Consider the following 70,613-nt stretch of genomic DNA (forward strand, 5'->3'; position numbering starts at 1 on the left):
CCCCTACCAGGTGTCCTTCCCCCCACCCCTCACCCCGACCCCTAGCCCCAGCCCCAACCCCAGCCCGGACAGTACCTGCAGCCCCGGCCCCTCCGGGCTGGCCGGCCCCCGGAGCAGGGCGGCGGCCGGGGCTGCCCCCGGGGCCACGGGAGCCCCGCGCCGGGAAGCCCGGGCGGGCCGGGGCGGCGGGGACGGCGGGCGCCGCGGGGCCCGGCAGCAGCAGCAGCGGCGGCAGCAGCAGGAGCAGGGCCGAGGGGAGGCGCCGCATGGTGTCCGCGGTGATGGCTGAGGTCTGGCAGGCGGGGTTCTCAGCAGCCTGGACCAGGAGCGCGGGTGGATTTAAGTGAATGGCCCGCGCCCGGACCAGCCGCCACGAGCGTGGAACCCCCGGCGGAGCCAATGGCTGGGCGGCTGGGCCAGGGAGGCGGGGCCAGGTTTAAGCCAATGGCCCGCCCCCGCCCAGCGGAGCGAATCACTGGGCGGCTGGGCCAGGGGGCGGTACCAGGATCCTCCCCCGCCCCGCCCCCTCCCTCCCCACACACCTGGTGGCTGGGCCTCCGCTGGGTGGGCTCAGCCCTGGCCGTCCTCTCGAAACCCTGGAGGGGCCAGTCCAGGGCCTCCGCCCGCTGGACCCTCCACTCCCGCTAGAAGCCACCTGGCCTAACCCCGGGCTCCGCCCTCCCTCCCGCAGCCCTGTCCCAATTCTCCATCCTGCTCCCCACACCACATTCCTTTCCCTGGCCAAGGGACCCACCTTTTGCTGTGGGTTCTCGGTTTAAAAAAAAAAAAAAGCCTCAGATTCTAGCAGCATGAATAGCAACGCTTTCATCCTCCTTCAAACATCTGCGGACACTATTGACCTTCCAGGGGTGGGCCAATGCTCCCCAGAATAGAATGGCAAACACACATTCCCCAGAGAGGCCCTGCTAGCCGGAGAAGCGGAGACCAGGCAGCCTGCGAGGCGCCCTCCCGCCCACACCCTAGCTCTGCTCCGGCTGATGGCCGCCAGGTCTGGAACGTGTGGGTTCCTGACTTCAGGCAGGAGAGCTTTTAGGGCAGCGGGTATTGTGAGAGTAGGTTTATTGAAGCTGGAGACGGTGAGACAAAGGAAGGATTTAGGAATGAAGAGGCCACATTCCAGCAGCAGGACTGAGCCTGGATGGGGCTACCTAGATTGGGGGCCTGGGGGAGGTGGTCACATTACTTAAAAAGGCATTATCCATGACAGCACAGAGCTGAAGGCTGGCCAAGGGAGTCCTCCAGGAACTCAGCCTCCGGGAGAGAAGTGATAAAAACAGGTGACTTTTGAGTGAGTCAGAAAACATGGCAAAGAACATGAATTCCAATGGAGCCTTTCAGATCTTCCTGCTTCCAGACTTTGGCCCTTGAAAACCCACGCTCCACACAGTACCTTAAAGTCACTTCTCTTCTTATACCCCAACCTTCACTTCCAGGACAAACTATCCCACCCACTTGACTGCAGGCTCCAGGAGGGAAGGGCCGATGCCCGCACTGTTCGCTGCTGAATTCCCCTAAGCTCTACCCCACAGGCAGGTTCAGTCTCTGGTGGGCTGAGACCTCAGGGAATGGAAGATGACACCAGAGAGCTGATAACAAGCTCTTCCTGGGCAGGCCCATGAGCAGGAATGGGTTTGTGGAAGAAAACACCTGGCACTGCTTTTTCCAAGGCTAAGGACGCCGAGGAGTTGGCGTTGCTGTTTCACTCCCCTGCCTGGCAAGACAGCTCTGTGCTGGGCGGTGCCCCTTCCTCTGGCCGCCTCCGCCACCGGGCTCCTTCTCTGAAGTCCAGAGGGAGAAGCAACATAAAGTACGATGGTCTGTTTCAGCACATCTGCATGTAGGCATATGGAAAATGTAAAACTATTCGGTTAGACTAGGGCATAAATTATGGTTAGCTTTCTTTAGAAAGTCATGTTAATACTGCTATGTTGTTTTTACAGTTCTAAAAAGACTATTTATAGTCAGCTCTGGCAAGGTTATACTGTGATAACTAATGTCCCCCAAATCTCTCAGGTTCTTATCACAATCAAGATATATTTCTTATCCTATTACATGTCCTTTGTAGGTTGGCTGCAACTTTACATTTTCATTCTGGCACCCAGGCTTGAGGGGTGCTGGTCCCAATCTGGGGTACAATGAGCATGTGACAAAGGAAAGACAGGAAAGATGGCGGAACCAGGGGAAGGAACTTAATGCTTTTGCAAGGAAGTGGCTTCCATCAATTCCACACAAGTCACACAGCCAAGCCATGAACTCAAAATGGATAAAAGATTTAAATGTACCGTAAGGCACAAAACCATGAAAACCCTACAAGACATAGGCAGTAAAATCTCAGACATCTCTCATAGTAATATTTTTGCCAAATACATCTCCTAGGGTAAGGGAAACAAAGGAAACAATAAACAAATGGGACTACATCAAACTAAAAAGCTTTTGTACAGCAAAGAAACCATCAACAAAATGAAAAGGGAACCCACTGTATGGGAGAACATATTTGCCAGTGATACATCTGATGAGGGGTTAATTCCCAATATATAAAGAACTTACATGACTCAACACCAGGAAAACAGACAATCCACTTTTAAAAATGGGCCAAGGGCCTCAATGGACTTCTCATAAAAGGACAATGGTCAATAGACACGTGACACAATGCTCAACATCACTAATCATCAGAGATGCAAATTAAAACTACAATGAGATATCACCTCACCAGTCAGAATGGTTATCATCAATAAACCAGCAAACAAGTACTGGTTTGGTGATAGCCGGAGGGAAAAGGGAATGGGGGAGAGGGGTGTAGGTGAGAGTGGGGGCGGGATGGAGAGAGTTTGCTTGGGATGTTGGGCCCTCATATGTTGGAGTGCAGATGGTGTTAGTGAGTTGTATACTTGCAACCTGTGTGGTTTTGCAAACCAATGTCATTCCAACAAATTCAATTTAAAAAGATGTAAAATATATCTGTCTATAAGCTAGATGAGCACGTCACCACAGCTCTTAGCCAGATGCAAAGTGGAACATTTTCAGGAGAGAACTTCAGCTGTGGCGCCCGTAAGCTACAGTTTGCTTCTGCCTTGTGTTTGGCTCCCCTCTGGAGGTCCAATGCTGCATTTCAACATGAACTGCTCTTGACGAATTCATTACCCAACTAAATGATCTCAACATAAAAGCAGAGCTTGCCACACTACCCGCATAATTTTTCTATCAAACCATTTGTTAATTTATGATCTAAGTTAACATGATATATAGTCTCTATAATGTTAAATAATACTTCAGAGTCACTGGATTAAAGAAATGCTTTATAATAAAAAAATCTAGCATTATAGTCTCAAAAGTATCAAAATCCACGGATGTCTGAGCTTATTATAATGAAAAATATTAGGCTTTATCAAAAAAAGGGTAATAGACTTCTTAAAAATGACAACAGTACATTTTAAGAAATTTATTAAAGCATCTTATCACAAAATGGAAACATACAAATTAGAAACATGCAACCGTCATTTCCACAGTCAACTTAAAACGTCATACATTTTGTCCTGTTTTCACAGCTGACAACTTCAGATCTTACACCTAACTCACTCACCATGAATGTCTTATTCATTCCTCCTGAACGTGTCCAGGGCAGCAAATAACCAAAATGCAAATGATTATATAAAGGAAGTGCAAAGTTAAAAAGAAAGTGTGTAGAGAGCACCCCTCCCCACCCCCCAATTAAAGGCAAACAATGGCACTTTGCTCTTGCTTCACTAGATTGTCTCCAAAAACTACTAAAATGTAATAGACTTAACAAAACAAGAAGCAACTGACTTCTAATAGATGTCCCAAAAGCTGGTTAGTGTTTGAAAATAAATGCTTACACAAGGAAAATGTAGTTTATATCAAACAAGTTGAAGAGCCCTGTATTGCAGCATTCTGTAAAATAAACACGCCAAGAAGCTGGTATAGGATTTATTGACAAAGGCAGAACGTCTTCAGGCGGGTATGTAAGGAGGCGGTGGCTCTTTTTCAGGCATCTTCACTGCCATTTCATAGGTTGGCAAAACGTACTAGAGAGAGAGAAAAGTTGTATCAGACTCAATTCTCCTTTAAAATCCTACTTGGAATAATTCAGCTTTCAGATTTTATGTCCTAAAAGGGACACACAATCCCACAGAGAAGAGCTGAAGAAACTGTTAGCTAAGCAGGTCCTGAGAGCAGAGATGACTAGTAACCTGGACCTTTACATGCAGATGAGACCTCTGATCCCGAATGCTGGAGAGGGGATGGAGGGAGGAGGGATGGAGGGAAGAGGGAGGAGGGAGGGGGGGGGGAGGGATGGAAGGAATGGCAGACTAACCCTGGGGGGCTACCAAACACCTGGACAGGAAGCACGTGCCCCTGCTCTTCCCACCCTTCCCATGTGCCTGATCAAGTACCAACTACACCTCCGGTAGCTGCGGGTCTAGATTAAGGGCCCCCGTGAAGGAAGACTCCAATAAAATGCTGCATCCTGGAATTTCATCATCATCTACAGTCAAAGGATCGGGTGCTTATTTCTTCCGGGGTGAAGGGCACATCTATTCATGCCCTAAACCACAGTCATGGCATTGAAGAGAAAGTCAAGACCCAGGTTCTTGGGAATAATCAATAATGGCGAGTGAAGTTTCAATGTATTAGAAGGTCATTCACCTGTGGAGGCGCTTCAAAGGCAGGGTACACAGCAATCTCCGGTGTGTTTCTGTTGTTGATGTATTTATAGCAGTTCCAAACACAGTTGATTAGATAAGCCTAAACGAATAAAAATAAAATTTACATATGCTAGAACTCAGCAGACTACCTGTTCTAAAACGAAGGGGACTTCTAGTGCTTTCCCCCACTGTTCTCCATGGAGAAGGAAACACACCCACAGGCCAGGCCCTGCATCCACTTGCTCTCACTTAATGCCACAAGTTTTATTATCACCATTTCACAGAAAAACCAGATTTGGGGTTTCAGGTCTGATAACCATTGTTCTGCAGAAGAAATTCTGTTTCTGAACCTTGGGAATTTGAACAATTTTCAATCAAAACCATAAATCACTTCTAAAAACATGACAATCCTTAAATTTCCAACCATTATCGGGAAACAAGAGGGAGGAACATTCCCTGAAAGCTCTCTCTACCGCCGTCTCAAGATGAACAGTCACTTACTGGGAACTGTAGGGAGGTAAGCAACAGGAGGTTTAGATGGACAGTGTCACAGTCTAACTGACCCCCAAATATTTAGTCAGCAACTCACCTTAAAGATGATGAATAAGACAAAGAACGCAAGAACAATGAACAGGAGGCAGCTGGAGTCCAATGCCAGGAGGTCATCTTTATAGGGAAAATCAGGCTATAAAATAAATAAATAAATAAATAAATAAATAAATAAATAAATAGGAGGGATGAAGAGCAGAGCAGAGGATTTCTAGGCAGTGAAGCTATTCTGAACAATCTGTGATGAATACATGTCATTATACATGTGCCCAAACCTGTGTGGAACGTACACCAAAAATGCACCCTAATGAAAACCATGGATTTTAGGTGATAATGATTTGAGGTGTCAATGCAGGTTCACAACCGTAACAAATGACTCACTGTGGTTTGGGATGTGGGTAGTACGAGGTTATGGGCGTGGAAGTAGGAGCTATGTGGGAAACTCTCTGTACTTTCTGTTCAGTTTTGCGGTGAACCTAAAACTGCTCTAAGAAATAAAGTCTATTAAACATACACACACTTATAATTCAGCCACAGCACCTGCACTCTGTGACAAACTAAAGAGCATGGCACAAATACAAACAGAAGGCACCCAAGTCAGAACTGATATTCTAATAAAAACTTACAAACAGAATTTAACTCAAAGTACTTTAAAACCTCATCATTAATGCATGTGATTGATCACTTAAAATACATTTATTTGATATTCAGAAGAGTCCCAAGAGTCTAAATTGAGCTCACTTTCTTTTCAAAATCACTAAATCAAGAAGCGCTGCTATTTATCTAAAGTCCATGGGCCATTTGGTTCTACCTGGGGAACTAACTCATCTAAAAGCCAGTCGTCAGTCTCCCTGCTCATTAGGAGGGGCATGCCCTGGTTATCAGCCAGGCGGATTACATGATTTGCTGCAGGCATAAGATGTTCTACTGAGAAGGACAACAGTTAGCATTTACTGTGAGCGAGGAGGTGCGCTAGGTTCAAGGAGAGGGGCATTACAAAAGCATTGTTTAGGAGGTACAAGGTGGCCAACAGACCAAGTCCCTTCCAGGCCGAGAGACCAAGTGAACACAGCAGGAGGAACCAGAGAGGTCTGTAAAAGGAGCGGTAAACATTTCATTTTCATGGATTTCCATATAGCTCATTTAATCGTTTTAAAGCAAGTTTTTCCATGGAAATGTCAACATATATAATCTCCCATTTTCATAAAAAGTAGCACAAAGAAATCCCAAAGGACCCAAGAGAAAGAAAAAGCCACACAAGAACCCCAAACTAAGTGTGCCTTGGGACAAAACAATTCTTTAAGCTTTCTTCACCTGCAAATAAAAGGACAAACACATCATGGAGCCAGCTCATGGCAGAAATGCTGTGACTTTATGCAGAAGGCTTGCCATTTTCAGCCAGCGATGACATAAGCAGAGAGAACTGTGTTTAGACAGCTGCTGACCGGGCCAACAGGCCTTGTGCCTGGCCACCTCTCTCCAGCCACCACATTCCTCCCTCCATTCCTCTGGTGGCCAGCCCCGTCCTCTTTCCGTCCGCGGCCATCGCCATGCTCCTTCCTGCTTCACGGTGTCAGTTTTACCCGGAACGTTTCATTTTGCACTTGCCCTATCTTAATTCCTGCTTAGAACTAAGTCTCGCTCCCCAGCTCAGGTCTGATACCTGTGTGACATCCACAACACAGCAGTTCCACTCTCCCTTCACCGCTTTTACCACAATTTTAATCCAGTAACTGTCAACTTTCCAATTCCTTCTCTAGAAAGTTCTACTGATATATCCCTAAGATCCAGCAGTGCCTTGCACATAAGAAGCAACCAACAAATGTTTTTTTTAGAATGAATGATAAATTTGGTGGTACACAAAATGGATTAGGCAGAAAGTCTGAAAGTGGGGTGAAAATTCTTGAAAGGCAGAATTTTTTAAGTGAACTTTCATCTATCAGGGCCCCACTCCTCCTCCAGACCTTACTTTGGTCCAGAGTGGTCCCTGCCCCTCTATCATACAGCACTTAAGCTCTGCATTTACCACAGTCCCATGACAGCTCTAGTTCATTATCACAGATAACATCTTCATGTCCTGACTCCTCAATGATTTGCTCCTTGAAGGGGAGTTATCTTTGTTATGTGTTTTTTTGTTTGTTTGTTTGTTTGTTTTGGAGGGAGGGGTGGTTCTTTATATCTACATCATTTACCAACAGTTCGCATAGAAGAGAATAAGCAAATAGCAGGCACTCAAATATTTGCTATAAAGGCCTGCAAAAATAAAAAGCTAATACTTTAATGAGTGCCAAGTACAGTCAAATTATTATACTTTTAGTTTATTCAAAACAAAAGTTGAACTACTCCCTCAAATTCCATGATAACCATTTTTAGGGACTTCTAATACTGACTATCCAAATGGTATAAGAAGATAATTCTACTTTCATCTTACTGGTTTTCAACATGGTAGTTAAGAGTAGTGATATTATTTTAGGACACCTTAAAAAAAATAGTGTCAGTTAAAATAAAAATAGTGCCTAAGAAACTAAGAATTTAAATTTAAATATTTTAGTTAAAAGGGAAAAAATAAATTTAATTAGCATACACACTTACTAATTGATCCAGATATTCTTTGATTCTTGGCAAGTAAGTGAGAGAACTGATAGCAACCAAGCAACTGAGGACGAAGTCAAAAAGCCGGTAACAGAAGAATGGAATAAGCCAACCCACTTGATACTGAAGAAAAAAAAAATAACATCCACAACATCACATACATGGAAGTACCAAGTACAGCTCAGTAAAAAGCAAAGTCCAAAAGTTGAAAACATAGGATACTTACAGAAATTGCTCCATATACCAGCATTGAACTGATTATAAACATAAGAACAGAGACGGCAAAAAGAACACAGGCATTATCTAAGAAAACAAAAACCAAAGTCTAATTAAGCGACTTACACAAAAAGAACAAAACTCTTCATAACAAAATAACCCTTCAAAGTTAGCTTACAAACATCAAAGTATTTTCAAGATTGGCTATGAAAAAAATCTAGGAGAGTAAAAAAATTCAAGAAGGTTAAAAAAAAAAAAAAATCTGCCTCAGCTTTAAGTAATAAAGCTTAAGCAATTAGTCCCTTTGTTTTCTTGTTTGTTAAACTGCTACAAATCACTGATACTTATTAAGGACTGGAGATGCGGTGCACAAATTCATGCACTAGTGGGGTCCTCTGGGCTGGCCTGTGCCAAAACCGGCTCTCCGACATCTCCTGAGGGGTCCCAGATTGTGAGAGGGCCCAGGCCAGGTCCAGGGATCCCACCAGTGCACGATTGGGACCAGGGAGGGACACAAGAGATTGGCCAGTCAGGGAGGAACCATGGGAGAGCTCCAGAGCATGTCCAGCCCTTCTCGCTCAGTCCCAATTGGCCAAACCCCAGCAGCAAGCTAACATACCGGTTGGAGCATCTGCCCTCTGGTAGTCAGTGCACATCATAGTGACTGGTCGACCAGTTGATGTCTGCCCCCAGTGCATGCCATAGAGAGCGGTTAAGCGGCCTTGGCATATCATTATCATATTATGCTTTGTTTGGTTGAACGGGTGACCACTTAGCATATTAGGCTTTTATTATATAGGATGGTACCCTGCTAGGGAGACAGATCTCTGGTCAGAGTCTAAAAGCTAAGATGTGCAAGCAGAGAATTATAATCCAAAGTGGCAAGTGCTACAATAAGAAACAGAAACAGTCAGCTTTGGCTGGGGAATCAGGAAAAAAAATATAAAACAAATAACGTAAGTTGGGTTTTGTGATCTGAGCAGGGTTTAACTGAAGGGAAAGGCTGGTATTTCCTTAAAACACGTGTGTATTACACACAGAATGCTACAGATGCCTTCTTGTGCCTTCGATAAAATACATGATCTGAAATGAAAGGTCATCCTTAACTACTGTCCTCTTCCCCACCCCAACACCAAGCTCACTGCTCCCCATCCTTCAGCTGGGCATCTCTGCTATAGTCAGGTCTGTTTTCTGTGTTTCTCAACTTCTTCATATTGTTCCAAAGAAACACAGATACCACATGACCAAGAACTACGTATTTTTCTATTCTCTCAACAGCAAGGGCTTTTGTAGAATTATAACTAACAAAAACTGATAATGAATACATCTGATTCTCTGGAGAGTTACAAAACTCATGCAACATACAATAAACTTGTGACTTCACACCTGGAGCTCTGGCCAAGGCTGGGAGCTGTTTGTACAGACATACAAGAATCTCAGTAACCCTAAATCTTTTTCTACACCTCAATTTTAAGAGAAACACACATGATCAGGGAAGAGGCTGACGTGAGGAGGTTCAGTAACAATTTATAACCTAAAGTAAAATTTCATAAATACCATAAATGGTCATTAGGACCTAGTTTATTTAGCGTTGTATCTTGGTTTTTAAATAAAAACAGACAACTAAAAAACAAAACAAAACAAAAAAACAAATGCCAGAAGGAATGTTTCTAGTATGTTCTGGGTATTTTTTCCTATAACATTTGACAAAAAAATTAAAGAATTATACTATACTTTGAAAAGACAATCAGGAGACCCCCCTGCCTTTAAAAAAAAAAAAAAAAAAAAAAAAGCACCTTAGATACAAAGTGTGAAAAGTTGTTAGAGCTTTCATAAACGTATGATGGATGCCCACTACCTGGCTCCTGGAAACAGAGGTTAGCCCTGAGGACAATTAATCATTTAACAACCAAATTTTTTTTAAAAAAACAACTTCATAAATGGATTAGAGCCGGTCATAAAGGTAACGAAGCACACAACTTTATAATAAAAGCTAATAATTTTAAAAATGATCATTCAGATCCTGTAATATAACATATAACATATACAGTGAACTGGGAACATTCTTCTTAAGTGAAATTTTTTTAAAATCAACATAAATTATTTGCACTGAGAAGTCTGAGGCATAGTTTCCTGCTCAAATACTAAATTTCTAACATAATTTATAATAATGTAAAAACTACAACTTTTCTGCACCTGAACTGTAGAGCAGATAAATGAAAACACTGCTATCAGGAAATATATAGTTTTAAAAAGGTAATCTATGAATGTCCTAAGGTTCCTCTATTTTTAACTCTAATGGCAGGTCTTTTTCATTCAAACAGAAATATATTTAGAATAGTGACTCTAAGCAAAAGACATCACCAAATATTCAAATAACTTGTATTTCATATTTACTGTAAGTCTTTTTGTTCCATAAGCAAATCTCCCATCCTCTGCTGCACTTGTCAGCTGACCCTCAAAGGTTCACAGTTTTTTAGTAATTCCTTCTTTCCCTCTGATTTCCACAACACCAAAACAGGAGTCAAAGTATGAAATACCATTTCTAGCCATTACATTATCTGGCTAGAAATGCTCAATTATACCAGTAATCCTCACTGAGTATCTTTGAAAAACCCAGAAAACACTTTTCTGCCTCAGCAAGTTTAATAACTTAAACAGAATTTAATTCATTCTCTTTGAAATAACATGCGTGTGTGTGTGTATGTGTGTGTGTGTAATTAGCAAGAGATATTTTCACCTAAAAACATACCTGTCATTCTCTCAGATGAGTAGTAGTTGCCAATGACTTCATACTGAATGTTGACAGATGGCATTGAATTTGGATGAGTTACCTCCACAGTCAGCAAAATTGCCATCAACAGGTTAACCACCTATGGAAGATAATTTTATCAATTATATTAGAGGCCTGGAGCATGAAATTCTGGCACTGGGGGGAGGGGGGGTATCCCTCAGCCCTGCCTGCGCTCTCTTGCAATCTGGGACCCTCAAGGGATGTAACAGTGCAGCAGGCAGCCAGGGAGGAGCCAGAACCGGGGCCGCTTAAGCTTATCCCAGCCCAAGGCACCTGCTGCCCCAGCTCAGTAGTGCTGCCTAGGAGTTGAGAGAGGCTCCCGCTGTCCCCAGTCGTGAACCCGGCTTCTGGCTGAGCGGCACTCCCCTGTGGGAGTACACTGACCACCAGAGGGCAGCTCCTGCATTGAGTGTCTGCCCCCTAGTGGTCAGTATGCATCATAGCAACTGGTCAATGGTTGTTCTATCATAACGGTCGCTTAGGCTTTTATATACGTAGATTATTAATCAGGCAGCAGTTTGCAGCACAATCTTTAAATGTCTTCCCATATTTAAAATTGTTTTATTTGAAGTAGGAAAGACATGTACTTGGAGACTACCTGTGAGATAAAATATGCAATACCACTCTAAGAATATTTTTAAATAAACATATGATAAAGTTAAAGTATAAACTTATCTGTTTCCAAGAAAAGATGACTGATTTGATTCAATACAACAGACTAAAACAAGGCAACAATTAAACATAAGGGACCATTACAAATCGTTCGGGTCGTATCTTCAGAGGTCTGGTATCGAAGAAGCTAGCTCATCCAATATACTTATCCATCAGACAATGTAACAGCCACCAGAAAAGCTTAAAACCCTTCCACAATATATCCTCTCCATTGATATAGAACTATTTCCTCGGACTAAATGCTTTAAAGATTTTGACTGTCACTTCACATACTAGTCTTAATTCTACCCTCCGAGATAATCTGCCCCCCCTCCTGAGTAAGTGCTCCTCTAACATCTACGGATGGCTGACATGTGCCTCCAAGCAAGTCTTTTCCAGAGCTAACCCTCAGGTTCTTAAACTGCTTCTCTCACGAGCATCCTGCCAACTACGTCAGAACTCCCCTTTGCTCTCCTCTACACACATGCCCGTTTGCTGCACACCCTTAAGTGAGCTGAGATGGGCCTGGAGCGAACTCAGGGGTCCCAGCTAACAAATTGCAGTTAAGGCGGCCTGAAATCACACTGGCCTCTAAATGTTTTGAATGGCCAAAACCGGTTTGGCTCAGTGGATAGAGCATCCGCCTGAGGACTGAAGGGTCCCGGGTTTGATTCCGGTCAAGGGCATGTACCTTGGTTGCGGCCACATCCCCATTAGGGGGTGTGCAAGAGGCAGCTGATCGATGTTTCTCTCTCATTGATGTTACTAGCTTTCTATCCCTCTCTCTTCCTCTCTGTAAAAACTCAATAAAATATATATTTAAATGTTTTGAATGTTATATGAGATTAACTCCCTAAAAACCCTAATTCTTTCCCACACTTGACCCCACTGGGCTGCCATCTGAACCTGTACAATTGGTTCAGAGGCTCAAGCGTAAGCCCTCACACATTTCCAATTGAATTTTATCTTATCACGCTCTTGCCTGGTAAGCCGTTTCTCAATTTAGATTCTGATACCATACAGATTTCCTCTCTTTGCTTCCTGCTTTGAAAATATAATCAGCATGTAATCAGTATTTCCATTGGTGAAGCCAGCTGCCAGAGGCTGTCCTCTTCCCATTAATAATGTTTCAGTGAAATTCTTTATCTGATCCAGAGAAACATCTTGAGACCTTGTCAAACATCTTGCTGAAATCCCTTTGTAAATATCCAGTAAATTTTCCAGTGACATGGGAGGGTTGTAACTCCATTTAAAAAGGAAATATTCATGCCTCTAGTTCTGAGTCCCTGCAGTATCCCAGGAGGCACCACGCCGTTTAATGCTCAAACTGGTACCAATGATTTCATAGGAAAAATCGCACCTACAATTGGAGTCAGGCTTTCCCATCTGAGTTCACAGAATCCGTCCTCTCCCCTTGTGAAATGGGATACTTTCAAGGAGTGTTTATTTTTGCTGTTGATAATTCCCTCCGAGGCCTGTTGATTTGTGGACATAGTGGAAGGGAGGGTGAGGGACAGGCAGATAGATGTTGGGGAGCACACAGACTGGGCTGGAAAGTGTGTAGGGAGGACATCTGAGAAAAGGAAGTGTGCGGAAGGCCCCTGCCCTGTTTATGGGAATCCCAACTGAGGGGAGTGTGGAGGGCTGCGCTCTGGTCATCCCAGACCTTTCCAAACTGTGCGAGAACAGACCACCGGGTGTTTACTGGAATCCTTAATCTTTCTTTTACATAGTCCAAAGTTTTACATAAGTCTCCTCTTTCCCCAACTGACGCCCAGCCCCCAGCCATTCCCACCCTGGGCAAGCCCCCACCACTCTAGTGTCTGTGTCACCCTGGATGATAAGTAAGTTTTATCAGCACTTAAATTTTCTTAGAGGTGTTTATCACTCAGTACACACTCTCTAAGACCAAGTCTTTATCTTTAAGATAAGGCTAGGAGATATAAACAGTGTCACAATATCAAATACACAATCCACTAGTATTTCTTAAGATATACACTATACCAAGTATTGTGATGTATATCACTTCACTTTACTTAAGTGAAGTAAATACTACTAAAGCCCACTTGCAAATGAGGAAACAGGTTCAAAAAAGCAAAATAATTTGTGTAAGGTCACTGAGCTGACAAGAGGATGGAGCTAGAACACAAATCTGCTCTTTCTAAGCCAGCCTGCTTCTTCGCACTACAGGTCTTTCCAAAACAAATGATTACCTAAGGCTGTAAAACATTTATACCCTACTCTCTAAATAAATGTTCAGTGACATGCCTTTTTCCTTGCACTGGTCAAAGGCAAGGTGCTTTATCCTTCAACTCCGGAGAGGCCTTACAAGGGAAAATCCCATTTGCAAGATGGCTCCGAGCTGAAGGCTGACTTTTCCATAGTGCATTCTCATTGCAATGGGTGTTCCCAGTGCATATGGTATAAACATAGGAGTTAATGATTAGATGCATTAACTGTGCTATAATCAGATACATCTACCAACGTTATATATTCTGTTTAAAAAAGCTTAGAATCGATTCAGCCAACTCTTTGCTAAACACAACATACTCACAGCTAAAAAGCTCTGCACAGAAAATGTAAAGAAAAATATGCAAACTCAATTATTAATGAAGGACATGGCACATCCAAAATATTTAGAAGTTTAATTTTTTTCCTTTTTAAATTTTTTTTTTTAATCCCAAAGAATTAAGATGTCTTTTCTTACCCTGGCTGGCATGGCTCTCACACAAAAGGAGATTTCGTTTTGGTTCGATTTCCACTCAAGGGCATGTACCTGAATTACAGGCTCCATTCCCCATCCTGGTTTAAGTGAGTTCAGGAGGCAACCAATGGATGAGTCTCTCGCACATCAATGTCTGTCTGTCTGTCTGTCTGTCTCTCTCTCTCTCTCTCTCTCTCTCTCTCTCTCTCTCTCCCCCAACACCCCCCCCCCTTCTATCCCTCGTTTCTCCTCCCTTCCACTTTCTCTGAAAATCAATGGAAAAAATATGCTCAGGTGAGGATTAACAAGAAAAAAAGTATTTTCTTCTCTTCCATGGATAAGTCACAATCATCCACTATTATCTTCTTCTAGTACTAACACCTCACATTTCATTTCAGTGAGTCATACCCCTGAGTAATAAAACAAAACATGAGTCTAATCAAAAGAACCAAGAAATGGTAAAATAAATTTCAGTGCTACTTCATTAAAAACACACATTACATCACCATATTTCAGTAGAACCCTAAGTCACATTTTAAACTACCAGCCTGGAAACCCATCCTTGTGGCCTTAAAAGATTCACCAATCAACACCCAGCCTGTGCTTAAATACAGGCAATTCACTTGATTTCAGTTGATTATTTCTAAGTTTCATGTAGCCTTTTTCAAAAAATACATAAAACTAATTTTATAGTCTTGTGATAGAAAATTTCTCTGAAAACTGCAAATATGTACAATTCCAGAATATTTATTCCCAATTCATTTTCCCTTTATTATGCTTAACAAAGAAAATTAACAAAAATGTAATTAAAGTAATTCCTTTCTAAATCTAGTGTTATGGAGAAGTATAGAATGCAGCAGCTAACCACATACGTTAACACCATGGGCAACGGACAAACCACTCAATGTGGAAATGGTACTAAAAACTTAGTGGGTCAAAAAATATTACCTTATTTTCAGAGAGAAAGAGAAAAAAATAGAGAGAGAGAAATGCCCCCCAATGGGGACTGGGCCCAAAACCTAGGCATGCGCCCTGACCTGGAATCAAAATCAAGACACAGGATGATGCTCAACCAACCGAGCCACGCTGGCCCACGCAGTTTGCATTATATTTGAAAGCCTTTTTCACACCTTGTATAAATAAACAAGAACAACAAAAACCAGAAATACTAGATTTCTCTTGTTACAAAGAAACAGGACCAGGCCATGGAAACAGCCCTTTGCTTTCTCAGTTCATTGCCTCGCTCAGCCCAGAAGATTCTTTTGTGGCCTGGTTTTTGCTTTTTAATTATTATTCTTGACTTTTCCCACAGCATATTTTCCACAACCCAATATCTGTGGAGACTATAATTAAAACAATGTGTTTGCTTCAAGGCTTCCCAACAGGGTCTCCTAGGCCAAGGAGGGGGGAATCCACAGGGAGCTAAGTCAGCAAGAGCTGTCATCAGATAAAGATAAAAATTAACTATCTCTAACATTTAATTCAAGGAGGGATTAAGCAAAATCCAACTAACCAACCAACAAAGCTCACAGAGAACAGCACGGTGATTACTGGAGGGAAAGGGGGTGGAGGAAAGTAGGAAAGGGCAAAAGGGGGTAAGTAGTAACAGAAGGAAACTTGGGGTGGTGAACACACAATACAAGTACAGATGATGCGTTCCAGAACTGTACACCTAAAATCTTTATAATTGTACTAATCAATGTCATCTCAATAAATTCAATGAAAATAAAATCGAAAATTTAAAAAAACATAGAGAATTTAAATTATAATAAATGTATGTTATATGTTTTTTTGTTGTCTTTTACCCTTATGTGCAGTTACTAATGAGTTATTCCTCCTGTTTTTTATAGGAGACAATTCATTTAAAAAATCTCTAGCCCTGGCTGGCATGGCTCAGTGGTTAGAGTGCACCAAAGGGTCTCGGGTTCGATTCCTGGTCAAGGGCACCTACCTTGGTGCAGGTTTGAACCCCAGTACAATCAGGGTCCATGCAGGAGGCAAACCAATCGATGTGTCTCTCTCACATTGATGTTTCTGTTTCTCTCTCTTCTCTCCCCTTCAAACCCCCTCCCCCCTCTATAATAAAAAAGGAAAAAATATCTTTGGATGAGGATTAACAAAAAAGTAAATTTAAGAGATGTACAAACTTTTCCAGGTGCACAATGAGAAAACCAGATCCCTCTGGCTGGGAAGCAAGGAAAGTTTCCACCAAGAAACATTTGAGCTAACCCTTAAAAAATTAACCAAACTGGCAAAATGTTAATGGTTGAAGCTGGGTGATTTTTATACTACTTCACTATTTTTGTACATTTGAAATTTTCCTTCATAAAGTTTTTTTTAAGAGTTGGGAGAAGATTTCAGGGAAAATAAATAGCACAGGACAATGTGTTTGAGGAAAGATAGTAACTTTGAAATGAAAACAAGCTATTCTTATGTAAAGGAATCCAGCTGGGGTGAGAAAGGAATCTGCTTGAGGAAACCTGCCTTTACCTCTCCCCCAGCTACCGAACTTTAGACTGCTTATGTGTGAGGCACTCATGAAGAATTAGCCACACTTAAACAGACAATAGGGTTCACCCGAGAAAGATGAATCATTTCAAAATAAATTCTGTTGTCAAATGGAAAACAAATAGGTCACCAGATCTAAAATTATTCCCAATGGTCAAAATGCATTCTTGGCCCTAGCTGGTTTGGTTCAGTGGATAGAGCGTCCGGTTGCGGACTGAAGGGTCCCAGGTTCAATTCCGGCCAAGGGCACATGCCTGGGTTGTGGGCTTGATCCCCAGTAGGGGGCGTGCAGGAGGCAGCCAATCAATGATTCTCATCGTTGATGTTCCTATCTCTCCCTCCCTCTCCCTTCCACTCTGAAATCAATAAAAATATTTTTTAAAACAAACAAAAAAATGCATTCTTTTAGTATACCATTAATTCCTGCAGCAGAAATTAATGCCCATTTTTAATCATTCAGTAAATATTAACTAGAAAATATACCACATGAGAAACTATTGTTTAAAATAATGTCTTCAAATTCTTTTATACATGATAGAGAAAACAATTTCAGAAATGCCAGAATTTTAGCTGGAGCTCATTCTGAAACTTCATATATTACTAAACCCAGCTTTAAGTCAGGCATGCTTCCTTCAAATCTAAATGCCGAAAACTAACACGTCAAGCCTGGTGCATGTAAGTGGCTCTGGCTCCCCAATACCCTACTGCCCTCTTTAGTGGCACACCATTAATACTTCAGTATATAGCATTACCGTCTCTTTACTAGCCCAGTAGAAACAGTTGCTAGAAAGCAATGACACAGTATCAGATACAGTCACTGATACGGTGCCTGGGCCCAGGAGGCGGGGAGGGCTGCATCTCTGGGTTCCAGCCAGCAGAGGCCATCCATCTAAAGAATCATAAATATTCTCCCCCCCCCTCCCCCCCCCCCCCAACAGAGGCGAATGTCACAGCAGGGTAGCTGGAGAGGGGTGTGACATCCCGCCTCATCCATTTCCCTGATTTTTCTCCTTTTTTAGCAAAGGCGCTTCTGGCAACAAAATGCACTGTTAGGACAAACCCTTTGTTTAGATATTTTATTATGCTTTTCTCTAACTGGTCGTGTTTTCTAAATGCTCTATGCTTCCCCAACTAAAAGCCACACTTTTAAAAGTCACCAGCAAAACTGTAACGAAAACCAACAGCCTTTTCCAATCTCGAATCTGCTAACTTTTTCATCCTGCCACCTTATTAATGTACCCTGAGCTTCATTTCTGTGTATGTGCTCCAAAGTCCTTTGTAATGCCAGACAGTCCTTTGTATTGGTGTGGAGGAAATACCAATAGAAAAGATCGATGACTTACGGTCCCAGTGGCTTACTCTTTTTGCATATCCACCAGGCTTTTCCACTCTAGGTGGTCAATAAATCCCTTAATTTAAGATTGATTTAACCAATTATTTTGAATTTAATTAAAAAAGGTCTGCCACTTACGTCTACAGACACTTACGGCGTGCAAATGGTTAAGCAGCTTATAATAATCTATTAACCAGAAAAGTCCACGCAGAGTAAAGACAGCTCTGGCTAAAACAGGGACAAGGGAGACGTGTGAAATGTTCACACACCAAGTGCTTCAGAGAAAAAGGCGGTTAAACTCCTCATTCTGTTTTGGGAGAATAAATGCATTTTGAGTTTTGTTGTTTTAGCTCCCACTTTTCCCTGCTATTCCTTTCATTTTTATGAACTGAGCCCATAGCACTTAAAAAAAAAGAAAGAAAATCTGCCTTGAGCCCTGGCCAGGGAGCTCAGTAGGATAGAGCAATCGTCTGCATACACCAAGGTTGTGGGTTTGATCCTAGGTCAGAACACATACAAGAATCAACCAATGAATGCATAAATAAGTGGGACAACAAATCGATGTTCCTCCCTCTCTCCCTCTCTCTACCACCCCCTCTCCCTCTCTCCCCCCCCCTTCCTCCCTTCAATCCTCCCACCCACCCTCCCTCTGTTCTTCCCTCCCTCTCTCCACCCTCTACCCCTTCCTCTTTCTCTAAAAAATAAATAACATTTTAATATGCCTTGGAAAGAAAAAAGGCCAATTACTTTCAGATGGTTGAAATTGGGATGGTGGTTATTTCTTCTAGAGAAGTTGGAAATCCTTTGTTCCGTGAAAAGAACGTCATTGAGAAGAAAAGGAAGACTGGGTTTGCAGGCAGGGCCCTCATTCTCAGTTACAGTAGGAGGGAAAGGTCATCCTCTAGGGAGGAGGGAGGCGGGTGAGGAAGAGGTTTGAAGGCTTTTAAGATTTCAGTGATCCTTTCAGGCGAGCCAAGGCAGAGTCCAAGGCAAACAAAAGAAAGTAAAGACCCATCCCCTTAGCAAATGGATTAGAAAGAAAAAAGAAAGTTAGAATGCAACGGCTCCTATTGCCATTAACTGATCGGTGTCCCGTATGACCAGTCCGTTAAAACACAGAACTAGAAAGGAGCCTTTTCAGGGGACTTTGTTAGAACTACACCAGTGAAACGTCTCTACTATAAAAGCCCAGGAAGCATTTCTTAGAAACAAGCAAAGGAGCCTGCGCATTCCCGCCTTGCTGTTGTTTCTAGTGTTCCTAACGAAGCCGGGCTGTGAAAAACAAAAACCCGAACAGGGCTGCCGGGAACGATGTGTAGATCAGAGGCGGGGGAGGAGGGGAGGCCATGAAACACGATCTGCCTCAGACTGAGGCCCCAAGTGAAGACGATGCGCATCTGGTGTTTGTCCAACAGTAATGACTTCAAGGCGCTGCGCAGGGGGAGGCGAAAGGAATGGCTGTGGTGAAGCTCTCCCCTTAAACTCCTCAGAAACAATGCCACCACCACCCCCCCCCACACACACACACACAGTCCCAGCCATGAGGGGAAGTGGCCAAGGCGCCGACAGAAGTGTGCCAAAGCCTCTGCAAAGGCGGCACACCCCAAACCACCTCCAGAGACCCACATGGAGAAGCCCCGGGCACATCAGCTTCCGGACGCAGGTGTCCCGGCGATGATGTCCGAGTGCACGCAGGTGCTTAGGAGTGAACCGTCCATCAACCTGGCCACGGCAGGTGATCGCACAGGTCTCCATCCGGGGGTCCCACCCGCGGCCAGGACCGGACAGGCCCTCCAACAGGTCGCTTAACCAGACGCAGGGCGCCTGCCTAGGGCTGGGGGACGGGGGGTAGCAGAGCTGCACCCCAAACTGCACCCCAAGCGGACCGAGCGCGGACCCCCGCCGAGCGCGGCCTCCTGCCCACACCACAGGCGCCCCCTCGCAGAGGCCCGGGAGCCCCCGATGGAGGCGCCGGGGGCCTTTCCCTCCCGGCTACGCAGGCAACACACAGCGTCGTCGAAGCCAGGCTGCCCGTCCTCAGACCCGCTCCTCGTCGTTCCGTTTGGGAGAGAAATTCCAGGGAGCAGGGAGGGGGCCGGAGGGTGAGGGCTGCTTTCCGACCAAGGAAGCACCAAAAAGAGCTGAAACCTGGTAATTTCCAGAACTTTCCCACCAAAACACAACACCCTCACTTCCCTCCTCCCCCTCGGCCCGCGCCGCCTCCGCCCGGCCCGGCCCGGCCCGGCCCCGCTGCCCAGATCCTGGCCAGGAACCACCTCCCCATCCCTCCCCACCCCCGCCGCCCGGATTCCCGGACACAGTCCTCCCCTCCCCTCCCCTCCCCTCCCCTCCCCGACCCCGCAGTGAGGGCGCCCGCAAAAGCAGCCCCCCTAGGGCCCGGCCGCCCCGCCCCGCCCCGCACCCCGTTTGCAGCGCCCCCAGCCCAGTGCGCACTCTCCCGCCGGGCGCCCGGCCTCCCGGCCTCCCGCCCCGGGCCGGGCCTCCGCCCGCGGCCCGCCCGTCCTCACCATGTACCAGGTCCCCAGGATGATCGTCCCGGTGCGGACATGGCAACAGCCGCAGCACCGGGTGCTGTAGAACCGGTCGCCGCGGCTCCGCTTGAAAGTCATGGACACCATTGGGGGAGTCTCGCGGGGGCCTCGTTCTCGGCCGGGGCCCGGACAAAAGCTTTCCGCTCAACGGATGAGCCCAGCTGAGCTCCGTCCGTCCCCGTGTCGCCCGACACCCAACGACGCGTCTTCAAGCCCGGCCCCGCCCCCGGCCCGGCCCCAGCCCCCGCCTGCGCGCCTGCGCGCCGAGGCCCGGCGCCGCCCTCGCGCGACCTCGGGCGAAACACCCCTCCTTTCCCCGCCTCCCCGCCTCCCGCGGGCCAATAGGAGAGCGGGAAGCTCGGCGGGCGCGGCCTCTGATTGGATCAACTTGGAAAGTGACGAGACGTCACGCCCAAACAGAAGTGCAACTCGCCTCCGCTCTCGAGGGAGGGCGAGGGCTGGCCGGCTCCGAGGCCCGCGGTAGCTGGTAGCCCCGTAGGTTGCCATCTCCGAGGCGAGAGCGGAAAGAGGAGAAAAAGGCATTTAATTAGGAAAAGGGAGCGACGGCGTGGGGAGCTGGCAGGAAGGGTCGAAGGACTTTTCGGAGTGACGTCATTGCCACGTACTGCTTCGGAAGCGTCGCGGGAGGGCGGCCGCTCACGTGACCTTGGCGCGCTGCCATTATTGGGCGGGCCGGGGCGGTGCCTGTGGAGGGTGGGCGGGGCTAAGCCCCGAGTGTAAGCCCGCCCCCTGCGGGGGCGGAGATTTGGTTCCCCTGGTCCCTCTCCCTGAGCCTGGGTGCTGGGAGCCAAGAAACACCATGGAAACCTGCCAAAGGCAGCTCGGAGGCCAGAGGATGGAGATGAGTGAGGACAATACAGCAGAGATAGACCATCAGAGTGATTTTTATGGGAAGATTGTAAGCACGTGGAAATAGACCAAAAGTTCACTAGGTGTCCTCTCTCCTGGTTCACCTTCCGGGGATTCTGATTCTCAGGGGGCTCTCCGTCTTTGTGGAGCTCTGTGCAACTCTAAATTGTAGGTAACTGACAGCCAAACAAAATTCTTTTGTCCATTCAACTTCATATTGAGTCGTCCCCCCTCCTTGGAAAAAGCCGTCTTGCATTATTTGTAAATTCATTTCCTATTCCTGACTCAATAATTATAAGTGAGTACTTAAATTCTGCTTTAACCTGGTTCTAACATCTTACTTGTCTCCTTAATGAGTAAATAAAACATTTGACACTTGTTGATTTTGTTTCCAAGGGATTTTTGACTCTTTCCCTTTTAAAAAAAAAAAAAAATACTGCCAGTGTGGCTCAGTTGGTTGAGCATCCTTCCTGCATCAGTGAACCAACATTTCCCAGGTAACCAATGCACAAAGTTTCAAAACCATGCATAGGAAAAGAGCCAGTCATTGTTAATGTAACTATGACAAGGTTATTGATATGGTTTCATAGTCTACATTGTAACTGAACTGTAGGGAGCTACTACTCACTAAATTTTAGTGTAGAATCAAAGAATAGCCATGAATATCTTCTAAAAGGGCTATTAAGTCCTGGCCAATTTGGTTCAGTGGATAGAGCTTCAGCCTGTGGACTCAAGGGTCCCGGGTCCAATTCAGATCGGGGGGGCATGTGCCTTGGTTGCGGGCATATCCCTGGTGGGGGGTGTTCAGGAGGCAACTGATTGATGTTTCTCTCTCATCAATATTTCTAGCTCTCCCCCTGCCTTCCTCTGTAAAAAAATTAATAAAATATATTTTTAAAGACAAATAAAATAAATAAAAAGGCTATTAAAATACTCCTTTTTCCAGGTACATATGTGTGTGCTACTGAATTTTCTTTGTATATTTCAACTAAAAGAACATATCACAGATTGCATGCAAAAGCACATGTGAGAATCGAGCTATTATTGTTATCCAGCCAAACATTAAAGAGATTTTCATATAAATATAAAATAATGTCACTCTCCTCATTCCTCTTGTAAATTTTAGAAAATATAGTTATTTTCCATAAGGTTATTTTACGTTAACCTATCATGGATTATTGTTATTTTTAAATCAATTCATAGATATTTTAAATCATCCCAATTTTAATTTATGGTATGGTAACTCTCAATAGCAATAACCCATATAAATAAAAGCTCTTGGTGTCCTCTATGATTTTTAGAAGTGTGAAGAGTTCTGAGACCAACAGGTTTGAGTATCAGTAACCTAATCCTTCTCACCACCACAGTGGACAATGGTTACTGACATTTGAAGTGGGGGCTTGGAGGTACTAAGAGCTGCCCTCGGATTATTTTTGAACAGAAGAGGAAAGTAAATTTAGGGTTCTCAAAATGCTTAATAGTGCGGGTTTACACAACTCTCACATTAACAGCTTGGATACCTGGCTAGTCAGCATTTGCCTGGACAAGAAGCTTGTCTGAATCTTTTTCCACCTGTAAAATGGAAATGAGATCTGCTTTCTAATGAAGCTTTAATTTCTTTGCTCTGATGAAAGCAGAGGCAATCACGCCTTGAATATTCCTACGATTTCCTTATTCATCTCCAGTCCCTCAAGGTATCTCTTGTCTGCTAACATTGGTAATTATCTCCTTTAGCCAAATTAAACATGAGGTTTCTATTTTTAATTGCTCCAAGGTATTGAAAGGAGTAATTGGTAAGTGCTGCCCAAGTATCTTGAAGATGAAAAGTACTATGTAATTATCACCGTGGGAAAATTACTTTCCGCGCACTTGGCTAAAATCACCACTTGGGCTGTGGGATTACATTTTAACCATGAGGACTCCTGGCGTGCACACAGCAAGTTTAGCATCTTTCTGTTTCTTCTCCTTTAAATCTTACAGAAGCATCGAGAAGAATGCCAAGTCAGTGAACTTGATGTTCCGCAAAATGAGGAGCGGATACCCATGGCCTTCAAAATACAAATCAGGGCTGCCAAGAGCAGCTGAGATTAGACAAAAGCCATAGAGGAGGAAGTGAGGGAGAGACAGGCCCACGCAGGGTTTAAAACACACCAACAGGCCCGTTTCCCCAGGCCCGTGAGAGCTAACAAACTATCATCCAAAGGGCCCTCGTCCTTGTAAAAAAAAAAAGGGGGGGTGGATTTTGGACACTGACACGTACACAGGGAGAAAGCTATGTGAAGATGAAGGCAGAGATAAAGGTGGGGCTTGCAGGGTTCAAGAGCTGCCCTCAGGTTATTTTTTAACTGGAGAGGACAGCGAGTTTAAAGTTTTCAAAATGCTTAACACTCTGGGTGTATACAACTCTCACCTTAACGAACGACCACACCCTTGCAGAACCAGACAGAACAGCCCCATGGCTGACATTAGGACCAGATGCAATGACCAACTGCCCCCCTACCCTAGTGCTAACCATCGCAGTAACCACACCCTTTGCTCCACCATGACTGATGGCTTTCCCCTGCAGAGCCCATCCCCAGGAAGCCGTCAGGGGCCAGGTCGTTGAGCATGAGCCCACCTGTGACTCGGTGCAGCACCGTTTTCTCAGCTGCAAAGCCCCATGTATTGGCCTTTGATGAGCGCAGGTGAACGGGCTGGACTCCCTGAGTTTGAGAGCAGCGTGGCAGGGCTGGTTCCTTCCGAGAGCCGCGAGAGGGCATCGGTGCCAGGCCTCTGGCCTCTCTGCTAGTGATTTGCTGGCTGTCTTTGGCATTCCTTTGCTTGTAGAAGCCCCACCTCGATCTCTGCCTTCATCTTCACCTGGAGTTCTCCCTGTGTGCATGTCAAGTGCCCAAATTCCCCTTTTCGTAAGGACGCAGGGCCCTTTGGATGAGGACCCGTCCCGATGGCTTCTGTTTTCCCTAGAGCAGTGGTCGGCAAACTCATTAGTCCACAGAGCCCAAGATCAACAGGACAACGATTGACATTTCTTTTGAGAGCCACATTTTTTAAACTTAAACTATATAGGTAAGTACATTGTTATTAACTTCATTAGGGCACTCCGAAGCTGGCCTTTGCTAAACACTCAAGGGGCCAAAGAGCCGCATGTCTGCTGACCACGGCCCTATAGTGCAGAAAGAATTTATTTGCCTCATTAAAAAAAATCTCAATGGTGCCTTTACCTAAAAATCCAACTTTTTCATTCAAGGAGTTGCAAACAGCGTTTAAATAAAAACTTTCCATGGCTTTAGGTTGACAGTTTGAAAACTCCCCGGTTTCCCGAGGGAACCTATCAAAACGTTTTAAAGGCATAAACTTTATAATTGATGGGTCTACTGGTCTGCTGGGAGGACAGCTCTCTCCGCTCCGACCCACAGCTGAAGCAGGGAGCAATGTGGATGCCAACTAAGTCCTGCACCAGCGGCTGGAAGAGGAGCTGCGATAACTCAGGGTGGAAACCTTATGTGTCATTATCTCACACAACTGTACTCCTTCAAGAGCGAAAAAACAAAACAACCAAAAGCTTTCCCCATCGCTTTAAAAATGTCCTGAGCCACCCCCTCCCAGAAAGTCCTTCCTTCCTGCGGGAAAATGGAGAACGAAGGGTTCCCCTGTGCCTGGCTGGCTGGGCGCCCGGGCTCGGGCTGTCACAGGCCCCGAAAACAAAGGGAAATCCCAGCCAAGTCCTCCCCGGGCCTGAGCATCCCGAATGGCCTCTTCTTAACTTAGCTCACTCCATCAGCAGTGGCTCTCTTTCTTTCTTCTTTTCTTTTCTGGATTTTAAAAAATATTATTTCATTGATTTCAGAGAGGAACGGAGAGGGAGAGAGAGATAGAAACTTCCTTGATGAGAGAGAATCAGGGATCAGCTGCCTCAGGCGATGGGGAAAGCTGATCAATGATTCTCTCTCATCATGGATGTTTATATCTCTCTGTCCCTCTCCCTTCCTCTCTGAAACCAATAAAAATATGTTGTCGCCCTAACCGGTTTAGCTCAGTGGATAGAGCGTCAGCCTGCGGACTGAAAGGTCCCAGGTTCGATTCCAGTCAAGGGCATGTACCTTGGCTATAGGCACATCCCCAGTAAGGAGTGTGCAAGAGGCGACTGAATTGATGTTTCTCTCTCATCAGTGTTTCTAACTCTCTGTCCCTCTCCTTTTCTCTCTGTAAAGAATCAATAAAATATATATATTTTTAAATATGTGGATCACTTGCCGCCAGGTCCTCACGGCCCTGAGTCCACCTGCTGGAGTGGACCAGACAGGAAACGGACAAGATGCTGAGGGAACCAGGGCCCAGCCAGACTCTAAGCTCCCACCTTGACTACTGCAGGGGGCACCATTCGCCTGGCACACCCCGCTGGCTTTCCTCAGAATCTGTGTGTGAGTTTGTCTGACGCCGTTGGCCAGACAGCTCCTGCCAGTCCGGGACATGTTTATACATCGTTTAATATACCAAACCACCTAGCACGAAGCCAAGCTTGATACATATTTGCTGATGGATGGGCTATCCAGAAACGCAGTCATTGACCCCAGACCACAGAAAAATGGATTGTTTTGTCTGCTGAGAGCATCTGTGTCAGAGCTCTGCACACCGGCTTCTGCCCAGCTTCGGCACCTGGGCTTACAGGGGTCACTTAGAAATGGGACCTTCTGTGGCGTGTCTGAGCAGCGGTATGGGCGACCCACGTGGCTTTCTGGCCCTGCCATGAGTCACAGGGAGAATTGACGCACTCTAGAAACACAGAACGGGGTTTGGGTTAGTCATGCTCAGAACCAATTCCTCCCAGAGGCCCAGGCTATTTCTGTGTGATGTATTTATTTTTTATGAAGCGTGAGGCAGCAAAACCACATTTGAATACTTCTCTAACATAAGCACTTCGGTCGCTAAATTCTGCCTTGTTGGCCTTCTAACCCTGCCTACCTCCCACCTGGCCGCCGACCTGCAACAAGGACACTGTGGAGGCCCCGTCTATGCACTGGGCTGGAATCAATGAAAATAAGTGGAAACAATGGCGGGGAAACGAGAACGAAGACTGAGGATGAGAGCCATGTAGTTCGCAGTACATAGCCTAAGGGATGTCCTTGAGCCGACTACTTCTCTGTGCTCCCTGTAGCCATCTGTAAGGTGCAGGACAGGGCCTAGGGGCGGAGGTCTCTGCCCTGCCTTCCACAGGACACCTGTCCAGAGCCGCGTGTCCCTCTGGGGATGAGAACTGGAAAGGGCAACAAAGCTGGGGGGGTGGAGAGGGAGGTTGCACAGAGACACTCAGCCTTCCTGGTGCCTTGGGTTGGACGGCTGAGGTGGGGTTGTCCGCTGAGAACACAGGACAGACTTGGTTGTATTTGTTTAGGCAGAGGCTGAGTTTGGAATTGTTCTCCTGGCACCTTCCCCAAGCCCTCTGGTTTCTGACCGAATGATCTACCGTGTTTCCCCGAAAATGAGACATCCTCCGAAAATAAGACCTAGCGCATGGAAAGATAAGATATCTCCTGAAAATAAGACCTAGCGCAACTTTGGGAGAAAAAATTAATATAAGACACTGTCTTATTTTCGGGGAAACAGGGTAGATCAGTGGTCAGCAAACTCATTAGTCAACAGAACCAAATATCAACAGGACAACAATTGACATTTCTTTGGAGAGCCAAATTTTTTAAACTTAAACTTCTTCTAACACCACTTTGTCAAAATAGACTTATCCAAGCCGTGGTATTTTGTGGAAGAGCCACACTCAAGGGGCCAAAGTGGCTCGTGGGCCGCAGTTTGCCGACCACTGATCTTAGATTAATGAATTGATTCTTCCAAAGGCCTGAGGGTGTGAGGGGCAGCCTTTTGTGTCCCCAGCTCCCTGGGCGGGTAGAGGGGCCGGGTGGGCAGTGGAGGGCCCAGCACTGTCCCAGGAGGCGTGGGCCTGGCTTCGGTTCCAGTTCCACCTTACGTCACAGAGTGACCTCAGCTCCCCATCTGTGCAATGAGGGGGTGAACCTTGGGGAGCCCCAGCCCTGAGCTTGGGGGATCTGTTTGCCTTTCCTTCTTCATCAAGCCTTTTCCCTTCCTTCCTTAACTTCTCAGTCTTCACATTCCTTTCCTCATCCTTACCGATGGGAGACCTCCATTCTGTGGCTGGCTGGCCTCAGCTATTTCATGACCACTGTTTTCTCAATGACGATGAAAAGATTTGATGAAGGGGGTCTCAAAGGCTTGCCCATCTCTGATGCTCTAGTCTTCCTGGGAGTCCGTGTGAAAAGTCCCATGTGGTGCGCAGCCGGGTAGAGCTGGGTAATCTGGGCTGGAGCCACTCCATACACCTATCACAGGGGCCTCATCCCTCAGATGCCCCACCTGTTACTCACTTACTGGTCCACCACACTTCTCAGGAGCATAATGCTCTCAGGTTCTATCCGTGCTGCTGCAAATGGTTAAGAATTCCTTCTTTTTTACAGCAGCAAAGTATTCCATTGTGTAGATGTGCCACAGTTTTTTAATCCACTTACCTGCTGATGAGCACGCAATACATTTCTTAATATCTACTTCCTACTCATTCTGTTCCTCTGGCTGACCAGTCCACTCTTCTTTGAGGCCTCGGGTTCGACCTGTAGTCGCCAGGTTATTTCTGAAGAAAGCATGAAACTCGGCTCCCTGGTTCTCCATTCCTGACCCTCATGACCTTGACCATGTGTGGCAAACATTTCCGACCAGAATACGTTTGCCTCTACCCTCAGCCACATTCTGGCCAAGGCGAGTGAGGCTCTTGAACGCTTGCCTTGGCTGGGTTTCCATTACCTCACAAGTACTTGATCTTGGAGTTCTTTGTACATTTCGTTTTTTATCCAATGTTACCTTTCATGGCAGAATCTTGTAAAAAAAACCTCTTCCTGAGAATGGAATATTCCACCACGCTCACCATTTCAGTTAGCAGCTGTTCCTGAGTCTAAAATAAAGACCCGTGGCCACGTGGAGCTCAGCGTGTGATCCCCAGAGAACCGCAGGAACCTGTGTCTGTGAGCTAAAGCAATCCTCCAAACGAGGGCCCGGGGCCTGGAAAGGGATCCTGGAAAGATGAAACCAGAGAACTCGGAGCCCTTTGCCTTTTCATTTCCAAGAAATGAGCTTTTAATCATCTCTCCCTTCGTCCTGCACACGTGAACGTGCCAAACATCTGGACTCCGATTTAAAACATTTGAAGAACGCAGATTCCGCCCGTGTTCCTCCCTGCCGGGCGAGCAGGGGATGGGCAGGACGTGCTGACCTTTTCCTTGCGGCCCATCACGTGGAGAAGGTTGTCCTCTCCGGTCCCAGGGCACCTGCGCCCAGAAGACCCCTTCTTTCGGGGATTGAGGGGCGGGACGGGGGAGCGAGGGGGTCCCTTGCACTAACATGGGCATCAGTGAACATGGCAGAGAAGACAGGCAACGTTTGCGGGGGTCCCCAGCTTTCAGACGATCCCAGGCCACGGGGCTCAGGGCTTGTGGCACTCCCGTGAGTGTGAGACTCAGGAAGGCTGCTGGCCCTGTCTGGTCAGCCGCATCCGTTCACTTTGTGCTTCTGGCCTGTGCTGACGTGGAAGGGGGAACAGTGGCTCCCTCCCCGGTTACTCATCCAGCTCTAGATCCGGACAGCTGCGCAGGGCCTGTCTGGGCCTGGCAGGGCTGCCAGGGGCGAGGCTGCCTGGGCCCTGAGCTGGCCCCTTGCAGGCCGCACCGATTCATCTGTCTCCTCCCACAGCTGGCAGCCAGGCAAGGAGAGCTCAGCCCCCAGCAGGGAGGCCATCACCCCTCGCACACCTTAGGCTTCTTGCCCTCGGGGGGCAGCAAGCTCCTGACCTCACTGGGCCCCCTCCACAGGTCACATGGGTGTCTCTGGGAAACTAACAGTTCAGTGAGGTGTGGCTTAGCTGGCATTTGGGGTGTGGTGGGGGATGAGGCTGAGGAGCCGGGGCGGGGTGGGGGGCGGGGCATAAGGCACAGTCACAGTATAAATTTGTAACTCACCGGGGTGATACTTTGGGAAGACGTTCATGTGCTTTTCCTTCTTGCCTTTCTGGGTATGTGATAGTCTCTAGTCCTCCCGAGCATTCGCTTCCATCAGGGAGAAGAAGAAGGAACACAGGAAGAAAACCTTAATATTCGCCTTTTGACATTCAAACTATGATTTTTACAGCTTAGCTGATATGTAGAGGATTGAAATACAATAACTGCGCATATCCAAAGTGTGCAGTTGGATGTGTTGACACATGTGCCCGTGTGTGAAGCAACCTTTTCTGGGAGGCGGGGGGACCGAACGTTTTTAATAGGTGTTTTTTCCTTCTTTTCCTTTTTTCTTCTTTCCAGAAAACCAGCATTTCCTGGTTTTATCATCAAGACAAAGAACGTATTCAGCACCCCAAAAGTTCCCTTGATCCCCGACTCGGCTCCCAGGCAACACTGATTTGTGCTCTGTCCCTCTAGACTAACTTGTTACTTTCTAGAATTTAATTTTTTTAAATTTTTAATTTTTTAAATTTCTTTATTGATTAAGGTATTACATATGTGTCCTTATTCCCCCATTACCCCCCACCCTCCTATTTTCTAGAATTTTAGACACGTGCAGTATTTACACATGTTTTGCTTGGTTTCTTTTGCTCTGCATATTATTATTTTTTAATATTTTCAAAAGAGAGAAAGGGAGGGAAAGAGAAACATTGATGTGAGAGCAGAACATTGATTGGCTGCCACCTGCACACCCCCTACTGGAGACCGAGCCAGAACCCAGGGCATGTGCCCTGACCGGGAATCGAACCAGCAACCTTTCGGCGGTGCACAGGATGCCCAACCAAATGAGCCACACCGACCAGAACTCTGTGGTTATCTTGGGATGCACCCTTGATGTCGCATGCATCAGCAGGCCATTCCTTTTTCTTGCCAAGTAACATTTCCTTGTATGCATATCCCACAATGTGCTTCTCCACCCCTTGATGACCATGTGGTTGTTTCTGGCTTGGAGCTGTGACCAATATAGCTGCTCTGGACATTCGTGCACAAGCCTCGCAAAGGGGGAGGCGGAGGGGGAGAGAGCTGAGGTCATTGCTGGGGTCACCCAGCTAGTATATGCTTGCCTTTCTCTTAGGGACATTCCTAGGAGTGGAATGGCTGTGTCCTGTGATCACTGTGCTTTTGTCTTTTAAGAGACTGTGAAACTTTTCTGAAATATACTCCTGCCCACCGGGCAGGTCAATTCCAGTCATTCCCCATCCTCGCCAACACTTCTGATGGCCAGTTTTGTCATCTTAGCTGTCCTACTGGGTCCGGAGGGGTGTTTCATCATGATTGCAATTTGCCCTTTCCTGATGACTAATGGCATTCAGAATAAGATTTGCAGCAAGATGTCACCCATGCTAGCCTGGCTACTGCTTGGGGTGAGGAGTTCCTAAATTCCTTCAGACTGAAGCAGAACTCTGAGGTGGTTAGAACTCGGGCTTGGCCTGCGCGGGCACAAGGCAGCCACCTCAGAGTGAGAGTGCTGGCAAGGTGGGGTGGGCAGGGACGAGGCCAGCGTGTGCTCCCGACAGGACGGCATCCCAGACCGCGAGTTGCCCTTGTGCCGTGGGGTGGGTGGCCCGGGCCAGGGCGTGGGGAAGATGGGGCTGAGCCCCCGAGAAGTCCACGGGCTCCACCTCGCCGGGAGGTTCACTTTGCAGTCCAGTGTGGCCTGCTCGCTTGTTGGCCCGAGGAGAGGGAAGATGACATAGGTCTCGGAGGTATTGAACCCCGCCCTGAGAAATCTCTTCCTGGTTACAGACCAGACTCTGCCCTGACACTTGCGGTTTGCTCAGCTGTGTTAGAGACCGCCCCCCCCCCCTCCCTCCTCGGGGCCCAGGAGAGGAAACCCGGCCTGGGTTGGACAGGGAAACCCCGTGCTCTGCCAAATCTAAAAACAAAAGGAGGGGAGAGGGCAGTGGGTGTTGCAGATTCATGATGAACATATGGTAGTAGTTAGCAGCGTGCTGTCATTTGCCAAGTCATTCCAGAACCCTCCAGCCCTCCCTCCTTTCCCCCACGCTCCTACTTCCCCCTCGCTCCCCCCACACTCTGGGCTGGCTTGATCCCCTACTTCCCCATCTCATCCTGACCACCCCGCCCACCCCTTCATCACGCGTGTTCAGGGAAGTGAACAGAACCCCAGCCCCCACGGCCACTCACATCGCAAAGCTTTGTTTTCTGGTTTTGTTGGACTTTCTTTGGGGAGGTGGGGGGAACGGATGTTTTTAATAGATTTTCTTTCTTCTTTCCAGAAAATCAGCATTTCCCCTTCTTTCCAGAAAATCAGCATTTTCTGGCTCAGGGTGCTTGGAGAATCCAACCTAAGTCCCAATAAAATCAAAGGAAAAAGTTAAAAAATAAAAATAAAATAAACAAAAGAAGAAGAAGAAAAAGAAGAAGAAGAAGAAGAAGAAGAAGAAGAAGAAGAAGAAGAAGAAGAAGAAGGAGAAGAAGAAGGAGAAGAAGAAGGAGAAGAAGAATTTGTTCCCCTGGTCAAACTGTCTTTTAAAATATAAGTTTGGTCCCCCCCACCCCATGTAAATTATAACTAAAATCTCATTTCCTTCCTGAATTCCTTTAAGAGGTGGAAGCACATTTTTGTCATGTTTGAGAAAAGCAGGTGCATACCTTCCCAATCTCGCATCACGTGTGTTGGGCACCACATTTCAAAAGACAAATATGTCACCACGTAGAAGGAAGACAAATGCTCCTCCAGGGGAAAGGGAAGCCAGTTGGCTTGCAGCCCATGACACAAACTCGGGGCTCCCTGAGCTGTCCCCCTGCTGTGACACAAACCCACTGCCTGGCCAGCGTCCGCCTGGGACCCTCCGTATCACCCTCGTGGGACTCAAGCGGCAAGAGGACTTGGCACAGCAGTGAGCTCCTGCTGCCTGCCGGCCGTGCTGGGATGAAGTCCTTGTCTGTGGTCCAGGAGTCTCGAGTCTTCTGTCCGCACCCGTGACCCTGCAGCAGGCCACGTCCCCGGGTGGCAAGTAAGATTGTTATTGGCGCCTCCACAGTTCCTTGCACCCCACAGCAGACACTGCCCATCCTCCCCAGCGATGCAGCAGCGGGGGGGGGTGTAAGTTGCTCAGCAGAGTTGCTGCAGCGTTTGCAACGCTGGGACCCACTGAGCTGGACACAGGCTGCTCCTGGGCTGCTCCCCGCCTCCAGGGCTTTCCACATCCCCAGTGGTTCTCAGTTCTTCTCGCAAAGGGGGCGGCCCAGGGGAAGAGAGCTGAGGTCGGTGCTGGGGTCACCCAGCTACAAGCGGCAGAGCCTGCTCGGCTGAGGTCTCCTGTCTCGAGTGGAAGTGTTTCTTCCACGTATTTGGGTGACCGCAGCGAAGGAGATGCCTGTGGAGGGAGCCAGGTGCACAGCCGGCGGAAATCCGAAGATGTTTCTGGTCCCCACGGGTCTTCAGGAAAGGCACACGAAACGGAAAGGGCAAATTTCTTGTTCTTGATCCAGGGAAAATTATACAGCAGAGAGAGAGAGAGAGAGAGAGAGAGAGAGAGAGAGAGAGAGAGAGAGAGAGAGAGAGACATCAATAATGAGAGGGAACCATTGATTGGCTGACTCTTCCCACTGGGGATTGAGCCTGCAACCCCGCCATGTGCCTTGCCTGAGAATCAAACTGTGACCTCCTGGTTCACCGGTCAAGGTTCAACCGCTGAGCCATACCAGCCAGCCCGGGGCAAATACTATCTGAGGCGTTTGGTAATACCTACCCAGTGACCCTCTAGAAAACGTTGCCTTGGTTGACCCTACGTATCCATGGTTACGGTTTTCAGTCTAGTAAGTGGAAACTATTCCTTAACCAACTCATCCTTTCCTTCCACTGGTATGGAGGACAGAGGGAGGTGAGTCCTGTGCTCTCGGAGCTCCCAGTCTGGTGGGGGATGGCGGTGGGGGGGAGGGTGGAGATCAGTCAGTCACCCCCGTCCACAATGTGATATGTCCCCAAACACCAGGGGAACACAACCCGTAACCAATCCAGCTGCCGGAGGGGGCCTCACGGAGGAGCTGACATCTGAGGACCGAGCTGGGTCTAAATAACGTTGTCGGGTGGAAAGGGAGCGGAGTCTCAGCTTCCCATGGGCCGGTGCCGAGGTATAGGGTTCCCCTGGCCGTTCTGGAGCCTGGCCACCCTCGCCTCTGCCACGGGACCCAGATTTGACCCTGGTCTGGTCTTATTTGGGAGGTGGCAGTGGTGGTGCTGGTTGTAAAGGTGGTCCCCTATGTCCTCAGGGTGGGGTTGGGGATCTGTTAGAACAGTTGTGAGGGTTTTTTATTAATTGATTTTAAATATATATATATATATATATATATATATATATATATATATATATATTATTGATTTTTTACAGAGAAGAAGGGAGAGGAATAAAGAGTCAGAAATATCAATGCACACATACACACACACACACACACACACACACCCATTGGGGATGTGCCCACAACCAAGGTACATGCCCTTGACTGGAATTGAACCTGGGACCTTTCAATCCACTGAGCCAAACCGGTTTTGGCTGATTCTTTTTATTGATTAAGTTATTACATATGTGTCCATATCCCCCATTGTCCCCCCACCCCACTCCCGTACATGCCCTCACCCCCCTGCTGTCTGTGTCCATTGGTTATGCTTATATTCATGCATTCAAGTCTTTTGATTTCTCCCCATCCTCCCCACCCTTCCCTCTGAGGTTTAGTTGTGAGGGTTTTTGTCGAAGCATCCGGGGACCATGGTTTCAGAATGAATGTGAAGGCGACCACTGTGTGCAGGCAAGCCCAGACAGAGACGGCGACCTCCAAATCTCCTCGGATCACGAGACTCCTACACCCCACCCCGGCGGGGAGCGGGGATTGAGGACTGCAGCGGGGGCATCAGCACTGCCAACAGCTGAGGCCGATCCCTTCGCCTGAGCTTCCCCAGAGGCATTCTACAGGCCTGGGGGCGGGGGTTCTCTGAGGCTGTCTTCCCAGCCAGGACTCAGAAAGGTTTAACGGAAAAGAATGGGAGGAACGAACCAGGGTTGAGATGTGGGCAGAGTTCAAGGAGGTCAAAACCCCTGGAGCCAGCATCGGAAGCGTCTGGAGGGACCGGGGGAAGGGCCTGTGCTGCCTGTGTGGACGGAAAGGGGCCTCATGAGCACAGGGGAGGCCTGCGTGGCGGCCTTATGAACTCAGAGACCAGAAGCAACCGCAAAGGGTGGCTGGAATGCAAACCTGTTCATTAAAGAGCGTTGTACAGTGGGTAGTCCTGTTCTAGGCCAGGATCGCCCCCAACAAAGATGTACTTGGATCTTCACTGAGCCTGTTGTCTCTTGGCATCTAAGATCACATACCTGCGGCATGTCAGGGTAACCTGTAACTTCCCTCCTTCCAGACCCCGCAGGGCACAGCCGATGGCGCCAGGGCCACAGACCACCAATCCCCTCCTCATGATTGTTACCATGTTAGTCGTTGACTGTTAACTACCTGCACCCACCCACGTAAGAGAAGCATGTGTTTGTCATTCTACCTTTCCTCCAATCCCCAAGGGTCTCCCCCGCCTTGCTTTCTCCCGCCTCCCTAATCTAGCTCCAAGGGATTTCCTGTTACCTCCTATGGCTCCTCCTTTGATGGTCATTTAGAAAAGTGTGTGAAGAACCACCATTCTCCAGAGCATTCTTCCATATGTTGAGATTCTGCTTATCAGCGATTGTTGACAGTTTGGCTCAAATAAACTCACAAAAAATTTTTATAGGTTTGAATATGGTGGGTTTTTTTTTTTTTACATTAACACCTGCAAAGAGGGAGGGAGGGAGAGAGAGAGAGAGAGAGAGAGAGAGAGAGAGAGAGAGAGAGAGAGAGAGAGAGAGAGAGGAAGAAGAAGAAGAAGAAGAAGAAGAAGAAGAAGAAGAAGAAGAAGAAGAAGAAGAAGAAGAAGAAGAAGAAATGGGAAGAAGAAATGGGAAGAAGAAATGGGAAGAAGAAGAAGAAGAAGAAGAAGAAGAAGAAGAAGAAGAAGAAGAAGAAGAAGAAGAAGAAGAAGAAGAAATGGGGTGAACACCTAGCTCTTACCCTCTTCCTGCCCTGCCCATTGGCCAAACCCAAGTGGGAGCCAGAGAGCATGGCATATGGGTCACACAGTCCGTGTCTGCCAGCCTTCCAGGGCAGATCAGGGCAGAGAAGGGTGGGAAATGGGACCTACAGGGAGAGAATGAGAGGAGAAGCCATGCTCAGGGAGAGAGCTCACAAATCGGTGGGGGAGACAGACACTCCGGAATCCCCCCGGTCCTCCCTAAAATAGGCCGGGAGGCTGTGCTGTGCGGGGTCCTTCCGCCCGTGAAAAAGGATGCCATGTGTCTCTCAAGGGTCCTGCCCGGCACCTAAGTGGGTCCCGGGTTTCAGCTGTGGTCAGCAGGCGCCCCCAGGGCTGCAGCAGGCCTGCAGCCGCACACAGGTATCCTCGTCCTCAGAGCAGTCGCCACCTGAGGTCACCCCCCGGGGCCAGGTCCCCTGGCCTCACCCTTGGGCCAGGGAGAGACAGCTGCGTGGTCACAACAACAACCGGAGAGGGAGGCCTCGGAGGCCTCCAGGCCGTGCGTCACGTACTCCGCCCTGCACGTCAGCCACAGACGTGTCCTCAAGTCACTCTCGGTTCCCCCGGCGACCTGCGGGCTCTGCCGTCCTGGCCGGCATGGAAGCACCTTCTCCGTTTGCCACGGGGCCCGCCATAGATCTGTTTCTCAGCCCCGTCTTGCAGAGAGCTCAGCTCTGTAAATGTTGCATGGGGTAGATCTAATCTTCCCAGCAAGCCGCCCTCCCCTGAGCAATGCAAGCCACCTGCTCAGGGTGTTTATCTGATGCATTCCTGTCCCTCATCCCTCCGGGCAAGGCCGAGGGGCAGCTGTCTCAGCTCTCCTCCCTCCCCACCCCCTGCTTCTCTGCAGAATGGCATCTGGGCCCCGGGTGGGGTAGCTCTGTGGTTTGTGTCCCCCGGCAGAGGGGTGGACCCTGGGGTGGGCCAGGCGCCTCTGATCCTCCCTGGTGTCCACGGGTGTGCCTCCGGCCTGGCCTGGCCTGGCTCCGAGCGTGGGTTTCAGTGAGGTGGCCGTGTTGGCGCCCCGGAGGTCTGCCCGGAGGGGGTCTGTGTCTGTGTGGCCGGCCGTTGCTAATATGTTTGTTTTGAAAAGCCCAGGTGAGGTCTGTGCTGGGTGGTCTGGGACAGAGCCGAGCCCACACCCAGCCCGACGTCAAAACAGGAGCCGTCTGGGCCCAGGGTCCTCAGACGCCCCGCTGTCTCCTGGGGGCCGGGGTGTGTGAGCTGTGCTCCGGGCTTCCTCAATGGACCCGTTCAGCCCCACCCCTTCCGCCATCCACCTCAAAGCCCCTGGCCGCGGGTCCCAGGCATCCCGGAGCTGGTCAGTGGTCGTGGCCCAGGAGGAACCAGCCAAGGCCAGCCTGGTCCTGCCAGGCGGTGGCCCTGGGGAGAGATCTCGGCTCTCCTAAAGAACAGAGTGTGCCAGGGGCTGCGGGAGGGCCTGGCGCCCTTGCCCCAGAAATGCCCTGACCCAGGCTTACCTCCCAGTAACCACGTCAGCGGCAGATAAAGCTTGTACTTAACGCATCAGCCAAGCTGGGTCACGTGCACAGGAAAGATAGTGAGAGGCATGCATGGCCGAGCACATCATCAGCATGATCGTGGCCACTGTGCTGTTTTTTTACAAGAGGCTCTGGGGCCTTGAACGTCCAGATCTGGCCCCAGAAGCCCTCCCTGCTCAGAAGGCCGACCCGCAGCAGCTCGCTCTGTCTGCCTGCCCTGTGGCCTGTGGCCCGTGGCCCGTGGCCTGCGTCAGAGGCCGCTGAGCTCAGGTCTCGTGACATTTCTGAGCTCTGCCCTCCCCAGGCCCCGGGCCCGGACTGAGAGGACAAGTGGGTACGGCCGGTTCCCGGCCTCCAGGGCTCCCAGCCTCAGGGGGAGGCCGACACATACAATCAGAGAAAATCACAGTAATCACCGCTTTGGGAATGCGTCCTCTGTGCCAACATTCTGACACAGAGCGTGCCTGTTCCTCCTGAGCCCTGAGACACCATCTCCCAGGATGGGTGGGGAAGCCGAGGCTCAGCGCGGTCAGGGCCACCCCGCCAACACGTGGTGGAGCCGGTCCAGGGTACGGCTCCCGGCCTCTCTGCCCTGCACCCCGTCCCGCCACAGTGCTTTGGGCATCAGGGGGTGTCCCCCTCCTCGCAGACCCCAGACCCGTGCGGGAGGCTGTCTGCCCAGCTGCCGTCTCAGGCCCCGGACGGCGTGGGCCCGGCCCCATGCGGGTCGCCTGTGCCTCCTGAGTCATGCGAGGGGCTCCCTCAGGGCCTCCATGCAGCCTGGAAAAGGGGGTGCATGCTGGCGGACCAGGGTGGAACGTGGAAGGCGTGAGTGGGGGGCCAGAAACGGCAGGAAATGAAGGACCCCGCCAAGAGGTCCCCCCGGGGAGTTTTGTGAAGGGCCCCTCACAGCGTGTGGGCAGGACGAGGGGGATTAAAACGGGGCCGCTAGATGGAGCCCATAAAAACAGAGATGACCCGATACACTTACATTTCGTGTAAGCACTAAGTCATTGTTAGCGCTAACATGTGGGACATGCGCCAAAAGTTATTCGCTATTTATCTGGCATGCACATCTAGCCCAGCATCCTGTCATTTTTTTTCTGGCAACACGGAGCTGAGGACAGCAGGCAGGAGAGAGAGGGTGGGGGTGGGGGCGGCCCCCTCCCCAGGACCTGGTGGAGCTGGAGTTTCCGCAGGCAGAGACATGCAGCCGGCCAGCGCCAGAGTTCTGCGAGACAGGGGAGCAGAGTGAGGGGGGCAGCAAACAGCCCATCTCACTCTCTCCCTGCCTCGGACCTCCTGCGGTACCTCCCTTTGGCAAGGGAATCCCCTGTGCCATCCTCTGGGGGTCCTTGGCACAGAGCAGGGCAGAGAAGGGACCCCGGAAGAGAAACGGAAAGATCCCACACCGCCCGCATACAGATTTCTATCCGCTCCTCGCTGCATCCTCCGCGTTTGCCATCGATTTTGCTCCTCCCTCCCTCTAGGGCCTGCAGTGGCTCCCACCGCCTCTCGCACTCAGGGCGTCTCCCTTCTCACCTCTCAAGCGCAGCCCTGCTCGGAGCGGGCCGGACTCTGGGGAGAACAATGACTTCCGGGCCGGACTCTGGGGAGAACAATGACTTCCTTGAGGCTCAACCCAGCCCTGGGGCCTTTGCTTGTGCCGGGCCCTGGGCAGCCCTGGAATGCGGAGCTGGAAAAAGACCCTCCGGGGGGATCTACGTGCCAGACAGGAAACGGCAGGCTTGGCCACAGGAGAGGACACACGTCAAGCTACCGCCGCCCCAGCCAGCCCACCCTCCCTGGCCTCTGAGGGCCCCCCAGGCCTGCGGCTCACCCCTCTCCGCGCTGTCCGAACCCAGGTCCTCTCCCTGGCCAGAGCTCACGGCTCCTTCCCTAAGCTTTCCCTTCGCGCGGTCCTGGGAATGTCAACCCAGTGATTTCCTTTCCCAATGGCATCCTTTGATTGCAGTTCAACAATTTAATCACAGTCATTGAGCAACGAAAGGCCTGCCTAATCGGGTGCTTGCGGTGTAATGAGGAAAACACACTCAGAGACACACAAGCTTTGCCATCAGACAGCCTGGGTCTGCGTACATTTCTTTCCCCCAAAGAAAATGTTTGTTGTGTTTACTCTGGTGCAAGAAATCCTACCGCAAGGAGGGGCCCCGAGGGGTGGGGACCCCGAGTCCCATCCAGGCAGAGGGAGGGGCCTTTCTGAGGGCCGTTACCTCCTTCGCTTTCTGCACCACTTCCCCGGGGGCTGGTAGCATCTGAGCAGGATGGGTTTTTCGTGAACAGTTTAATTTTTTCAATTAAAATCAAGATGATCAGACATTTTTTTTTCGTATGTTTTTTTCTTACAAGGGCTTACTGGTTCAAATGGCTGCTGGTGCTGTTCCCGGGGAGGAAAGCATCCTCTCTCGCCTTTGCTGTTCTTCTCTGGGTCCCCGGGTGCCTCTCCGGGAGTCCTTCAAACCACAGGGCCTGCGCAGCTGCCTCCGCCTCCTCCCTGCCCTCATCTCCACTCAGGCCCCGGCCCTCGCCACGCAGGCCAGCGCGGGGAGGGCTCCCTGTGCCACACACCACACACAGCCCTGCTGGTACAGCGCAGTTGGGTGGGGCACGGTCCCGTACACAGAAAGGTGGCGGGTTCGATTCCCGGTCCGACACATACCCAGATTGCAGGCCCCACCGCCGGTTTGGGGTGCTGATGGGAGAAAAACTGGCCAATGTTTCTCTCACATCCCTGTTTCTCTGTCTCTCTCTCTCTGTTTCCCTCTCTCCCCATTCCATGGTCTCTAAAATCAATAAGCAAGCTCTCGGGTGAGGGTTTAAAAAAATAAAATGCACACACACACACACACACACACACACACACACACACCAGCTATGGATTTATGCTTGTTGATGGTGCAGCTTCTATAATATATTTGCTTTTTAGAAGCAGTCCTTTTCATTCAGAACAATTGTTTGTTAGCATGTGTGTGTTTATAGATTATCCCTGAAAGAAAAGACTTGGAAAAGAAATCACAGATTGTCTGCTGCAATAAGTCCCTTATTTCCTCAGGAACAAATAAGGCAGTGTAGTCCTCTGCCATCTGTTCTCCATGCTTCCAGAAGCTTCCTTCCCCTTCCTTCTGTACCCTCCCCCCCCCCCTCCCCAAACACACACATTGCCAGCCGCTTTGGTCTTTCCCCCTCGCCGGCCTCTGCTCTGGCCCAGCCATCCGCTTGGGCACAGCCGTCTCCAGAGCTAACGGTCTTCCCTCACACGCAGGCCCTGAGGGCCATATAGACATAAAGCTCCATGGACTCATTTCTTTTTCTTTTTTTTTAGAAAAAAAAATTATAATGTAAATTGTTTCTTTTTTAAAAATCACTTTTATTATTATTATCAACTATGATGTACTGTACATAATTATGTTACTATATTTTTTATTTTATTTTTCAATATTATTTTGTATTCGTTTTAGGCATATAGCGTAGTGGTTAGACAATCCTATTTTACAGTGTCCCCCTGATATTTCCAGTGTCCCGGCACCATACAGTTATTACAACATCACTGACTCTCCCTAGGCTGTACTTCACACCCCCTGACCATTCTGTAGCTACCAATTTACACTTCCTCCCCCTTCACCTTTCCCACCCACTCCCCTCCCCGCTGGCAACCATCAGTCTGTTCTCTGTGTCTGTGAGTCTGTTTGAATTTTGTTAGTTTATTTTGTTCCTTAGATTCCACATAGAAGTGAAATGATACGGTATTTGTCTTTCTCTGTCTGACTGAGTTCACTGAGCATAACACCCCCTAGGTCCACCCGTGTTATCCCAAATGGTAAGATTTCATTCTTTTCCACTGACTCATATTCTTAATCCTTCCAACTCAACTTTAATCTACCCCAAGCATGCTCTCTCTCTCTCTCTCTCTCTCTCTCTCTCTCTCTCTCGCTCTCGCTCTCGCTCTCACACACACACACACACACACACACTAGGACTGTGTGGAAACTTCAGGAGCTTCCTACTGTCATCAGTCACTTGCTCATGCCTTTATTTTTTCTAATATATATTTTTATTTATTTCAGAGAGGAAGGGAGAGGGTGAAGGAAGACAGAAATGTCAACAATGAGGGAGAATCATTGATCGGCTGCTTCCTGCAAGCTCCTTACTGGGCATGGAGCCCGCAACCTGGGCATGTGCCCTGACCAGGAATCGAACCATGACCTCCTGGTTCATAGGTCAATGCTCAGCCACTGAGCCATGCCAGCTGGGCTTGTTCATGGTTTTTATTACGTAGGCAGCCTGGCAGGGCCCCGCAAGCCAGGCGGCTCTGTGCTTTCTGCATTCCCAGGGCAGGAATTCCAGCAATGCTGGGAGCTCAGGGCCTTGGCTCCAGGAGGCCCAGGTGCACCCTGGGGCCGGCCTTTTGCTCACACAGGCCTCACTGATTTTCCTCCAGCTGGAGTGGGGAGAAAAATATCTTCATTGCTAGCTCAGATGCGCCCCCTGCAGGACATCAGCACAACCTCTTCCATGAACTTGGGCTGTTATTAGAGACTGGTCGGGCCTGCTTTGCAAAATTCTCTCAGGGAAGGACATAGCTCAGAGGAGCAGAAAACGCTGGGGGAATACATAGTAATATCTCAGTGAATCATCGTCCCTCCGCCTTTTCTATGAAAGCTGACTCGTGTTGCACCAAATTACCTAGTAATGAGGGTGATAATCTGGAGGCTTAGACTGGGGCGGGGGGGGGGGTTGCGGTTGGCCAGGAGATGGAGGGACCTCAGGGGGAGCCTCTTGTCAGTGCAGCAAGGAGAGGAGGGGCAGGAGGACGTTGCAGTCAGTGACCCTCCCAGTCCTGGGCTTCAGAGCTCCCAGGTCACCCCACGTTCACATGCGCCTGGCCCCGATGCCAGGAGCTGAGGCGGAACAAGACCAACGGGGGCCAGACGCAGTGTGCTGGGCCCTGTAGGAGGGATTGACAAGGATCACAGGCTCTCAGGATCCTACAGCCCAGTGGGCAGGGAGCCCCACGCACTGATTCATAGGCTGGGATGGCAGAATGGCTGACGTGTGGATAAGGACATCTGACTATCTGATTCCTGTTTTTTGGGGGAGGGGGAGGAGGGGGCCAGGTGGAGCCTGGTAAGGTGACCAGACGTCCTGCTTTTGGTGGGACTTTTTTAAAACGCCGCAGGACGTCTGGTCACCTTAGCCTCTGGGGTCTTAGAAAGCCTCTCGGGTGAGGTTGGGGTTAAGGTGCCTTTGGTTAGGGAGCTGGCAATGCACCCTGCACAGAGGTGCCAGCTTCTGGACAGGAGATGTCACGAAGGCAGGGACATCACAGGGTAAGGTGGAGGGCAGTGGGAAATAAGCTTAGAAAAACAGCCGGCGGCCAAATCACAAAGAACACGGAATGCCCGTCAGTGTGGTGTGTGTTAACTTCCGATGGAGTTTTCATCAGGTTTACACGCTCCTGGTTTAAAGACCCTTGCCCCAGTCCCGGCTCTTACCTCGTCCACCCCAAGCTCTCAGCGGGATCTCTCTCTGAACGTCACAAGGCTATTCCTACTATTTGATTTTCCAATGTTGAATATCATTCATTGAATTCCCACTACGGAGCATGCGGCTTTCACTCCTTCCCACTACGTGTCAACACGGCCCCTGTCCCTTCCCAAACAGGTACGTTACCCTCTCAGTCAGGGCATTAGTTTGCATTGACATGATTGCTATTTCAGTGACACCCGCAGCTGAACAACAGTGTGCACTATGGGGACATCTTTCTTGCTTACTGTTGGACTTTTCCTGGAATTCATCTTTGTGTGTCTGGTTGACCGGTTTGATTTGTTTAGGTTTTTGACGTACTTATCTCTAACCAAACCTCCAAGTGTTTGTCAAGTATGCGAATCTCCTTTCGAGGTGCTCAGAGACCTGAGCTTCCTACCCTGTTTCCCTGAAAATAAGACAGTGTCTTATATTAATTTTTTTCTCCCAAAGTTGCGCTAGGTCTTATTTTCAGGGGATGTCTGATCTTTCCATGCACTAGGTCTTATTTTCGGAGGATGTCTTATTTTCGGGGAAACATGGTACCAGTTTGGCCTTCCCCGGAGTCCCTCCTGAACCCTGCTCCCACCTGGAGCACTGCCCTGGAGGCCTGAGCCCCAATCCCCGGACCTCCCTTCTCCTCTCTCCTGGCTTGGTGCTCCCTCGCCTTCCTCGTTCTTGTTTTGCCTCCATATATACACATTTTTTATTTTTTCAGAGAGGAAGGGAGAGGGAGAAAGAGATGGAAACACCACTGACCAGAGAATCATTGATCAGCTGCCTCCTGCATGCCCCCTACTGGGGATCGAGCCTGCAACCCAGGCATGTGCCCTTGACTGCAATCGAACCCGGGATCCTTCAGTCTGAAGGCCAACGCTCTATCCACTGAGCCAAACTGGCTAGGGCTGCCTCCATATGTTTTGGAGCACCTCCCTCAGTAGCATCTCGAGAAAAGGTGCATTGGAGGCAAATTTTTGACACTTGGCTGGCTGGAAAAATCTTTTTTTTTCCCCCCCATTTACAGTTGACATTCAATATGACACTAGTTTCAGATGTACAGCATAGTGGTTAGGAAATTTCTTTGTTGTATCCTTGCAATAGATGTTTAGGGTTTTTTTTGTTGTTGTTTTTAATGTGGAGAAAACTGCTATTTATATTAGTAATCTGTGAAGCTGGCTTGACAAGAAATCTGCCACTTGTCAAGGGCGCCCTCCTGTGGCATTGAAGTGCAATGCCAACATGGTCTCGCCGCGGGAATGACCCCTGTGAGGCCAGAGTGTGCTCTGAGAAACACCAGGCCGCCGTGCCCCTGGGTCAGGGCAGCAGCCAGCTTCTGGGCGGAGAGGCTTCCAGCCTTCCGCCCGGGCTGCTCCTGGGTGCCTCCTTTCCCCTCTCACACAAGAAGCCGAGAGAGGTTTCTTGGTTCCCCCTCAGCCAACCCTTGACACCCCAAAGCACTGCTTGAAGCGCCCTGCCTAAAGGCTCTGCCTTCTGCTCCCCCCCTGAACTCCACCAGGACTTCATGACTCTCTCTCTCCACCTGGTAGGCAGTGGCCGGCAGTGCTTCCCCCTCAGAGAACTCTCTAGTGATGGGGACCTCAGACAAATGGGAGCGCCCCCAAAGGGGGCATGTGAGAGCAGGAGGTTTGGGGTGCAGTCATAGCCACTCCCCCCCCCCCCCCCGGGTCTGGCCCGTGGCAGTATCCACTGAGACCTCTGGGAAGGCGTCCTCAGTCCCTGGCGTCTAAATCTGCTTGATGTTTCCGGCCATCGCAGATGCTCAATGTTCATGGAACCGAGTTGAGTTTGGACGCTCTAGGCCAGTGTTTCCCAAAGTGTGGTACGCGTACCCCCAGGGGTACGGGAAGAGTTTGGTGGGGGTATGTGTTGCACCGGAGTTTGGTGGGGATACTATGTACCGCACCGGGCTTAGCTGCGCCTAATTCTACGTTCTCATGAGTACGAGGGGTACTCAGCGTTACGAAAATTATAGAAGGAGTACACATATGTCAAAAGTTTGGGAAACACTGCCTAGGTCAGTAGTTGGCAAACTATGGCTCGTGAGCCACATACGGCTCTTTAGCCCCTTGAGTGTGGCTCTTCCACAAAATATCTGTGTGATTAAAATGTACAGTGCTGCCGAAACTGGTTTGGCTCAGTGGATAGAGCGTCAGCCTGCGGACTGAAAGGTCCCGGGTTCGATTCCGGTCAAGGGCATGTACCTTGGTTGCGGGCACATCCCCAGTCGGGGGCGGGCAAGAGGCAGCTGATCGATGTTTCTCTCTCATCAATGTTTCTAACTCTCTATCCCTCTCCTTTCCTCTCTGTGAAAAATCAATAAAATATATATACTGTATTTAAAAAATAAAAATAAATAAATAAATAAATAAAATGTACAGTGCTATTGAAACTTCGTGGCCCATGCGCAGAAGTTGGTTTTCGGCTCTCAAAAAAAAAGTTTCAATCATTGTACTGTTGATATTTGGCTCTATTGACTAATGAGTTTCCCAATCACTGCTCCAGGCTACCCTTTTTCAATCTTCAAAACCTAGGGTTGGACTAGAATTCTCAGGGCCCTCCTCGCTCTAAGGTCTCATCACTGCATGTATGTCCCTGGGTTGGAAGACGACTTGTAAATGAGAGTAAAATCCTGTCTGTGAGTGTCTGTCTCCCTGTGTTGAGAGAGTTATTGAGCACAGTGACCCAGAGCCCTGTATGGTCTCCTGATTCGGCACAGGGGACATCACAGGAGCCGAACCCTGCCCATCTGCAGACAGTTTTGTAGGTTTTGTTGTTGTTGTTGTTGTTTGAATGAGCAAAGAAAAGAGAACTTGAGCTCCAAAGACAGCCATTAAAAAAATAAAATAAAATCAGGTTTCAGATTTATAACCAGGGCCATGGCTCACGTGACCATATTCTTAATTCAGCAATTTTCAAGATGGTCTGAGGCCTGTTGGGGGTCCCCAAGACCCTCTCCAGGAGCCCTGAGGTTAAAACAAAGGCCCCTTGCCGAAACCGGTTTGGCTCAGTGGTAGAGCTTCAGACTGCGGACTGAAAGGTCCCAGGTTCGATTCCGGTCAAGGGCATGTACATTGGTTGTGGGCACATCCTCGGTGGGGGGTGTGCAGGAGGCAGCTGGTCGATGTTTCTATCTCATCGACATTTCTAGCTCTCTGTCTCTCTCCCTTCCTCTCTGTAAAAAAATCAATAAAATATATTAAAAAAAAAAACCACAAACAAACAAAGGCCCCTTGCTTGACCGTGGACAAGCACCCCCAGACTCCTTTCCTTGACTCCTGGCCTTCAGCTCCACTGGAGAAGCCAGCGTGTGGTCCTCACCGAGGTCCCTGGACCCTCCCCAGGCACCTCCTGAGGCTCTGCTGGCATTTCCGCAGACACCTGTGCATGGCGGCCAGAATGGTCTCCCACACCTGGGACACAGCTCCCAGGGCGCCGGGGTCTCCTGCGTCCACTTTCCATGTGTGGGGGTTGGCAGCAGAGGTTCCAAAAGAGAGGCCGTGTTTAAAACTTAAACGTGTGTAGTCAGTGATGTGCCCAGGCAGACCCCGGATCGCCCCGCCTGTCACCAGATGCCTTCGGGAGCTGGGCTGCCACTGTCCTTTCTTTTGAGAAACAACATCTCCAGAAAAAGACACAGCCAGAGTGCTCCCTGACTCCATCCTGCCCTGGCCCCTCCGACCTTTGCCCCCATTCGTGATCTCTCCCCAGGAAGGCTCTTGTGCCCTGGGGTCCTCCTGGGACTCTGATGTCTGTCCTTCCCCCTCCCCCTACCTCCTCCCCTAAACTTTCCCTCCCCCCCCCCTCACATACACATACACACACACACTTCTCTCCTGCCCCCACCTCTATTTAGTATTGGCCACTCTGGGCCCATTGTCATTTGACCCGAGTTTGCCCTCCCCCCCACCCCACCCACCTGCAGCAGAAGTGAAGCCTGACCCTCAGGTGACGTTCGGTGAAGGTGAAGGTGAAGGTGAAGGTGAAGGTGAAGGTCAAAGTGAAGGTGAAGGTGGAGGTGAGGGTGGAGGTGAAGGTGAAGGTGAAGGTGAAGGTCAAAGTGAAGGTGAAGGTGAAGGTGAAGGTGAAGGTGGAGGTGGAGGTGAAGGTGGAGGTGGAGGTGAAGATGAAGGTGGAGGTGGAGGTGGAGGTGGAGGTGAAAGTGAAGGTGGAGGTGGAGGTGGAGGTGGAGATGAAGGTGGAGGTGGAGGTGAAAGTGAAGGTGGAGGTGGAGGTGGAGGTGGAGGTGAAGGTGGAGGTGGAGGTGGAGATGAAGGTGGAGGTGGAGGTGAAAGTGAAGGTGGAGGTGGAGGTGGAGGTGGAGGTGAAGGTGGAGGTGGAGGTGGAGATGAAGGTGGAGGTGGAGGTGAAAGTGAAGGTGGAGGTGGAGGTGAAAGTGAAGGTGGAGGTGGAGGTGAAAGTGAAGGTGGAGGTGGAGGTGGAGGTGGAGATGAAGGTGAAGGTGGAGGTGGAGGTGGAGGTGGAGGTGGAGGTGGAGGTGGAGGTGGAGGTGGAGGTGGAGGTGGAGGTGGAGGTGGAAGTGAAGTCTGTGGGTGGAGAGGTCGGTGCAGCCAGCCGGAGCTGCGGGTGGGCAGGGAGGTGGGGGGCCTGCAGTTCCTGCTCCGGCCGCACGGTGGGGCACCGGGCTTCGCACCCAGGGCTGACTCTCACCTTCCCTTCAGCCCTGAGCCTCCTCCGGGAAGAGGATGTCTTGGGAAAGCTGGGGAGCGGGTGATTGAGGCGGGGGTGAGGGTGATGGTGGGGTGGGGATGGGGGTGAGGGGTGGGGGCTGGTACCCTGGGGAGGTGGGAGGTGGTCCTCCCCGGCAGAACCCAGTGAGGGGCATGTGGGATGCCCAGAGGCAGCGGCCCCTCCTGGAATACAGGACTGGCTGCACATTTCCAAATGTGAGAATCGCCATTGGCGACCCCCACACCCCTCACCCCTACCCCCACACCATCTCAGGCCTGAAAGCTGCCATGACCCTGTGCTTTGCCTCCTCAGTTGGCATGCGCCCTAGAGGTGCCCCTGAGCACCTGGTGGGTGCTGGGCACAGGGCACTCAGAGTGCTCGCCAGGTACAAGCCAGGGAGGGGAGGCGGGGCACGGCTGGAGGGGGCAGGGCCTGGGCTGAGGCCGTGAGTGACAATAAACACCCCTTGCAGAAGGAAAAGAAACAGTTCTATGCTTTTTTAAAAATTAACTAGCCAAAACCGGTTTGGCTCAGTGGATAGAGCTTCAGCCTGCGGACTGAGGGTTCCCAGGTTCGATTCTGATCAAGGGCATGTACCTTAGTTGTGGGCACATCCCCCGTGGGGGCTGTGCAAGAGGCAGCTGATCAATGATTCTCTCTCATCGATGTTTCTAACTCTCTATCCCTCTCTCTTCCTCTCTGTAAAAGATCAATAAAATATATATATTTTTAAATTAACTAAATAAAAGAGGATCACGGAGAGGTCACCAGCTCCCCCTCCCCACCCAAGCTGTTGAAATCAGAAAGGGCCTCTGAGCAGCCAAGACCGATGTCACAACCCCACGCACTAAGGCGCATGCACCTTCCCCTGAGCTGAACCCTCCGTTCTGTGTGCTCAGAACCCCTGCCTCCGAGAACCTTCCTGACCAATGCAGGCGACCAACCGGCTGCAAAGCCACAGCACATCCCAGTGTCCTCAAACCGCTGTGGGCCCGCCTCTGACAGCTGGGCCAGGAGGTGACAGCCTCCAGCCTCCAGCCTGGGCAAGGGAGGCTCTGATCCATAACGGGCGGCGGTGAGGCCTGCAGAGCCAGCAGCCTGGAGGCACGGCCTTGGGACCCGAGCCACAGGGCAGTGCTCTCAGCCCACGTCACTTTGCAGCTCAGGACGGACGTGGATGTTCAGCACCATTAGCCCTGAGTCGCCGTGAAAGTTAAATGATGGTCACGGGCATGTCAGCCGCGAAGGAAGCACCTTGTTCCTGTGAAGCATGTTTCCCTCCAAAGCGCGTCCAGTTCCGTTAAGGAAGCTGCCAAGGACACACCCTGAGCCAGCCAGGTAACAGGCGGCTTCTTCTGCGTCCGCTTTCCCACGCACGTTGCCCACACGCCCTGGTCTGGGAGGCGGGCACTGTGTCGGCACTCAGCGAAGCGAGCAGGGGACTCAGGAGGGTCCCAGGGCCCAAGTGAAAGGGCGAGTCTCAGTGTCAAGTGGCCTTGACGCGTCCCCTCTCTCTCCCCACCCTCCGCCCCCCAGCTCCACTTCCCCACGGCGGCCTCTCTGCAGGGTGACTCAGCCCCCAAGGATTCCTTCTCCCTTCCTCTCTGTAAAAAATCAATAATATATATATATTGATTTCAAAGAGGAAGGAAGAGTGGGGGAGAGAGAAAGAAATATCAATGATGAGAATCATTGATCAGCTGCCTCTTGCACTCCCCATACTGGAGATCGAGCCTGCAACCCAGGCATGTGCCCTTGACCGGGAATCGAACCGAGACCTCCCCCTGGTTCACAGGTGGATGCTCAACCACTGAGCCACAACAGCCAGGCAGTTTTCCCATTCAGTAGCTCGGGCTCCGGAAGAAGCAGAGAGAAGGGGCGGGCCGGAGGGCAGCGTGCCAGGCGGAGGCAGAACTGGGATGGGTGCCTGGGTGCTGTGTCTGCGTGTCTGTGTGCCCCCAGGAGGGGGCGTTAGGAGCAGGGACTAGGGGAGTGATAAGGTGCGAGGGCTCTGCCATCAGGGTGGGGATAGTGCCCGTGAGGCCAGCCCGTCTCTCCGACTGCGGCATCACAGCAGAAGGCGCCTTCTGTGACCCTCGCCCCACACCACACCTGTTGGCTCCACGAACGTGGACTCCTGGTGCCTGGAACTGTGAGAAATACATGCTTGTTGCTCAGGAGCCTCGCTGGGTCTGGTGTGCTGCCACTTCATCCTGAACAGACCAGAACACCGGGTCTACCTGGTGTCCGAGTCACAACCTTTCCCCGCCATCACCACTGCTTGTCTCAGGAGAGAGCCTCGTGGGGGCGGTGAGCAGAAACGGGAGCTCCCATGTCCAAGTCCTGCTCTGAGAGGCGGCGTCACTCAGTGTGACAGGGTCAGCCCCCGAGGCAGAGAGTGTGGGAGGCAGGAGCGCACACAGACGCCTGGGAGGCAAAGGCTGGCCATCACCATCGCTCAGGGCTGTTCTGGGGCTGTGTTGCTACGCAACCAATCATGGACCACCTTCCTGGCTTCAAACGAGAGTGGCCACTTTATCAGCGTCTCCCACAGTTCTGGGGGCCTGCTGGGCGCAGCCAGGTGGGTCTCACTCAGGGTCCTTCGTGTGGGTGTGGCTGGTGCCACGGTCATCTGCAAAGCCTCCTCCCTCTCGGGCTGATGCTGGTGGTCAGTCGGCGCCGTGGGCCAGAGCGCCTGCATGAGGCCTCCCCGTGTGGCCTGGACTTCCTCGCAGCATGGCGCCTGGATCCCAAAAACAAGAGTCCCCCAAAACAGGGCGGAGGTGCAGCCCCTGTCTCTGCCCTGAGGGCTCTGAGAAGCCAAGCCAGCCAGGGCCCGGGGTAGGGCAGGAGGCAGGGCTGCCCCAATCTGCAGGGCCCAATCCCCCTGAGCCTGGGAGATGGTTCTCAGCCAGCGGGCTCCAAGGAGGGCACCCAGGCAGCTGGCCAGGGAGCAGGGGGCGGCCTGACTCTGGGCAAGGTGATGGTGACTCAGACACCCTCAGGACTCTGGGGATGGGGTGGGGGTGGGAGCTACCAACCAAGAGAACTGCCTCCAAAATGCCAGCTGTTCCTGCCCACATCCTCTCAGGAAACTCTCACAGCCATAATCCTGGTTTCGGAGGTGAGGAAATCAGGCTGAGGAATAACACATGGCTTTTCCTCCGGCCTCAGTCGGGAAGATCTGGAGCCGGGGCTTGAACCCAAGACTGTCCACCACTGTGTCCCGTTGCACCAGGAAGAAGAGAGGAAGGAAAGAGGGAGTGGGCTCCACGGGCAAGACCTTGTTTGTTGGGAACCCAACCCGAGAGCTTTGTGTGAGAGTGCCCTGCCCTCACCGGGGCGCCCGAGGGCTGGGAGCCCCGGCAGGAAAGGCCGGTTTCCTGCGGCCTCCGCCTCGGGCTCTGGAGCAGCCAGGCCAGACCGAGAATTTCCGGCAGGGCAGGCCCCTGTGTGGCTGCCGCTGCCCCCAGAGCTGCCAGCCCCAGAGCAGCTCCCCTCAGAGCCTCTGGCAGGGGCACCTACCCCCTGACCCCTGTGCCCACACACAGAGTCACTGATGTGTCAGAACAGCAAACCCTCGGAGGAAAGAGGATGGGATTGCTGGGGACGGGGGTTTCTGCCCATCCATCACAGGCCCTATTCCAACTACACAACCATCACCCCTGAGGGTGAGGCTGGGCCAGGTGTCCCTGTGAGGAGCACAGCCCATGCCCACTGATGGGGATGCGGGAATACGGCGCCCTCATCACCTCCCCCCAAAAGACAGAGTGTGGGGAGCCCTCCGAGAGGGATGAATGACACAGGAGAAGAGGCTGGGGGGGAGGGGGGAGTGAGCCCTGGTTGCCCATCAGGGCCCATCAGGGCCGCCTGGTGTCTGGCCCCACACCCACTCCCCCACGCAGGGCCCAGCAGGGGCTCCCGGCCCCATTCCCACGCTGCTCCTGCTGGCGCGGGGCCAGGCCCCGTCAGCGTCAGCGCTTCCCCGGCTGCCAACTCAGCGCCCAGCGCCTCGGGGTTCGGCCTGAGGGGAATCAGTCAGTTCCAATTACCTGCCGAGGGCGCAAGTCAATGGCTCTTTCTTTCCTGAAAAGCTCCAGGCTCAGGGCCCGGGCGGAGACAGGCCTGCCCCTCTTCCCATCTCTTCCCACGCAGGGAGCCTCCGGGAGCCCCCGGTGAACACCCCCCACTGGGAACTGAAGCTCAGGTCCTTGACTGTGACCCTGGTGGAGTGGGGCGCAGTGGGGGCGGGGGGCTTGATCTCCCTGGGGACCTGAACTCATTTGTTCATTCAACAGATACTAGTATGGTCACATGGCTACCTGGCACTCAGGGCCTCTCTGGTCAGCAGCCTGGCAGCTGGGCCTGCCTCTACCCAGCAGGGCTCTGTCGGGGCCTCGCAGGAGCCGGAGCCGGTGTGGGCACCCCCATAGGCACCGCTGCGGCCCTCAGCCCACCTGGCCTCCTCTCTCCTGGCTCCCAGCCAGACGGAGGACTGACGCCTTCAGGACGGCTCAGCAAGTTCTAGAAGACAGCGGGGGTCACCGTGCCTGTCTAGCCAGACCAGGGCTTTCGGGGGGCTCGCAGGACAAAGGGGCAGCGGGAAGACTGAGGTGCAGATGACCATGACCGGGTGGGACAACCTGTGTGCCCTCAGGCCTGGACTCCCAGGGCAGGTCTCCCTCCAGCCTCAACCCCAACGGGAGCCCAGCTGCTGAAGGCAATGCCTCTGGGCACGACCCCCGCCTGGCCGCCCCCTGGCCCTGCAGCCACTGCAGTGGCCATTGTGCTCAGACTGCGCTGGACCTGACGTGAGGAGCCCCCCTCCCCATGCAGGGGAGAAGCCGAGGCCTGTGCGCCTGAGGCTGTTCGGGCCTCCGAGGGGTCGTGATCAGGAAGGAGGTCACGAGAAAGGGCAGCCCAGCGGGTACCCTGCACAGTGTCCAGAACTGAACCGACACGAGACCCTTCTGTCCCAGACTCAAGGCCCCTATAACCCTCTGCCCTCTCCTCCCAAGAGGAACTTTTTGAACCTGGGACCTCCTGGCTCTGCAGTGAGGAGGGGAGGCAGGGCGGGGCTGCTCTGACTAGCCAGGTGGGAGGCAAGGGTCTCCTTCCCTCGCAGGGACTGATGCTTCGATGTGCCACTCACTCCTTTATTCAGGAGGAAGGTGCCCAGCTCTTCCTGTGCCAGCCGCTGTGCTCGGCACTATCCCGGGAGGTGAGAACGCGGTGGACGGGACCGGCTGTCTGTGCAGGGGTGGGTGACTCATGGGAGGGATGAAGGAGCCCTTTCTCTGGAGGCGAGTGGGTGCCTAATGATGCAGCAGAGACACACATGCTCCCCAATAAAACTCCTCTGGGAAGCTCTCTGTGGCTGGGCGGGTCCCACACTTTGTTATCTTTGTGTTCCCAGGGCCACCATATGGGAATGGTTACTCTGTCATGCTAGAGGAGGGGTGTGAGGAGGGCTGGGTGAGCAGGAACAAGCGCCCCATAAAATGATGTCATTACTCTATCACACATCCACCCCCAGATTGTCTCTCCCCTTCCCTCTACCCCCGGCCACTGAAAGGACTGAGGTTCCCCAGTGCTGAGGATGCCAAGCAACAGCAGCCATAGGATGGACCTCTCTGCCAGGGAGGCCAATGTGAGCCGAACACTGGAGATGTGCATCCTCTTGGTCAGGCCCATGCTTTGGGTTGCCCAACGAACACCCGTCCTTCTCCATCATGCCTGCACCCATGTGGCTGGAGAGAGCCGCATGCCCTACTGACTGACCTCACTCTTGAGTGGGCACCCAATACGCTATCCCCCTACACATCCCTGGCATGTTCACTCTGCCTTCTTCTCTGTCCTCTAATGCCACCGATTCTTCAGCTAATCGTTTCGTCTCACATTACATTGAGAAAATAGAGATATTAGAAGGAATCCCTTCATTTTCCCTCCACCCCAATTCCTACCTAAAGCCAACTCTACCTTGAGTTCTGGATCCTAACCCTCTGACCTTCTCAATATCTTTGCTCAATAAATTATTTTATTATCGTCCCTTCTGTATCATAATTCCCCTCTCTATTGGGATCTTTCCCATCAGCATATGTAAAAGCTATAGGAGCTCCTGTCTCTTTAAAAACAAAAATCAAAACAAAACAAAAAATACGTCCCCCTTGATGCCCCGTCCCCTCCAGCAGCCACTGTTCCAATTGCTTGCTTTCCACTGCAGTGAAAATCCATTAAAAAGCTCTCTACAGCTTGGCCAGTATGGCTCAGTGGTTGAGTGTCAACCTAAGAAGTAGGAGGTCATGGTTTGATTCCTGGTCAGGGCACATGCCCAGGTTGTGGGCTCAACCCCCAATAAGGGGCATGCAGGAGGCAGCCAATCAATGATTCTCTCTCATCATTGATGTTTCTATCTCTCTCTCACTATCTAAAATCAATAAAAATACTTAAAAAAAAAAAAAAAAGTCCTCTGCATGCAGCTCTCCTCCTTCACTGCCATTCTTTGCAGACCCACCCGGGCTAGTCTCCCATCACCACTCTCCTCTGACACTGCTCTTGTCCAGGCCTCCAGCCACTCTGCATGCTACAGAAGCCAGTGGTCACTTCTCTGCCCACTTGTCGGATCTACCAGCAGTTCTGGAATGGTTGGCTGTCTCCTCATTGTTCTCTCAGCTTCGGTGAAAACCACCTCCCTCCTCTCTCTGGTCTTTCTCTCTCCCCCCCGCATCTCAGGCGCCTCTGTTGGTTTCAATCAATCTCTACATGTTGCCAGGCATCAGGGCCTGGTCACAGGCATCCTGCTATGCTGCAGACATTCTCTACCTAATGATGTCACCTAGGCTTTGAAACCAAACGTATGCTGATGCCTCTCCACTGAGCACAGGCTCATATGTACTTGGCATCTCTGTTTGGACATCTCCCAGGCATTTCAAAATGAACATCGGCAACACAAAACTTTTGATTTCTGTCCCCACCCCAATCTGGTCTTTCCCATCTTGATAACTGGTACCAGCACACACTGTTTCTCAAGACTATAGTCATTCTAGACCTCCCCCTTTCTCTTTCTAGCCCATGAGCTTCTCTCCCAGTCCTGTAAACTCAACCCAGAACATCCTGACCCCAACTTTACTCTCCATCTCTATCACTGCCAGCCTCACCACATGACTGTTAAGAGACTCCAATCCTTCTCATGTCCCATACTACCCATTCTACCATGACAGCCAGCATGATCTCCGGAGATTTGAAATAAGATCATGTCACTTCTTTATTGTTATTTGAATTAACACCTGGATGCTTTGCCATGGCCTAAAATTTCATACAGAATGGGATCGATCCTACCTGCCACTCTGAGCTCAACTCTCCCCACTCCTCCTCTAATCTTCATCCTGTTGTCACATTTGGGGAGAAGGGCCTAGTGCCACCTGAGGGGGAGCCCTTCAGTTCTTCCCTCGCTTGGAATATCCCTTCGCCTGTCTCAGCTCCAACATGGCCTCCCTGAGAGGTGCCCTCTGACCTCTCCAGGCGCTCTCTCTGGTCACCCAGCATCATCAAAACGACCTGTCTACTTGCTTATCGTCTCTCCCCCGATTCAGGTGGATGCTCCGTGAGAGCAGGGAACTTCCCTGCCTTGTCCCCTGCCCTGGAGCTAAGCTACCACATTTGTGGGTGTTCAATAAAGAGCTGGTGAATAAATGAACAAATGGAGACCAGCAGTGAGGATAGGGCAAAACAAAACCTGACGTGGTCCCAGCCCCGCCGGCTCAATTATGGAGGCCCCATGGAGACAAGTTGGCATTTCTAATGCAACGTGATAAGCACTTCCATAAATGCCAGGATGGGTGGGGTGGGCTTCCTGGGGAAGTCGTGTCCAAGTTGAGACCTACCAGATAGCACGTGGGTGTAAGGGAGGAGGAAGATCGGGTCTCAGGCAGGGATACCTACACTTACAAAGAGCCACGGGGGAGTGAGAGCACCGTGAGGGGGGTCTGAACCAGCACCTGCAGACCACCTGGCCCAGTTCACGGAGAAGGACGGTCCTGCTTCCTTCCTGGGCTGCTTGGAGGGGGGACTCACATAGATCTGATCATACATTCCTTCATGTATGCCATGCTAACCCTAACCACTAGTCTCGGACAACATGCCAGGGCCTGTGCCGCACGCTGCAGGGGCAGACATGCAAGGCTCAGGTCCCTGTGGTGGAAGAGACAAAGCTGAGCTCTGAAGGTGAAGGAAGGGCCGGCCCGAGGTGACGCCATGAGACCTCAGCCGCTGGCTGCAGAGGGCACTGCCGGATCCCTGGCCACACACGTGCCTGGGCCTCCAGGCCGAAGAGGGACACTCCCGCCAGCCTGCAGGGACTTGTCTCTGAACTGGTCCCACTGCCTGCAGAACCCGTCTTGTTGCTCATGGGCTCACACCTTCATTCAGTGCACAGGTATGCACATCACCTCTGCGCTGGTCACATGCACACACCACACCTACCCTCATGACCTCATGCAGGCATGGACGTCCACCCACATGGACCCACCCCACCCCACCCCAGGCGGTGAGCCCCGGGCACGTTCCTCACAGGGCGCCCAACGCACTCCAGCCCTTGGGAAGCCCCTGTGCTTCTAGGACCACATGGGGTCCAGCAACACTCTCTTCCCAAAATGTTTCCAATATTACAGACAAACCAGAACACGGTCATGCCATCTGAACTGCCTAGATGGTGATAGGGTGTCAAGCAGGCCTCTTGGAAGAATCTGAGCCAGGTCTCAAAGAAAGTCATGGAATTGTGAGGATGAAGAGCAAAGGGTTTTGTTTTTGTTTTGTTTTGTTTTTAAAGATACTGAGTTATACTTTGTTTTTAAAGATACTCAGATTCTTTGGGCTACAAAAACCGATAATGTGTTGATGGACTCATGGGATTGATCAGGCTTCGGGCAGTGTTGGATCCAGAGGCTGGGATGATGTTCGCGGGGCTCTGTCTCCCTCTGCAGATATTTCCCCACTGGGTTCCACCGCCTGGGAGGCCATCCCGACCTTATCAATGAAAGGACACAGGAACTGCCTTGTCAAGAGCTCTGGGAAAAAGGCCTGAAGGATTCGCATGGACCTCGTGAGAGGTCACATGCCAGTTTCTGAATGGAATTCTCTGAGGCCAGTCCCCACAGCCCTCGCCTCTCCCAGCCCAGTGGGATGGATTTCCTCTGGTTATCAGAAGAAGCAGGGAGTGGATACTCAGCAGGGGTCAAACACCCCTGCCTTAAACGCGATCCCTCCCTTGGCTACAGCACACCATGTTTTTAATCAACTTATTCACTTTGGTTGTCAGGAGATAGTCTTGAGCCGGGGATGGTGAGCATCCTTGTTTTACTGTAGAACAAAAACACTTCCAGACATTGAACTTGGTTTTTCTGCTCTGTAATAAAGGCCAGAGAAGCCCCTGGGAGTCCCCTGGGCCATCTCCTCTAGAAGGCCTGATGCCCTTGGCGCTCTCAGGAGAGCCTGCCTCAGGAGGGCTGGGAGAGGAGACGGGGATTAGAGCTATTATAGATGCACTGAGTTTTGGGATAACCAGGTGGAAGTGCCCAGGAAGCAGTTGGGTATAGGAGACTGGCATTCCCCCTGCCATGGCCCGACACCCACGGCCATGCTAAAAGCTCCTGTTACCCTGTGTGTTAAAGTGGCCTGTCAGGAGGCATCCAGCCAGAGGACAGTAAGGCCAAAGCCCTGAGCACAGGCAAAGGGTGGGGACTTGGGGGTGCTATATGCCAGGAGGTCTGCCTGCACATGCCTCCTCTGTGCCAGGGAGAGCCGAGATCAGCCTGAGACCTCCTAGGCCCAGCTGAGAGGACCTGGAGACCTGGACCTCTCACTGACCACAGGCCTCTTCTCTCCTTGGTGTCGCAGCTGCCACCTCTAACATGCCCCGGGGCCATGTGAGCTGGTCTCCAAAGACAGCCTTCCCCATGATGCACACCTCCCGGCGCTTGTGCCATGATATAGTCCCTTCCACACAGGCTGGCCTGTGGCACACACACAACAGAATGCGGCAGAAGTGATCCTCCTAGCCTTTCAGAGGAATGGCAGCTTCTATTCCTCTTCCTTGGAAGGTTCACTATTGAGATACCTGAGTCACCATGTGAGATGTCTGGCTATCCTGCTGAAGGGACCAGCAGGAGAGACCACGTGGAGAGGATGAAAGGCCAGCTGACCCGTCATTGTAGGTGACCCTCCAGTGACCCAGTCCCAGCCTTTATCAGAATGCACCTTCGTGAGAGACCCCCAAGCAAGACCAGCAGAAGAACCAGCCAGCTGAACCCAGTCAACCCACAGAACCACATGAGGCAACGAATTAGTGGTTGTTTTAAAGCCATTGAGTTTCGGAGGTTGCTATTCAGTGATAGATATCAAAAGCAATGCTCCTGTTGGGGAGATTGGCTGATACGCCAAGTCTTGCTCTACAACCTCCTAGCCCTCAAACTCGACATGGTAAGTCAGGTCTTGGTTAACGACCAAGACAACAATCACATTGATAGCCATTCTGAGCTGGCAGGCCGGTCTTAGGACAAGTACAGGGAGGAGACCACACATGCTGTCAGATGCCAGGACTGAGCTTCTAAAAGATGTAAAAACCCAGTTCCCGCTGGGCTGGAGACGCGGGCAGGGGACTGGATGGCTGCCCAGCTCCGTCTCTGGGTGCCGCCCAGAGAGGCAGAATGGCTCCGAGGCTGAAGCCTGTGGTGTGATGGGACCGGATGGTTGAGCCACCTCCCAGACTGGCTCACGGGGAAGGGGATCAAGTGAGCCACGCCCCGTCACCTTGGCCTTGCCTGGGTCTCCCTGTGCTTCCTATCACAGCAGCCCCGACCCCCCTGCCACAGCCTCCATGCTTCACCTGTCCCAGACCTGCTCCTTGCCGACTCCCATCAATGCAGGCCTGACACCACCCTTGCAATTGTCGTCACTTCTCCGCTCTGAGGAATCTTTCCTTCTCTTTCCCCCAGACCTCCAGGGTTGCAGGGTCATTGCCACAGGTGGCCTGAAATGGGTCATGTATGACAGGGATGGTGCCAGAGAAAGAGCCAGGCGTGTGGGAGGCCAGGAGGTGAGGGGGCACCAGGAGGCATTCCCGGGGCTGCCCTGGTGCAGGTGGGGCTGGGGACCAGGGCAGGGCGTACGCACCACGGGCGCTGTGCTGCGTGATGAATGCGGTTCAGCTGAGCTCTTAGAGGAAGTGACCAGAGTGTCCCCCTAGCAGTGATCACCGGCGTGAGGAAATCATGAGTCTGCTGCACTCTGTGTGCAAACACGTACACACATACACACACACCTCTGATATCCAGCCCTTGGCTCCTCAGTCTGGCTGCCCACAAAGGCAGGCACCCTTGGAGACCTGGCATCAGACAGGGCGAGGGAGAAGGCTGCCAGGGAGAAAGGTCATGGGCGTGCTAGAACCCCTCCTGCTGTGCATGTGCGCGCGCGCTGTGTGCTCTGCGTGGGTGAGCATGCACGCACACAGGATGCCAATTACCCTTTCCCAATGGAGCCCTCGGGAGCATTCCCCAGCACTTACTGTCCTCCAAACCCATCGCCTTATCTCAGGGCCCCGCAGCCTTTGGCCCAGAGCTGGGTGAGGCCGGAAAGGAAAGGACGGGGCCGGCGGGAGAGGAATTTGCCCTGTGCTGCGCCCCTGGCACCGCACCGGCGGGAGCAGACACTGCCTCCGAGCTGCCTCTGGGCCCACATCTCGGCTGCCCCCACCCCTGCAGCAGGCCCTCCGGTCACTATCTCTAGTCCCTTCCCGCCGTGCCTCTTCCCCAGCAGGGCTCCTCTGAGATGTCACTCCTCTGTGCACAGCTCAGCTGGGCTGCCTCGGAGGAAGGCAAGCTCTTTTCTGTGACCCGGGAGGCCCTTTGTCATCCCGGCCTCCCTGTCTAGCCTCCCTGGTCCCCGGTCCCCATTCCCATCTCACTGGACTCCAGACCCCTCCCCAGCCATTCCCGGAGAAAGGAGGCATTGGGCTGGTTCCTACGGCTGATGTAGCAAGCGACCACAACTCCATCTGCAAAGCCCCCTCCTCCTGTCTCCCTCTATTGTCTCCAAGTCTCCCCCCTACGCACCTCCTCCCTCCTCTTCATCCAAAAAAACGAAAGGAAAGAAGAGAACCTTCGTGTGCAAGGACACCCCGGGCTGAGCAAGCCGAAGGCTGTCCAGCACAGCCTGTGGTTGCATCCATTGTTTGCAGCTGGGTCTTTACCTGGCTTTTCCTGCTGGGTATATATCCTCACAGTGCCCAGCACTGGGCCAGGCCTAGGGTGACCCTGGGCAGGGTGAGGTCAGAGTGGGAAGGGGGTCAAGGTCAGGGATGGGTCAAGGCTGGGGAGTGGCTGCAGGAAGAAGGACCCCTTGGGGCTGTTAATCCTCCCCCTTCCAGGGCAGGAATAACCTCCGCACACCCTCTGCCCTTCCTCCTCCTCCCCCCCTCTCCCCCTCATCCCCACACCCCAAGCAGCATCAGTCACAGAGGCTGGGGCTGGTCAGGATGGGGTCCTGGTCAGCATCAGCCTGGCTGATGCCAATTAAGAGCCAAGAGCCGCCTGCCCCTCACCCTGGGCTCAGATCAAAGCCCTTCCCCAGATGACATAAATCTGCAGGCCCGGCCTTCACTAATGAGCTGCTCTGACGCAGCCAGCGGGTCCCGGATCCTGTTTCAGGCCGGGCACAGCCCGCCAAAGCGGGGGGCCAGCAAGGCCTGGGGCCCCCGAGCACCCCGTCGCCCCACAGCGCCCCGCTTTGCTCGAGAATTCCCAGGTCAGCGTCCTGGGGGGGCCTGGGGGACCCCACCGCGTCCCGGGGGCGCTGCTGCCCTCCGGCCCGGAGCTGCTCTCAGCGCCCGCTGTCTGGCCGCACAGGAATGTTAACCGCTACCATCTGGGCTCGGGAGACTCCGGAAGAGCAAATGTCTTCACCTCCTTTGATTCCCTTCACACAGAGGGCTTTTTAAAGTTTAATTTGAGGCGACCCCTGACCCGAGTCCCCGTTCCCACAGATGCCAGGTATTTCCTGTGCCCTCCGATAACCTCCCGGCCAGCCCCCACCTGGCCAGGGGGCCCTTCTGGGGGCACTGCCTCCCCCAACCAGGGCCCAGCTTGGGCTAGAATGCCCCCTCCCTCCCCACCCCCTGCCTCTCCCAACTCTCCCCTCTTTCCCCCGAGGCCAAAGATGCCTGCAGCCCACCCATCGCCTCCCCAGGCCTCTGGGTCCAGCTCGGCCCAGCCCCCGGCCCAGCCCCCGGGAGGCCCAGAGCGCCTTTGGTCCTGCGGCTATGAGTCCCAGACCAACCCCAGACCGCTGGTGGAGCCCCCATGCACAGGTAGCCTGGCCACCGAGAGCGATTGCTCCTAACCTACACGCGAGGGGGCCAACATTAGGGAGAGGTGGCGGGGGGCAGGGGGGAGAACACCACGATCACAGAGCTAGAGAGTCTCAGAGCCGGCACCATCAACAAGGGGTGCCCTCTGGGAGGGGGCACAGGCTGCTTGTCTCAGAGCTGCTGGAGCCTCCTGGCTCCTGGGGTGACAGCACTGGAAGCACTGAGGATCTCCAGAAAGCCACGAGGGCAGAGAAGGGGTGGGGGGGGGGGGGCAGGGCTGGTCAGACCCTTGCCTCCACCCCCTTTCTAACAGTTTTGGATGGGGGACTAGATGGAGGAGCTGCCCCTGTGTGGGTCCCCCTGTGCACCCCGACCACGCCAAGTCATAGGGGGCGTCCTGGGCCCGGGGACTAAGAGCAGACAAGCAGGCGCTGTGAGAAGGGGCCGCAGGACAGAGGCCCGGAGCTGAGGGGCAGGCACTGGCAGGTGGGGCCTCCCCAGGGCCCGTCACACAGCGGCCTCCGTAAGTCAGCCCCGGGCAGCGGGTCAGGGCCCAGCAGCCATCCCCATGGCACGGCCGCTCCCAGCAAGCGGCTGCGGTTCCCTGATGATCCACCAGCGGCGAAGTGGCACCACCGGGCAGCCTCGTGGCCCCACTGCCAGCCCCAGCCTCCTCGCCAGCAGTCTGACCACATGCCTCCTCGTTCCAGCCCTCCTTTCCCCCCTCACCCCCCCGCACCCCACCCCGGCTCCCCTCCGGCCTCGTCATGCCCAGTGACTCAGCCACCCTCCCAGGCCCGGCCCACACAGCTGACATCACCTCCTCCCATGAGCCCTGGCTTTCCTCTGCTCCATCTGCCTCCTCAGTCAAGAACGGAGACCTGGTCAGGATCTCGGTGCGTGCCTGAGCGGCCTCACTTTCCCATTGGGGAGGCTGAGACCTGGGGGGCCAGGAGCCTGTGTCGGTTATGGGCTGTGGCGTAGTTAGACGGGGCTCTCTGCCTGAACGGTTCGGGTCCATGGGGATGCCAGTAACGAAGCCCTCACTCAACACCTGCCCAGTAGGACTGGAAACCAGAATCCAGGCTCCCTGGGTCCCTGGCTGCCCTGGGCACTGAGGCTCCAGGAGCAGCTGCCGGTCAAAGGATCGCCCCTGCCCCGGCCCACCGCCCGACGGGGAAGGGGTCAGATCTTCCCCAGAGAGGCAGTGGAGACTAGAAGCATGCAAGCCCCACCAGGAGGAGAAGATGGGCCCCAGCTTCAGAGACCGGGGGCTGGGGAGGGGGGATCGTGGGTGAGGGGACCCGCCAAGGACCAAGAGCTAGGAGAGGAGCAGACAGAGCCAGGCGCTGGCCCGTCCTCGGAGAACACCTGGACCTCAGAAGGTAGGAACGGCTCGCTGCTCCACCGGCATCAGCATCCCCGGGACCTGGTTAGACATACAGCCTGCAAGTCTCCACCAGACCCACGGGACCAGGCACGCAGAGGTGGGCTGGCAAGCCCTCCATTGCATGCTCAGGAATACAGAGCAGCCAGAGCAGCTCAGAGGTCTGCTACCAGGCCGGCCCCTGCCCGCAGTGGAGTTCCCCTCGGCGTGCCCATGCTCTGAGCCCCTCGCGCCAAACCAGGCCGGCCTTCCACAGGCAGGGCTTCCCGAGGGGTCTGGAACGAGTGTCATGGCCGGAGACATGCCCTGTGGGCCTGAGTAGCCCCAAAAGCACATCCCCACCCACTTTGCCTGCCATGATGCCTCTGTATTCCGGACAGGATTCTGCCTCGGTTTCCCTGCCTCTCACTCCAGCTCACCTTGGAGCTTAGGACTCCGGCCTGGTCCTCGCCCGCTCCCCTGGGCCCAGGCCCAGGCCGTGCACCGTCCTGCTGTTCCTCCCGGGGCTAACCGGGCCCCTCGTAGACAGACAACCATCCCAACGGCACTGTGGCCGCCCCAGACCTCCGCTGCTTTCTCACGTCTGCACCAACATTGGGAATAGCCCCTCCCCCTCCCCCCTGGCCCTGCCCTCACTGTCCTCTTTCTCCGGAGCCTCCGGGCTGGGGTAGGTGGCCCACCTTCCTCTCCTGACTGCTCCCCCATCCTCACGGACTCTCCCATCATGTTCAGGATGATGCACCAACCAGCAGACAGAGCATCTTTGTGGCTGGGAGGGTGAGGTCATTTCCTGACAGCATCTCCGAAGACATATCCCCGTCACGGAGGAGCTAGAATGTGCTCAGCCGGCCTGCCTGACGTTTGTCCCTGGGAATTTCTGCACATCGGGGTGGGGTGGGGTGGGGGGGGCACTGAGGGCTCCCTCTGCCCCAGGCCGCCGCCCTCAGAGACGTGGCAGCCAAGCTTCTTCCCCCGATCCTTTAGCTAGACACCGCGGCTCCGGCTCTCCCGCCACTGCCCGCCAAGGCCTCCCGTCCATCCTAATGGGTTTTTCCAGACAGTTGAACACACACCAGTAGGCACCGAGCGTTCCTACTGGAACCATCTGGGGTGGAGAAAAACCTTTCCAAAACACACTGTCTCTCGCCCCGCCTCCTGGAACGGATGAAAGCAGACTAAATAAAGCCTTCTCGCGGGGCCACGGCATCATGATTACTTATTGAGCCACTGTGGACGTGTTCTTAATAGCTCTCCCTGCGGGGAAACCCAGGGAAATGAAAAGGAAAAAGAAGGGTCCCGGCTGATAGCTTACCCACTGGCGGCGATGACTAATGACTCTGCGTTGTGTAACTTTCTGGACTTTCTCCTAAGCAAACACTCTTTACCAGTGTGGGACGCAAACTCAGTCCCTCTTATTTACTCAGTAGTTGCCGGCGCGGCCTCTGTCCATAAGAGCAGGAAGCCGCCTTCCACACCCACTGCCCCACACCTGCCCCCTCTGCCCTGCAGAGTCTGGGAGCACCCGGGGCCTGGGGCAGCCATTCTGATTGCGAAGGGCAGCTGGAGCGGATGGAACACCCTGAGGCCCCGACTCCCACAGCGCTGGCATGGTGCACGGTAGAGCTATGGCAATGGCCTTGCAAAGCCTGCTGGGATCGTGCCTCGGGCTGGGCCTGCCCCTTGCCCAGACTCAGGCTCCACGGTTACCTTTTATCTCACACTTCCCAGTCCAGCCATGTCCTCAAGGTAAGAGTGGCCATGGCCCAGGCCGCTGCCTCCAGGGAGGCTCCTGTGCCCACCGCCCTCTGCACCCAGCCACATGGAGGCCCCGAGGCTGAGCCAGGTCACCAGCTCTGACCCCCTTCTTCCCAGTGCCACCCCTTGGGGCTGCGGGCCTCTCCGGCTGGGGCCCTCCGTCCCAGTCTTCATCAGAGGAATTTCACCTTCTACAGGAAGGGGCCATTGTCCTTGTCGTCCCCCGCCCCTTTTTTTTAATATATATATATTTTATTGATTTTTTTTTTACAGAGAGGAAGGGAGAGGGAAAGAGAGTTAGAAACATCAACGAGAGAGAAACATCGATCAGCTGCCTCCTGCACACCCCCTACTGGGGATGTGCCTGCAACCAAGGTGCATGTCCTGGGCTGGAATCGAACCTGGCACCCTTCAGTCTGCAGGCCGACTGAGCCAAACTGGTTAGGGCTGTCCTCGTCCCTTTTTCCCCTGATGTCCCTTGGCCCCCAGCCAGCAACCTCCCTGCAGGCACAGAGAGGGGACTGCTAGCCTGGCCCGTGGGTGACCAAGAGGGGCCTTTAGTCCCATAGCCTGCTTCCCTGAACAAAGTCAGTTCGCATCCGTTGTCTAGAAAAAGTGCCTGACAGCATCTTGCGTTAAAAAGAGAGAGAGTGAAAGAGTTCTGACCTACCAGGCTGCCGTACACCCATTCTCCAGATGCAGATGTTGAGGTCGTTCACTTCTCAGGAGAGCACCGGCCTCCAGCACCGAAGATCTATCACAAGCAGTTTTCTCAAAGACTTCCTCTCCTGCTGGAAGCACTGGCCTCCCCCTGGCCCCAACCCCACCTCCACCCCCGGCCAGGTAACCACAGCTGACCCAGTGGTACTACTGATGCGGCTCCAGGTACAGCAGGGACCACCCCTCGGGCCCAAAGAGAAGGAGGGTTTTCTTTCCAGGCCAGAGACGACCTCCAGTGCCTGGGCCAAGGACACATCTCGTCAGCTCGGGGTTCGTGGCAGGAGCTGGGGCGGGCCAGTCCTCGCGGCGAGCGCCCCCTCGGCCTCCGTGAACTCGGCGGGTGGGCAGGCTGGCATGCGTGTGTGGATGGATGTTCTCTGGGAGAATTGTAAGTATGTGTGTCCCTGGTGGAGAAGGGAGGCAAGGGGCCAGAGTGCTTGGACAAGGGGCAGGCCCGGCCTTTGGGGACTGGCCCTTCTGCTCTCTCCAGCATGCTCTCCCCTGCCCACTGCCCCCCCCCCAACTGTGCACCCCGTGTTCCGCATGGGGGCGCCCCTCTGCCTTCCACTGGGAGGCCCAGCCCGTGTTGGGGGAGGAAGAGGAGGTCTGCACCTTCCTTCGCCCCCTCCAGCTCTGGGGACGACACTTTCTGCCCTGGGGGTCAGGACAGGGAAGGCAAAGAGCTGGTGCCACCTGCCCCGCATGCTCCCCCAGCTTCTGGAAGCAGCGTGCCCTGCTCGAAGCCGGGCCCAAATCCTCACGCTCAGAGCCAAACACCCAGTGTTCGGCCTCGGGCTGGGCAGACGGGTGGACAGCTCATCTGACCAGCTCTGCCAGGCGGGAGGCAAAGGGAGAGAAAAGGCATGAACAGGAGCACCCCCGGGAGCTGGAGGAGGCGCGGAGGGAGGCTGGGCCTCCCAAAGAGGTGGGCGCCCCCGGGGCAGCTGGGCAGGGCACCGGGACACCTGGGGAAGCCATCGCCTGAGCCCTCCCAGGAGGCTCCCCGGATCCCAGGTAACAAGTGAGCAGAGGGACGGTGCGAAGTTCTCACCCTGCACCTGCCTCCTCATGGTCCCAGGTCAGCCCTCCCAGGCCCCTCTGCCTTCCTGCCAACCCCGCCGAGCCTGCTGCTTCCTTCTTCTTCTTAAAGCCCCAGGTTTATCAGGTGTCAGGGCTCTGCTCCCGAACCTTCCCTGGCTCCCACGCCTGCTGAGTGCAGCTCCAATCCCCCAGCCTGCATTTGAACGTCTGTGGGTCCCGGACAACCTGCTGCCCCAACATCCTATATAATAAAAGGCTAATATGCAAATTTCCCCCTCCACCAGGAGTTTGGAGTTCAACTAGGGGGCGGGGCCAACCACCCACGGCACCTTCCCCTGATGGCCTGGCCTGATCACCCACCATGGAGAGGGCGGGCTGGACCGCACCTGTGCACGAATTCATGCACCGGGCTTCTAGTCATTAATAATAGCCCCTCCTCATCCGGCCAGCGTGGCTCCGGGGTTGAGCATCCACCTATGAACCAGCAGATCACAGTTTCATTCCCGATCAGGGGCGCATGCTCGAGGTTTTGGGCTCGATCCCCAGTAGGGGGCGTGCAGGAGGCAGCCGATCAATGATTTTCTCTCATCGTTGATGTTTCTATGCCTCTCTCCCTCCCCTTTTCCTCTTGAAATCAATAAAAATATATATTTTTTTAAATAATAATAAACAGCTCCTCGACTCATGCAAAGCGTGCCCCAGTTTGGGTAATAAGCGATGCAGTCGGCTTGCCTACCATCCACTCCCAACGCGACACGCCAGGCTGGGGTGCCACCGTCTCTCTCTGCGAGCCTGGAGCCCTCCAAGTCAGTGCTTCGTAACGCTGGCTGCTCATTAGAATCACGTGGGAGCCTTTAATAAAGACTGCCGCCTGGGCTGCCCTAAAGCAATGTAATCAAAGCAGAACCTCTCCGGACAGAGCACAGGCTTTGGTGGGGGTTGTTTGAGCCCTGGGTAACTGTGGTGTGCAGCCGGGGTTGGAAATGATTGACCAAGTCTTGGAACTCTGTCCCTCAGCCGGTCTCAGCCGCTGCGTCCCTGACTGTTTTCAGGACTGGCTCCCGTTGTCTATCACCGTTCCTGAGTCCCACCCACGCCGCCAAGCCCAGTTCCCACACTGCTTCCCCTTCGTCGGTCTCAGCCCCTACGCCGCAGGGGCCGCCCCTCCCCGCTCCCGCTCTCTCCCCCCACAGCTGGGCTGTATTAAGCCACAATCCAGGTCCACGTGTTCCCTCCTTCAGAGTCCGCAGGTCCCGTGGGGTGGATCCTGTCTGATTCGTCTCTGGGACCCCAGGGCCCAGACCCAGCTGGCAGTCAAGGTCCCTGCACGTGGCTGAGTGACTGTCACCCCTGACCCTGACTTTGGGCAGCCCCACCCACCACCATGCTGTATCTCCAAGTTCACTACATCCATCCATCGCCCGTTCTTTCTGCTTTGTGTCTGAGGCTGCCTTTTCTTTCTTTCTTTTTAAAAAAAAATATATTTTATTGATTTTTTTACAGAGAGGAAGGGAGAGGGACAGAAAGTTAGAAACATCGATGAGAGAGAGAAACATCGATCACCCGCCTCTTGCACCTCCCCCCTCTGGGGATGTGCCCCCAACCAAGGTACATGCCCTTGTCTGGAATCGAACCCGGGACCCTTCAGTCCACAGGCCAACGCTCTATCCACTGAGCCAAACCGGTTTCGGCTGAGGCTGCCTCTTCTATCTCCTCTTCCTGATTCCCAGAACTATTGGGGAACTCATCCCCAGCCCTGGGCAGCCTTCGGACTGTGTGGCACAAAAACGGTGCTCAGTAAACAGTGATTGATCCCAACTCACTAATGGACAAACAAGATGAGAGAGAGGCTTATCATGGCATATTATACAGCAATGAAAAATGAGGTACGGACACAGGCCACCATATAGATAAACCTTGAAAACATTATGCCAGACACAAAAGGCCATGCATGATAGGATATCATTTATATGAAATGTCCAGAATACGCCTAGAAACAGAAAACCAATTTATGGCTGCCAGAGGATAGGAGAGGGAGAAAGTGGGACTCGCTGTTCATAGTTTCGAGGTTTCTTTCTTTCTTTTTAAAAAAATATATTTTATTGATTTTTTTTTAGAGAGAGGAAGGGAGAGGGGGATAGAGAGAAACATCGCTGAGAGAAAAACTTCGATCAGCTGCCTCCTGCAAACCCCCTACTAGGGATGTGCCCGCAACCACGGTTCATGCCCTTGATTGGAATCGAACCTGGGACCCTTCAGTCCAGAGGCCAAGGCTCTATCCACTGAGCCAAACCGCTTAGGGCTCAAGCTTTCTTTCTAGGTTAGAAATGCTCTGAAGTGGATAGTGGCGATGATTGTGCAACCTCGTGACCATACTGAAAACCACGGAATTGCCCGCTGTAAAACGATGAGTTTACGGTATTTGAATTATATGGCAATTAAAAAGAAGGATTGCTGCGGAAACCGGTTTGACTCAGTGGATAGAACGTCGGCCTTCGAACTGAAGGGTCCTAGGTTTGATTCCGGTCAAATGTACAATACCTTGGTTGCAGGCACATCCCCAGTGGGGGGGGGTGCAGGAGGCAGCTGATTGATGTTTCTCTCTCGTTGATGTTTCTAACTCTTTATCCCTCTCCCTTCCTCTCTGTAAAAAATCAATAAAATCTATATATTTTTAAAAAGGATTGCTGCTGGATCTTCCCCCCTTGACCCTGTTCTCAGACTGCAATATCCATTGGAATCACCGGGACGTTTGCTCAAAGCCGGGCCTCACCTCGGAGTTCCGGAGTCAGCAGATGGGAGCAGAGCCCGGGAACCTGCATCCGACAGTGGCTTTCTGAGGGCCACTTCCCTGCTCCCCGAGGACCTGGGTCTGAGCACTAAGGAGGCAACCTCAGAACCTCAGAAGACAAATAAAATTCTTGAACCTATTATTTCAGGAAGGGGGGGGGGGGGAGAGAGAAAAAAAGCTGAAGATTTCAAACACAACCGAAACTTTGTTTTTCGTCTGCTTCTTATTAAAAACAGACGGGGACCCAGAGAAACCCCATCAGGGGAAGGTAATGAAGTAATCATGATCATCATAAAAGAGCAGAATGGAAACACTGCCTGGCCTGGAGCAAACCACAAAAAAAAAAAAAAAAAAAAAAAAAAATGCTTTTCTGCCTCCACTGCTCACCCGAGCCGCTCAGAGGAAAATGCCCCCCTCGCACACGGGGAGCCTCATTTGGGAAAGAACTTGGGGAGGGAGAAGTAAAGGTGAGGGCACCTCCCCTCCCTGCCCCTGCAGGAGCCCATGCCCACAGACACCCTCCTCCAGGGCTCCGGTCCAGAGCGCACACCTAGACCAGGGCTCTCTCCGGGGTTACAGGGAAGCAGAGCTGTAAATCGGTATTAGGATGGGATCAAAGGGAGCGTCTGCATGCAATTACGGGGTGTGCAGGCCAGCAGGCAGAGGCACGGCTTTCAAGCCCGGCCCGGGTCACGTGGCCTGCTCTCCCCTGCAGGCGCACACACGACTTCGGTCGGTCCCCAGACCGAGAGAAGACAAAGGCTTGGGTTTGTTTTGTGTGTTTTTTTGTTTTTGTTTTTGTTTTTGTTGTTTTTTTTTTTTATCACGGTTGCTCCTTTGTTCCAGAATGAAGTCTCATGCCACCAGCTCAGAAGGGACCCCCCTCCACCCTCCCCCAGGCTGGACCTGAACCGTGGTGGCAAGAGGCAACCTCGCGAATGACCTCTTGCCCCGGAAACGGGCAGTTTCTGTAATCTGAGAGCAGGCATCCCTGGCTTCACAGAAACTCACCTACCAGATTGATTAAGGGGCAAAGGAGCAGACGGAGCCTTTGCGATACCTGCCTCCTGAGCTCCGCCGGCTGCTGTGCGGGGCACCCTCACCCCCACGGTCCCATTTCGTTCAAACGAGCCATCCCAATAGCCCCAGGCGTTGTTTCCCCCGGGGCAGCAGAGAACCGGAGGCCCGGAGCGGCCGTACACATTTCCCGCCGTCACGGGGTAGGACGTGGCATTGTAAAATCCAGTAAAAGACTCCTCTTACGGTTCGATTCCTGGTCAGGGCCACATGCCCTGATTGTGGGCTCGAAAATCCAACAGGGGGCGTGCAGGAGGCAGCCAATCAATGATTCTCACTCGTCATTGATGTTTCTATCACTCTCCCCCTCTCCCTTCCTATTTGAAATCAATAAAAAATCTATTAAAAAAAAAAAAAAAGACCTTAAAGGAAGGACCCAGGAAATAAAGTTCTGGGGAATTCAGGTGTCCTGTGAGTCCATCGTGTGGTGGCTGGCGGGCTCAGGCTGCTGTAAGTCCCGCATGCACATAGGAAACAAAGCCCGTTCGCCAGAGAACACCGGAAACACTCAGCGCTTTGCCAAGCCCATTATGGAAAACAGTAGGAGGTTCCTCAAAAAACTAAAAACAGAACGACCATAGGATGCAGCAGTCCTACTGCTTGGGATGTACTCAGAGAAAATGAAACAGGAGCTCAAAGAGATATCAGCTTCCTCTGTGGTTGCCCTATTCACAGAGTCCACCTGAGTGTCTGTGGACGGGTGAATGGACAAAGAAAATGTGACAGGTATATTTATAGTACATAATATCCTATATAATAAAAGCCTAATGTGCTAAGTGTCTGGTTATCCGGTGATAGGTCAACTGTTAAACCAATCAAAGTGTAATATGCTAATGATATGCTAAGGCCATTCAACCACTTGTGATGATGTGCACTGACCACCAGGGGGCAGACAGTTGACTGGGCTACCAGTTGCTATGACCATCAGGGGGTAGACACTCTGACCAATAGGTTAGCTTGCTGCTGGTCCAGCTGATCAGGACTGAGCAAGATGGGTTGGATATGCCCTGGAGCCCTCTCACAGTCCCTCCCCGGCTGGCTAACCTCCCCCTCCCTCACCTGCTGGCCGGCCCAAATCAGCCTCGATTGGGATGTACTCAGAGAAAATGAAACAGGAGCTCATCAGA

At 51.9% G+C, this 70,613-nt stretch overlaps 2 protein-coding genes across 3 annotated transcripts in view; both read right to left on the reverse strand.

Annotated features, from left to right (window-relative positions):
• The window catches only part of MATN3 (matrilin 3), a 14,483-nt gene extending 14,058 nt beyond the window's left edge, over positions 1-425 (reverse strand). The window contains exon 1 of one of the 2 annotated variants that reach the window (XM_084900400.1): positions 76-425. In XM_084900400.1, coding sequence (XP_084756526.1) covers positions 76-268 — 193 coding nt within the window. In that variant the 5' untranslated portion in view covers positions 269-425. The remainder of the gene's footprint in view (positions 1-75) is intronic. The other variant, XM_084900399.1, reaches the window with a different exon arrangement.
• Positions 426-3,445: 3,020 nt separating this feature from the next.
• Positions 3,446-20,818, reverse strand: LAPTM4A (lysosomal protein transmembrane 4 alpha). The gene is made up of 7 exons (XM_084900015.1): positions 20,561-20,818; positions 10,795-10,915; positions 8,053-8,129; positions 7,827-7,949; positions 5,275-5,370; positions 4,687-4,785; positions 3,446-4,064 (listed from the first exon to the last, which is right to left on the reverse strand). The coding sequence occupies exons 1-7, from the start codon at positions 20,669-20,671 to the stop codon at positions 3,990-3,992; spliced, it is 702 nt and encodes a 233-aa protein (XP_084756141.1). The 5' UTR covers positions 20,672-20,818; the 3' UTR covers positions 3,446-3,989.
• Positions 20,819-70,613: the final 49,795 nt, after the last annotated feature.

The sequence above is a fragment of the Pipistrellus hanaki genome (assembly GCF_964339955.1).
Source record: "Pipistrellus hanaki genome assembly, chromosome: 12".
Taxonomy (NCBI): domain Eukaryota; kingdom Metazoa; phylum Chordata; class Mammalia; order Chiroptera; family Vespertilionidae; genus Pipistrellus; species Pipistrellus hanaki.

What these genes read in the sequence shown, in the direction of transcription:
- LAPTM4A (XM_084900015.1), bottom strand. Translation starts at nt 20,671, where the DNA reads ATGGTGTCCATGACTTTCAAGCGGAGCCGCGGCGACCGGTTCTACAGC. An exon ending in CTCATCTGAGAGAATGACAG is followed by an intron (nt 8,130 to 10,794) that starts GTATGTTTTTAG and finishes TTGTTTTCTTAG; the next exon opens with ATAATGCCTGTGTTCTTTTT. An exon ending in CCTTTGAAGCGCCTCCACAG is followed by an intron (nt 4,065 to 4,686) that starts GTGAATGACCTT and finishes CTCTCTCTCTAG; the next exon opens with TACGTTTTGCCAACCTATGA.